The 72,089-nt window shown below is 35.4% G+C and overlaps 4 protein-coding genes and 1 pseudogene across 4 annotated transcripts; all 5 read left to right on the forward strand.

Annotated features, from left to right (window-relative positions):
* Positions 1–17,797: 17,797 nt before the first annotated feature.
* Positions 17,798–19,293, forward strand: LOC145004412 (large ribosomal subunit protein eL20z-like). Its single transcript, XM_078963326.1, has 4 exons — positions 17,798–18,199; positions 18,585–18,666; positions 18,746–18,860; positions 19,097–19,293. Exons 1-4 carry the CDS (start codon positions 17,956–17,958, stop codon positions 19,148–19,150), a joined length of 495 nt encoding a protein of 164 aa, XP_078819452.1. The 5' UTR covers positions 17,798–17,955; the 3' UTR covers positions 19,151–19,293.
* A 7,447-nt stretch (positions 19,294–26,740) lies between these two features.
* LOC145004411 (large ribosomal subunit protein eL20x) lies at positions 26,741–28,145 on the forward strand. Its single transcript, XM_078963325.1, has 4 exons — positions 26,741–26,841; positions 27,019–27,134; positions 27,237–27,300; positions 27,617–28,145. Exons 1-4 carry the CDS (start codon positions 26,830–26,832, stop codon positions 27,956–27,958), a joined length of 534 nt encoding a protein of 177 aa, XP_078819451.1. The 5' UTR covers positions 26,741–26,829; the 3' UTR covers positions 27,959–28,145.
* A 4,235-nt stretch (positions 28,146–32,380) lies between these two features.
* On the forward strand, positions 32,381–32,683 carry LOC145006818 (monothiol glutaredoxin-S2 pseudogene; annotated as a pseudogene).
* A 21,385-nt stretch (positions 32,684–54,068) lies between these two features.
* On the forward strand, positions 54,069–56,539 carry LOC145004389 (pentatricopeptide (PPR) repeat-containing protein). The gene has a single exon (XM_078963299.1). It carries the CDS (start codon positions 54,247–54,249, stop codon positions 56,371–56,373), a length of 2,127 nt encoding a protein of 708 aa, XP_078819425.1. The 5' UTR covers positions 54,069–54,246; the 3' UTR covers positions 56,374–56,539.
* A 2,566-nt stretch (positions 56,540–59,105) lies between these two features.
* LOC145005712 (eukaryotic translation initiation factor 1A) lies at positions 59,106–59,993 on the forward strand. The gene is made up of 2 exons (XM_078964823.1): positions 59,106–59,640; positions 59,718–59,993. Exon 1 carries the CDS (start codon positions 59,202–59,204, stop codon positions 59,637–59,639), a length of 438 nt encoding a protein of 145 aa, XP_078820949.1. The 5' UTR covers positions 59,106–59,201; the 3' UTR covers position 59,640; positions 59,718–59,993.
* Positions 59,994–72,089: the final 12,096 nt, after the last annotated feature.

Raw genomic sequence — 72,089 nt, forward strand, 5'->3', positions numbered from 1 at the left:
TACATGTCAAAGCTAGTGGGAGAATAAGTGTTATTGCTAATAATCATCATGTTAGTGGGAGCATGATAATTATGATAAATCTTACAAGTTAGCAATGTTAATTATAGAAAAAAAAGTTTAATTAGGAAAAGTTGTTTTGCTATAATTAAGGGAGAGGAAATTATACTTCATTTTAATTCTAAAAGCTTAGATTGAGGTTTTAATCATCTTTAGTCAAGGATATATATATATATATACATATATATATATATATATATATATATATATATATATATATATATATATATGAATTTTATGTTGGAATGGCTCAACATAAGGAAATTCTATATATGGATCTATTATTTGCGTTCTAAAATTCGATTATGATTACGACATCCCTTTTCATAGTATGAATTATGAGAACTTGGCAAATAGAAATAATGTAGCAAAAGACTGGTCTAGAATCATATCTTTATGGGAGACATCATGAATCGTGCCTCATATGCTTCGGATATAGGATCGATTCCCTTTTCATAGTCTGAATTATGAGAACTTGGCAAATAGAAATATTGTAGCAAAAGATTGTTCTAGAATCATGTCTTTATGTGAGACATCATGAATCATGTCCCATATGCTTCGGAGATAGGGTCGATTATATGTGCTATAATATTCATCCTTTCTAAAATTTTCCAAATGCTCGGGGCATTAAGAAGGGAAAAGGTTTAGATTTGGATATGACTAAAAGGATTAAGCAATTGTTGAGGACAATCTAAGGTTTACCAAAGATTGGTTGCTCAGGGAGAGTTGGAAATATAATATTAATATTTGGAAGGACCATATTTACATAATATGAAAAGAGGCAACTCTTGTTCAGAAGTGATAGTCAAAATGGGAATACGGGAAGGTGGAAGTTGTTCAATAATCTGTGTAAGATTATGAAACTTAATGCAAGAAGGATGTTTCCAAGGATTTGATCTCCTTTGGAATGCTCTGTAATGTTATTTGTCATGTCTTTGTGACTTTGTGCATAATCATTACAAGATGATCAATGCATATAAGTTTAGAATCTAATAGATTTCAGTAAATGGCATGAATTTGGAATTCTTGCATTTGCAGTAAGGAATTGGGAGTGTGAAATGAGAATCATTGGAATTATGTTCAATCGATCTCTTTCACAAAGTAAAGATCATAGACAAACTTAGTATGCATACTTGGTGTATGGCATGACTAGTGTTTAGAAAAACATAGTGTACATGCTTGGAGCATGGGACAACTATTGTTTTAATTCAAGTATAAAGTTGATAGCTTGAAACAGTATGCAATGAATGATGGGTAATCAATATGGTGATAAATAAAAGGTGATTTATTTATATTCATAAGTTCTGAGACCATATTGGATTCGATTATTCTTGTGTTTCACTTTGCATATTTTGACTTCCATAATAATTGGGTCATTCTTCCTGAATAACTATGTTATTCAAACCATCCACAGTCGGTCATATGTTGGAAGTAGATATGAATCAAGACTGTCATGGGTTGGCTTGTAAAGGTCTAAGTTGTTGGACAAAGTGGTGTTACAACACTCATGACTGCTCATAAGTTCTGAGTATTGGAATCAACCCGCGCTCATTGGAATCACTTTATGGATTTTATCACGAGTGATCATGAAACGATAATATCTTATATTCTTCAAACCTAGATATATGAGTTGTTACTATGAGTTGGTTATACATTGATTGCACGAAAACGCATTGGTAACCCGATGTTATAAAATGTGCATTTGTGTATGATTCAACAAGTAGTAGAACAAGCCATATGATTCGAAGTTTATCCATTCCTTTTACCTTTGGGATAAAAGTGATATTTGTGGGCCCCTCGATGATTTAATGATGATACATGTGAGTGCTTGGCTAATCCAGGACTGATTTGATTTGTTCAATCAGTCAGTCGTCATAAATCAGAAATCAGGAAACAACAAATGGACAGAGAGAATGATTTATAATCCATGTCTCAGTCCATATGATATCTAGAATGGAGGAATATATGATCCCTTATCTAATGGACAAGTCATTGACAAGATCAGAGTTCAGTTAACACATCAGAGTTCGACAGAAGCTTTTGAGAGCTACGATTGCTAGTCGGGTTTTGAAGTCATACTCAATAATAGTTTTAGACTTATCCAAGTGGGAGACTGTTGGATTAATGTCTAAGTCCATAACTATAATTGGTAAGACTTGACCCGACCCGACATGGTCCATTTGAGTTGGATGGCATCGGGACAATTGGATAGACAAGATGAGGAAAAAGGATACTTGTGATTTATATTAATATATTATAGGTTCTAATATATTAATATATAATCATATTATTTAATTAGTATTGATCAAGAATTAATTTATAATTAATTAAGTGATCAAAAGGAACTAATTAAATATGGACTCTTAGATATATATATATTTGTGATGGGCCAAGTTCATTTAGGTTGGGCTAAGCTTCCATGGATAGTCCATGGAGTGTTTAACCCATGGATCATATGAAATGAAGGGTCATGGGTTTAACCCTAATCTCCACACTATATAAAGATGTCCTTGATTGGTGAAATTTTCACTGGTGTGTGTACACAAAAGGGGCAAGGTCGATTTCATTAGAGAGAACCAAAGTATCCTTATTCTCAAGGTTATTCCAAGTGTTCATGGTGTTGTGTAAACCATTTGAGGTGTCACACTTGGGGCAATAGGCACTCAAGCTTCATGAAGACAAGTCACATCAATAAGGTATGTATTATATCCATTTTATTACCCAAGTATGGAAAAATTGTATGCTAGTTAGGGTAATACCTTGGAATATTCTAATTTGCATGTATAATAGAGAAAACATAGATCCAAGGTATTTAGGGTTGCATGTACACTTAGGAGTGTTAGAATGCTCAAAAACCCAACAAAAGTTTAGTGAGTTCCCTAGGATGAATGGAGAACCTAGACTTGTGTTCCTCCTCCATGAAAACTGATGCACACCACCCCATTACGGAGCTCATACTCTCCGATGAAGAGTCAACAACCTACGGCTAGGATAATCGAAGGAAGCCACTAGACCCACAATACACTCACTCTTTCAGTGCTCTTCCTTCGTAGCCTCAATCTGAGCCTCATGAATTTGCTCATTAGCAGGGTAATCATAGTCATCCTCAAACATATATCCCTGATCGGAGCCGCAACCGCCTTGTGGCTGAGAGCATCGGTCACCGTATTAGCATTGCCTGAGTAATAAAGGATGTCACAATCATAATCCATCACCACATCCTACCATCGACGTTGGCTCATATTCAGATTTGACTGATCCATCAAATACCTCAGGCTCTTTGTGGTCTGTGTGAATAGTACAACGGACCCCATATAAGTAATGTTGCCAAATCTTGATGGCAAAAACCACAACCCCCAACTCTAAATCATGCGTCGGATAATTCATTTCACGAGGCTTCAGTTGTCTCGAAGTGTAAGTGATCACGTGACCCCTCTGCATAAACACTGCCCCTAAACCCGTGATCGACGCATCACAATAAGCCACAAAATCCTCAATACCATCGCATAATCGCCGTCTCAAGGTCTCAGAAGTTGCCTGTTGCTCAGGCCCCCAGCAAGATGTGACAATCTTCTTTGTCATCCGAGTCAAATGAACAACTATCTTGGAGAAATCCTGTATAAATCTCCGATAATAACCTGCAAGACCAAGGAAACTCTGAATCTCAGATGGAGATCTCAGAACCTCCCACCACATCACGGCCTCGACCTTCGCCGGATCGACCAGAATGTCATTCTCATTAATAAGGTGCCTTAGAAACTGCACCTCGCGCAATCAGAACTCACACTTAGAGAACTTTGCAAAAAGTCTCTCCCTCCTCAAGGTCTCCAACAACTACCTCAAGTACTCCTCGTGCTGCTCATTGGTCTTAGAATAGATCAAGATATCATCAATAAATACAATCATAGACCAATCCAGCATTGGCCTGCACACGTATTTCATGAAATCCATGAACGTGGTTGGAGCATTGGTGAGCCCAAAAGGCATCACCATGAACTCGTAATGACCATAACGAGTCTGGAAATTTGTCTTCTACACATCCTCGTCTATAACCCTCATCCGATGATAACTCGAACATAAATCAATATTATAAAACTAAGATGCACCCTGAAGTTGGTCAAACAGATCATCAATCCTCGGGAGTGGATAACGGTTCTTCACTGTTACCTTATTATGCTCCCGGTAGTCAATGCACATACGATGTGACCTATCCTTCTTCTTCACAAATAAGATCAATGCTCCCTATGGTGAACTGCTCAGTCGAATTAATCCCTTGTCTAACAAATCATGTAGCTATGTAGATAACTTCTGCATCTTGAGATGAGCCAATCGATACAATGCTTTGGCTATTAGAGTCGCACCTAGAACTAGATCAATCCTGAACTCAACCAGTCTCTCCAAAGGTAGCCCAGGCAAATCCTCCTGAAACACATTCGGATACTCCCGCACAATAGGCATATCATACACAGTCGCCTTACCCTTATCACGGGTATCCATAACATAGGCGACAAATCTGGAACAACCCTATTGAATATAGAGTTTGGCCCTCGCTGCTGAACACAAAATCGGCCCATGCTGAGCTCTCTCTCCCTGAACCAATAACTCTTCCCAACTTGGGGTTTGAATCCAAACTAACTACTGCTCACAATCGATCACTGTCCCATTAGGGTTCAACCAATCCATGCCCACAATAACCTTATTCCCACACAAATGAATGGGAACCAAATCGACCATATATTACTCGCTGAACCATTGGAGAATACAACACCGATGAACCCTTGCTACTCGGACAGATCGATCATCTGCAATCTTGACATATAAAGGACAATCTAGATTCTCCAGAGCTCTAGCAAACCTCTTACTAAGCACAAGCGACACAAAGGATTGGGTAGCCACCGAATCAAACAATACCAATGCAGAAATACCGTTCACGAGGAACGATCCAAAAATAAAACACATAAATATAAGCAGACGATTCAATATAAATAAAGAGATAAGGAGAAGATACATACCTATCACCACGTCAGGAGCTACATGAGCATCCTCAACTGTCAGCTAAAAATCCTTGCTCTTCACCCCAGGTACATCCTCTTTGCCCTTGTGGTCGTCAGTAATCCGTGGAGTTGCAGGAGTAGGTGTTGACACCAGCTCTGCTGCAGTCAAACTTGGATAATGGGCCTTATTGTGGCCCTTCAGATTGCAATGAAAGCAAATCAGATCAGATAACAGGGTGGTGATGGTAACAGCAGTAGAATCTTGGTTAATATGACCCGCCCGACCGCACTTAAAGCAGCCAGAACCACCCACCCTGCATGCCCCATCGTGCATCCTGCCACACTTGCCACAGCGGTCCCGACCCTGCTGGCCCTTCGGTCGTGTATGAACAACCTTGGGCCTCTTGCTCGAACCCTCTTCACTCTGCACATAATCTGTCTTCCTCTTCTTCTCCATATCCAGATCAATCTCTCTCTCCCTAGCCGTCGCTATCATATCCTATATCGTTCTGCAACTAGATCAGCTTATAAACTTCCAAATATCACCCCTTATCATCTCATGGTACCTCGCCTTCTTCATCTCTTTATCCACCACATACTGCGAAACCAATAATGCCCTCTCACGAAACATCATGGTGATCTCAGCCACCATCTCAGTAGTCTAGCGGAGATCCTGAAACTTTCACGCCAATTGTTGTACCTCGATCACTAGTGCAAACTCGACCCCGAATCTAGTCGTAAAATAATCCCATGGCATCGAATCAATGACATCATCACCAACTGCACGCCCAACCTCATCCCATCAGTCTCGGGCTCTATCTTTCAAAAGATAGGAAGCAAGTCTAACCTTTTCCCCCATGGGACATCTGCTGATGCAGAAGGCGTTAGCAAAATCCGATATACACCTCCTACTTGCTATTGGATCCTTCGCCCCGTGATAGTTTGGAGCTCCACATGCCCGAAACTCCCTAAAGGTCAAAGAACAGGCCCCAATCAAGGCCACCATCTCATAATGGAAAGAGACCAAATTCTCCTCTAACAGCTCCACAATACCCTCCTTGATCATACTGAAAATCACACGAGTATGCTCGAGAATGCAACGCGTTATCTCAGACGGAATGAAATTCCTCGTCTGATTATCCAACTGCCTAGCTCCATAACTTGAGCCCGAGCCCTCACAAGCACTGGAACTACAAACTGGTATGCCTCAAAGAGTCACCCTATTGAAAATAAACCATATAAACCATCAGAATATGCATCAAAATATATCAACGAATCACAAACTCTACAAGCTTCCTGGTTTCATCGCAACTCTCCTTGATTCTAGTACGGACCCTCATCTTCTAGTAGTACGAGCCCATACTACCTTCCACATCTATCCGTACTTTCCTCAACGATTTCCTTAAATCCGCTAAGTCACTTTATAACCATACAATTAACCTTCATCAAGATAAGGCTCCCAACACTAAATATCTTCTTAGGGAAAATTCCGCACCACTCTTCGCCATCAGCTGCATTAGGAACTACCCTAACTTCTTCTAACTACCTCACGAATACAATTACATATCACCAAAACCAGATAATTCTTCGAATGAGAGGTCTCATACTACCACATTTGGACTCAAACAAGAGCTACGCAATAGAGTTAAAACCTAACCTTCTAAAATTATCTAGTCTCGGTAATATATAACTTAACATATTCACTTACTAGTTAGCTGAAACTAGTTAGAACTCCTAAAAAGCACAAAGCAAGCAAAATTCGAGCATCGAGTAATCAGAACCAAGCATAACCTAATCATGTCATCCTATCACTAACTGATCATTACTAGCATGCAAGTCTACAAGCTCATACAATACGCAAACAAAGGCATCTCTCCTAGCATTCTATCATGCAAATACTGAGCAGATCCTTAGCCCTAACTAGCATGAAATTCACGGATTCACAAATCAAATCATGTCAGATAACATGTATGGATATTTTGGGAAATTTTACTTGATCTCGGTCGATTGCATACACCACACCCTTTCTTGTACTAAAAAACCTTTTTTTTTATAACATTTATTTTTGAATTTTTTTACCAAATACTCATTTTGAGTTCAGACACACCTGAGAGTATGTTCGAAACCCTCAAACTAAGGCTCTGATACAAACTTGTAACGTCCCAAAAATAATACCCAAAAATTTCATTTTTCAACTAATAAAACAATATCCGAAAACTGTTGGATAAGGTGTCTAAGTCCATAACTATTTCTGGTATGTACTTGACCCAACCCGGCATGGTCCATTTGGGTTGCATGGCACCATGCAATTGGATAGACTAAATGAGAGAAATAACACTTGGAGATTATTAATATATTATAAGTTCTAATATATTAATTAATTATTATTTGATTAGTTTGATTAATAATTAATTTAGAATTAATTAAGTGATCAAAAGAGAACTAATTAAATATATGGGTTGATTATGTAAATCATCCATATCTTGTATAGTGGGCTAAGAGGCTCCATGGATTATCAAGTTGGGTTCCACCCATAGGATGCTCCATGGATGCTCCATGGGAGTTACAAATCCATGGGTCATGGAAATGAAGAGTCATGACACATTAGGGTTTACATGGTGTAACCCTAGATGTGTCAACACTATATAAGAATCATATTCTACACCAAAATCGGCTACACTAAGGAAACAAGAGGGCTAGGCCGATTTCAAGAAGTGTGCATTCTCTCAAAAGTCTTTCCAAGAGCATTTGGTGTTGTGTGAAGCATTTGAGGCATCACACTTGGGGTGCTAGGCTCATAAGGTTTCAAGGAACATAAGCAACAACAAGGTAAGTTATTCTATCTATCATTTAAGTTAAAATTGTTCCCCATGTATGCTAGATAGGAATATAGCCTTGGAATTCAACTTTGCATGATAATTAGACAAACATAGATCCAAGGTTATTAGGGTTGCATGTACACCTAGGAAGTGTTAGAATGCTCAAAACCCATCATTGGTATCAGAGCCTAGGCTTGTTTGCTTTTTATTTGTGCTTAAAAGTTGAAAAAAGTCGAAAAACTTGCTGTCTGACGAATGGACTCATCGAGTCCATGGGGGGACTCGTCGAGTTCACTTGTATCTTCAACCTACTCGGCGAGTAGGTTCATGCACTCGGCGAGTAGGTACGACAGAGTGCAGAATTTCAACTTTAGTTGCTGGAAATGGATTAGAAACATTACCTTAAACTGTTTTGGTACTTGAAAACTTGTTTTAGATGGTGTAATGTCTTTTCTAATTCATTTACAAACAACTAGTTATCAAAATTACAAAGATTAAGTGTGATTTTGATGTATGAAAGTGTTCATATTCATATTCTTGTTCTTATGATGTTTAGATGATCATAGGAATTATTTGTAACCTATGTGGTAGTTTAATTCTTGATCATAATGTGTTTTAATGGAGTCCATAACTTGTCCTCAAGTTATGGAAAACCAAAAGTCTCTTGGATGAAAAAACCATTAAAAGAACACAACAGTTAGAAAAATAAAGAGTCTTCATTTTATTACTCTATTAAACTCATAAGTTACAAGAAATGAAAAGTTTTGAAAGTTTACAAAACTTGCCCTCAAGTTTTGGAACAAGTAAAGTTAAGTTAAAACTTTAGTTCCAACCCTTAGAATTTTAAAAGTTAAAATTCAACCCTTATACTTATATTATTATAATTTAATAATTATATATATATATATATATATATATATATATATATATATATATATATATATGTATGTATGTATAAGAACAAAGTCGTCTTACCGCTAGTACGCCTCATTCACGAAGTCGGCCTATAAGGTGGGTATAAGGTTGTTGCCTATAAAATGGCAATTTAATGGGTGTCCATTCTCACCCACCGCTCGCTTGATTGTTGGAGGGTCGTTAGCCGAACGGGTAGGACAAAAACTTATAAATTCTCATTAAAAGTATGATGAATATTGTAAAGTAACTAAATGTTTTATTAAATTCCCAATCTTAGTTACTTTAGGAAAATGTGAATAAGGTGCTAATCCATGAAATTACACTTTACACTTTGTCTAAGTCGTTGGTAGAGCGTGTGTTGTTAACCGGCACACTAACTTGGACCTAACAAGGTAGGTAAACGGTGACTTAAGGTTTATTATAGTATCGGTGGAGCGTGTGTGGTTTACCGGCACATCGATTGAGTGATAAACTTTAAGGGTACCAAGTGATTTGCATGGTTACTTCACACCTCGTTTTGTGATACTCGGTATCCCAGTCACAAAACTTGGAGGGCACACTCGAGATTGAAACATGTCTTTGAAAAGTTCATTGAATCTCAAAGAATCTAGGAATTTCTAAGAACCAATCATAAAACCTAATATCTAATATTTCGGTTTTCGTGGTGGAAATTAGTGAATCGTCATTCACCTACCTTTCAAATATGTTATAGCTTGGATTACGGCATACCTATTCTAAGTTATAATATATTGTGATTGGATCCTAGCCTTAATATTACATTTGGGTGTTTTATTAAGGACTCTCTTAATATCTAAACTAATCTTGTCCTCTTCCTTCAGATGTCTTCAAACAATGCTGCTTCTGGCTCTAATCCTAATGGCTCCTTTACCCTTATGAACTTGTGTGGGAAAGTCACTTTTGATGGATCCAACTTCAATGAGTGGATCAGAAACATCAGGATGATTACCCGCTACGAGGACAAATAATATGTCCTTGACAAGGAGCTTAAGGAGATTGATGAGACCACTGCAACTCCTCAGGAGATCGCTGACTTTCAGGCACATGAAAGGGATGCTACGAAAGTAGCATGCATCATGATGGCCACAATGACAGCGGAACTCCAAAAGTCCTATGAGGATTTCTACCCTTATGAAATGCACCAAGATTTGATGGAAAGATACCATCAAAGTGCACGACAAGAGAGGTACGAAATCATCTGCTCCATGATAACAACCATGATGAAGGACGGGGATTCCGTCACGAGCCACATGCAGAAAATGCAAAGGTATGTGGATCGATTGCTGAAGCTTAATGTGAACTTCCCTGAGGAGCTTGCAATAGATATAATTTTGCGCTCCTTACCATCGTGCTATGATCAATTCCGCATGACATATCACATGAATAAGGAAGAGGTCACACTCAGCAAACTTCAGGGACTTCTCAAGACCGCAGAATCAGGTCTTAAGGGGAAGTCGGTTGTTAACACTCCTACTTCAAACTCCACTCCGGTTTTGGCAATCGGGAAAAGTCTAGGGAAGAAGAGAAAGAGGTCTTTGAAGGGTACCAAGGTTAGGACCCTTGATGGCTCTTCTTCAAGTGGAACCAAGAAAGGTTTCGTCACTCCTTCTTCTGACCCAAAAGAGGCTGAATGCTTCTATTGCCATGAAAAATCACATTGGAAGCGGAACTGCCCAAAATACCAGCAAGATGTGAAGGATGGGAAAGTTAAACCCAACCATGCAGGTATTTACACTATCATTTCTAATAACTCACCCCACTCGAAATCTTGGGTCCTTGATACTGGTTGTGGTATTCACATTTGCTGTGACTTGCAGGGACTAAGAAGAAGTGAGAATGTGGAGCAAGGAAGAATAAACTTAATCATGGGGAATAGGAAAGTTACACCTGTCACCAAGATTGGAGTTTATACTTTATCGCTAAGTAGTGGGTTAAATTTAGATTTGAATAAATGTTGTTATTCGCCAGAAATGGCAAGAAATATTATTTCCTTTCATGCATTGTATAAACAAGGTTTCACCTTTTCATTTGATAATGAAGTTGGTTTGATTAATGCTTTCTTTAATAATGTTCTTTATTTTAAGGCATTACCTTGTGATGGTGTGTATGAAGTTGTATCTGTTGTAGATAACTTAGGAAATAATGTTTTGTGTATTGATTCTCCTAATAATAATAACTTGGATAAAGCATCACTATGGCATTGTCGTCTTGGACATATAAGCAAGAAACGCATAGGCCAACTCCAAAAGGATGGAGTCTTGGAGTCATTTGACCTAAAGTCAAATGATAGTTGCGAGTCATGCTTACTTGGAAAAATGACGAAGTCACCCTTCACAGGCTCGTGTGAGAGGGGTGAATGTTTGTTGGACCTTGTGCACACGGATGTGTGTGGACCATTCAAACATGCCACAAGGGATGCTAATCGTTATTATTTGACTCTTACTGATGGTTACAGTAGATATGGATATGTCTACTTAATCAAGCATAAGTCAGAGACTTTCGAAAGGTTTAAGGAATTTAAACAGGAAGTCGAGAATCAATTGGGCAGGAACATTAAGATGCTTCGATCCGATCGAGGTGGTGAGTATCTTAGTTCCGAGTTCCTCGACTATCTAAGGGAATGTGGGATTGTCTCACAATTGACACCTCCCAGGACACCGCAGTTGAATGGTGTGGCTGAGAGGCGTAATCGAACCTTGTTAGACATGGTTCGTTCCATGATGAGTCGAGCTTCGCTACCAATCTCATTTTGGGGGTATGCCTTAGAGACTGCCTCCCATATCCTTAATCTAGTCCCTACAAAGAAAGTTGCCAAAACTCCTCACGAGATGTGGACTGGTAAAGTACCCAAACTAGACCACATCAAGATTTGGGGTTGCGAGGCTTTCGTGAGACGCGAGACTCATGATAAGCTCGAACCTCGAAGCGAGAGGTGTATTTTCATCGGCTACCCACAACAATCCTTTGGTTACCTCTTCTACAGACCTAGTGATAATGTGGTCTTTGTAGCAAGAAGAGGAGTCTTTCGAGAAAGAGAGTTTATAAGCCAAGGAGATAGTGGGAGGCAAATTGACCTTGAAGAACTTCAAGAGTCAAGTGGTGAAGGAACTTCAAAATCTAGCCCTCAACTTGAGGAGGAAACTCATGTTGAGCCAATTGACGAATCTGTACCTCTGAGGCGTTCCACGAGAGTTAGGAGTGCACCTGAGCATTACTATGGATTCCATATTCCTGCAGAAGGTGAGACACTTATTAGTGATGGGACACTAGTGAGTCAAGATGACCCTAACGGCTACGAGGAAGCCATGGCAGGCCCCGAGTCTGCTAAATGGAAAGAGGCTATGGATAGCGAGATACAATCCATGTATGACAATCAAGTTTGGAACTTGGTTGAGAATGTACCAGGTCGTAAGACAGTAGGGTGCAAGTGGATCTTCAAGAAGAAGACCGACATGGATGGTAATGTACACACTTATAAGGCTAGACTGGTCGCAAAGGGCTTCTCTTAAATTCCTGGAGTGGATTATGATGAGACCTTTTCTCCAGTAGCCAAGATTAAGTCTATTAGGGTTATGTTAGCCATAGCCGCATTTCATGACTATGAAATTTGGCATATGGATGTCAAAACCGCTTTCCTTAATGGAAAGTTGGCTGAAGATGTTTACATGAGTCAGCCAGAAGGTTTTGTCAGCAGCAAGTACCCTAATAGAGTGTGTAAACTTGAAAAATCCATCTATGGATTAAAGCAAGCACCTCGCAGATGGAATCTTTTCTTTGATGAAAAGGTCAAGGAATTTGGCTTTTCTAGGAGTGAAGATGAATCTTGTGTGTATGTCAAGGCTAGTGGGAGTATAGTTAGCTTTTTGGTATTGTATGTGGATGACATACTACTCATAGGAAACGACATTCCAACCCTGCAGGAAGTAAAGTCCTGGCTTGGGAAGTGTTTTGCTATGAAGGACCTTGGTGAAGCTGCCTATATTTTAGGGATAAGGATCTTGAGAGATCGGAGTAAAAGACTAATTGGACTTAGTCAGAGTACCTACTTGGATAAGGTGCTGAAAAGATTCAGCATGCAGGACTCCAAGAAAGGAGAGTTACCCATCCAGAGTAACGCCAAATTAAGTAAGACACAAAGCCCTAGCACTGAGGCTGAGATAGCAGAAATGAGTCGAATACCTTATGCTTCGGCTGTAGGATCGATCATGTATGCTATGACGTGTACTCGACCTGATGTAGCCTTTGCCCTGAGCATGGTTAGCAGGTTTCAGGGGAACCCTGGCAAGGCACACTGGACTGCGGTAAAGAATATCCTTAAGTACCTACGAAGAACTAGGGATTGGGTCCTTACCCTCGGTGGGAGTGATGACTTGAGAGTTGTAGGGTATAGTGATGCTAGCTTCCAGATTGATAGGGATAATTTCCGCTCTCAGTCGGGCTGGGTCTTTACCCTAAACGGAGGAGCAATTTCTTGGAAGAGTTCCAAGCAAGATACAGTGGCAGATTCTACTTGTGAATCAGAGTATATTGCAGCTAGCGAGGTGGCAAAGGAGGCGATATGGCTGAAGAACTTCATTGGAGACCTTGGAGTTGTACCAGCTATTAAAGAGCCAATGGAAATTTTCTGTGATAGTGAAAGCGATGTTGCCTTAGCCAAGGAACCAAGGGATCACGGGAGATCCAGACACATCGACAGAAAATACCATTTTATTAGACATCGAATAGAAGAAGGACTCCTCGTGGCAAAGAGGGTATCATCGGATGAGAACCCAGCAGATCCCCTCACGAAGGGATTGACTCGGGTTAAGCATCTCCAACATGCTCAGAGCATAGGGATGAAGGATGATATTAGATTTAGTAGTTAGATAACCTCAAAATTTGTAAAGTGTATTTGACATTAGATGATGAATAAAAGGTGTTTTATTTATGAGTAAAGTGTTGCTATCTCTTGTCAATCGTTTACTATATTTCTTTTGCATGTTTTGACTTCCAGAATAATTTTGTTTGGTATAACATATTATTCAAACCTCCACAGTCGGTCATATGTCGGAAGTAGGTATGAATCAAGATTGTCATGATTGGTTGCAGAGGTCTAAGGTGTTAGACAAGGCTACAACAATCATGAGTGCTCATAAGCTCTGAGCATTGGACTCAACCCACGCTCACTGGAATCACTTCATGGAATTCTATCTCGAGTGATCTTGAGACGGTAATATCATATAAGTCTTCAAACCTAGAGATATGATTTGTTACTTACAAGTTGGTTATGCATTGATTGTACGAAAACGCATTGGTAACTCGATGTTATAAATTGTGCTCTTGTGTGTAATTCAATGAGTGGTAGAACAAACATATGAGTCGAAGTTTATTTGTTCCTTCTTGGATTAGAAGTTGATATCTGGGCCCCTCGATGATTTTGTTTTGACCTATGTACCGGGCCCGGTCAGAACTAAGTTGATGTGTTCAATTAAGTTCATTGTCAAACAAATCGGAAATCGGGAAACAAACTGTTGGACAATAAGTAAGACATTGTTCCATGTATTTGTCCAACTGATATCTAGAACAGAGGATTATATGATCACTTATCTTAAATGGCGTACCATCATCTTCTCAGTTCCGAGAAACCTTGAAAAGAGCTACGATTGCCGATCGGTTCCTGAATTCATACTTGCAGTAATAGTTATTAGACTTATCCAAGTGGGAGACTGTTGGATAAGGTGTCTAAGTCCATAACTATTTCTGGTATGTACTTGACCCGACCCGGCATGGTCCATTTGGGTTGCATGGCACCATGCAGTTGGATAGACTAAATGAGAGAAATAACACTTGGAGATTATTAATATATTATAAGTTCTAATATATTAATAATATTATTTGATTAGTTTGATCAAGAATTAATTTAGAATTAATTAAGTGATCAAAAGAGAACTAATTAAATATATGGGTTGATTATATAAATCATCCATATCTTGTATAGTGGGCTAAGAGGCTCCATGGATTATCAAGTTGGGTTCCACCCATAGGATGCTCCATGGATGCTCCATGGGAGTTACAAACCCATGGGTCATGGAAATGAAGAGTCATGACACATTAGGGTTTACATGGTGTAACCCTAGATGTGTCAACACTATATAAGAATCATATTCTCCACCAAAATTGGCTACACTAAGGAAACAAGAGGGCTAGGCCGATTTCAAGAAGTGTGCATTCTCTCAAAAGTCTTTCCAAGAGCATTTGGTGTTGTGTGAAGCATTTGAGGCATCACACTTGGGGTGCTAGGCTCATAAGGTTTCAAGGAACATAAGCAACAACAAGGTAAGTTATTCTATCTATCATTTAAGTTAAAATTGTTCCCCATGTATGCTAGATAGAAATATAGCCTTGGAATTCAACTTTGCATGATAATTAGACAAACATAGATCCAAGGTTATTAGGGTTACATGTACACTTAGGAAGTGTTAGAATGCTCAAAACCCATCAAAAACATCATCATAAATCCCAAGTGGAACAAATGTATCAACACATCATGAAATATCAGATTTTTTATGAAATGTGGAACAATATCGTGTGTGCACTGCAATCATCCCGAGCTATTCCCGTTTGCATCAAAAGTACCTGAAACATAAATTGAAAACCGTAAGCACGAAGCTTAGTGAGTTTCCCCCAAATGTCGCATACCACACATATCAAACATATAATGGGCCCTGCCCAGTGAGTGTAACAGGCCCTATCCTAACTCGTAAAATAGGCCCTGCCCACTGAGTATAACGGGCCTCGCCCTAACTCGCACAACAGGCCCCACCCACTGAGTATTACGGGCCTCACCCTAATTCTTACGTCAGTCCCCGCCCAACATCCAAACATACAAGTATAACAAACAGTAGCATACAGATTACCCATTAGGCCCCGCCAACTAAGTATACAAACACATACATATACAAGAGTCATGCAAACTTCTGGCACCCTAACATAATAAACCATGGGTCGGCATTGGTGCCTCCGACCCGCTAACCATGGTGAGGAAGACTTACCTCGGACTGTTGAATCTCACAGATAAATCTCTATCTACTCTCTGAAAATCCCCGTGCTATTGTCATAAAATAACATCCAATTAATAATTGGATCCCGACTCATACTAAGAGTCTAAACTAGAGTAAAAGACCATTTTACCCTTTACCTAACTCAAACCAAGGCTAAAGACCAAACCAATTACTCAAAAAGGCCCAATTCCAGAAATAGCCAGCCAAAGAATTATGGCCCAATCTTCTAAATTGGGCCCAAAACCCTTAATGGGCTTTTATCCAAAAGAGTCCAAACTAGAAATCTGATGGCCCAACAAATCCCTAAACTCCTAAGGTCCACACATGACCCAAAACCAAGAAGCCCAAAATCGGAGCCCACATGTTGAGTACGTTAGGCGTACTCAGCTCGTACGCTTAGCGTACACGCTCTGGGGCTCGTACGCGCATCGTACCAACTTGTACGCCCAATGTACTCCCCAGTTGTACGCCTAACATTCAGCCCCGGTTGGCAAATTTACGTGCATGCATGGCTTAATAGAGCTCTATAACTCAAAAGAGCTTAACCAAGGGTTTTAACACATGCATGAGTCCATATACACCATAAAGTTTGCATTTTTATGCTTATGGGACACCTAAAATGTCCAGATCTACAAGGTTAAGCTTCTGAAACGACCTTAGTTCACAAGGACCAACCAAAAGGGACTAAAATGACCATAAACAAGCCCAAAAGAATATTTATACAAGGAGTTGACAAGGTATGGACTTTATACCTCAAAAGTCACGAAATGAAGAAGTTAAGTCTGGATCTTTAAGCTCCTCTCGAAAGAAGGAGTCTTTAACCTTCTTCTTCTACTTCAAGATGCACAAAACACACCAAAATTCTTTACAAAAGCTCAAAAGCACCACACAAAGGCTAAGGGACAAAATTAAGGTTTTAAAGATATGGAGGCTGGTCTAAAATGTCCAAGAGGCGGGTTAAAAAAGCTTAAATATGGTACAAACCCTAAAAATTAGGGTTTGTCCCAAGCCAAAATACGTCTCGCGTAACACCACATACACCTAGCGTACGTGGTCAATGCCCGCATTCCTGATCCAGCTAGTAGGCTAAGCGTACTCATAGAGTACGCCCTACGTACTAGCCAGAGGACCAAAAATGCAAATTTTCTATTAAGCAAGGGTTAAAAGGAACTTACAATGTCTAAATGTTACACATTGCCACCAAAATGATCCGCCCTAGAAATCGATTAATACAACTTTCTATTAAGATGATTAACAACAAACATTTGTACTATGATAGAAGGCATACCGCTAACAAAACTAAGAAAATATTTGACATTACTATCGTCAATAATCTGCATAACTATATTTCATCCAACATGTTGAAAAGATAGACGTATTTGATTAGTGTATAACCTAAACTTGGATGAAACCAACATAATTAACCCGTAAAGTTGATATCATTAGTTATATCTACATAAAAACATGTATAGTTTGGAGCAATATATTGTATATATCACTCGATTTGCATCCATTGCCCTCCACTAGAAACATGTATTTTAAAAATTTTCTTTATATGAACTCATTTTTTTAGTATCCAAAAGTTTTATGAGTTTATTCAACGACTATGACAATACAAATACGCTAATATTAACAATCTGAAACATTACTCCAGATTATTCATCCATTCTGGATACACTTTTCCAGTTCGGAATATACGAGTGTCCCAGACAAGATAACTATAAATCACCATCAACTCCGTAATTATAATAAGCACTCAAGAATTTAGTATTTCAAAATAAATGGTCATTTTCAAAATGTAAAAATAACTGATTATTTTTTTAAATACTTTATTTATAACGATTATTTTAATGAATTTCCTTTTAAAAAAATGTCAAACTTGCTTACATTGTATTAGTATCTTTCTGATTAAGCTAAAAAATCAAAATTAAACCGGCTCATAGTTGAACGCGCATTCTATCCAGCAAAGCAAAACCGCAGAAGCACCGCCCATCTCTCAAAACCAACACAAGGGAAGGAAACCAATCAGGAAGAAACTCCAGCGGCAGAACCCCAAAGAAACTACCGCCGGCGACGACTTTCCTCCCATCTCCGATCATAAAAACGAAAAACATGACCGAAGAAGGGAAGACCAAAGGCATCGCTTTCCCCGGTGACCAACCCTCGGCTCCGCCTCAGCCCCACCCGGCTTATTATTACGGTACGTTTCAAGGGGTTGCGAATCACCAACCACCATATCCTCCACCGCCGCCGACTTACCAACCTTCCGTAGGCTTTCCTCAATCCAGTCCTCCGGCCAACATTCACAACCACATCCATCATCCGTACTATCCACATGGCTATCAAACTGTTCCAGGTACGTTTGTATACCTAATTAGCCTGATTATGCGTTTTACGATCTCCCACTTGTTTCCTTCTTCACAATTGAACTTTCTCATGATCCTTTCCACAAATTCTCGAATTAACATATGTCTGTATACCTAATTAGCCTGAAATCCGAGGCTTGGAAGTGGATCTTGTGTTAATTTACTTGTATTCTTTGTTTGTAGTAATTCCCTTTATTCTAATCTTGTTACTATTCAATATTCATCATCCAGCTATAATTGTAAAAAAAAAAACGTATTCTTTAAAGCCTCTGAACAGCTCTGTATGATTAACTCATATTAATTGTGAATCAAGTCTTTGAATACTTTTTTGGGTTTCTTGTTTACTTTAAGCTTATGAATGTCTCACTTCTTCAGGCATTGTGGTTGCTTCCGGGACACCTGTGATAATAGAGCAAGCTCCTCTTCCGTGCTGTGGTTTCGGGATTGGTTGGGTCCTGTAAGTCTACACTCATCTTTGTACTTTTAACTTTTTAACTTTTATAAATTTAAGTTTCATGAGTTGTGTCTGAATGCAGTTTTATTGTTGGTTTCGTGTTTGGGGCTATTCCATGGTACATTGGAGCTTTCATTCTACTCTGTGTAAGGACGGATCGCAGAGAGAAAGCAGGACTCGTTGCCTGCACAATAGCAGTAAGTCTGACTAATTGTTACACTGGACAGGATATTATAACTATTTGTTACACTGGATAGGACAGAACAGAACAATGATAAACTGGGATAAAATGTTACAACTTTTTGTCTCAACCAAAAAGTTGGGAGAGAGAGTAGCTCTTGATGTCTTGTGTAAAAGACACAAATGCCCCTAGAAAGTTTTTTATAGTTATGTTTTATAGTTAAGTGATGTTGGAATTGGTTGTTTTGTGCAGGCAGTTTTGGCTGTGCTTGCACTGGGTCTTGGTGTGAGGAGGGTGGCATACTGAGTTATCTTCTAGATTTGCATTATATTGTGTTGTATAGTCATCAAGAAATTGTGAAAAAAAAAAACATGGGTTGCTTATTGTAAAGCTACACTATGGTCTTTATTGTTATTAATTTATGTAAACATGTTTTTTTTTTTTTGCTATGTTGTTGTGGGAACCTTTTTTGGGCGTCCAAATATGGTGTTTATCCTTTTTATTGTAGCTACTATTGAAATTTCTTGAAAAAGAGGGTAAAAACAAATGCTTTTGTGTATGTTTAGGTATACATAATTAAACGTAACATCAATTTAGTTGAATAAGACTTGAAGATAACATTGATGACTTTATTAGCATTTGAAAATAGAGGTTGATGTTATTTTCAAGCCATCTTTGTCTAAGTACAAATTTAACCAAAACAAGGGTTTGTTTGTCTAAGTACAAATTAAAGCAAAACAAGTTTTTTATTTTTATTTATTTATTTTTTAAAGAATTTGGTTTTGTTCCATCTTTAATGCTTGAAATTTTCTAACTTTTAAACTCTTTTGCATATGTCAGTCAAATCATTGTCTTATAGAACTTATAGTAAGGGAATTCATCATTACAATTTTTTCAATATATAATAATTTATGTTTTATAAAATTGTACATTAAAACATTTTGAAAACACAAATTGTTATGTATGGATAAAAAATGTTGTATACAAACTAGGGGTGTGCGCGGTGCGGTTTGGTGCGGTTTCGAGTCAAAACCGCAAACCGCACCGCATATGCGGTTTGAATATTTTAGAAACCGCAAACCGCACCATAGATGTTCAAAACCGCGTGATGCGGTGCGGTTTGATGCGGGCGGTTTATGCGGTTTAGTTGCGGTTTGTGCGGTTTGATGAGTTGTTCAACATTATATCTATCAAAAAACCAAAAACTTGACCGGGTTAAAAAAATTGATTGCTTTCATTTTATAAAAACAAATACAATTTTCGAGTTAAATCGTTTTTAATAAATTGTGACTCATGCTACTATAGTTTTGTAAGTACCATTGTTATTGTTTTATATTGCCGTTATAGTTGCTATATTCTTTTAAACATGAGATCTTAATCTAATAGTGATTTAATATTATGTTATAGATATTTGATTATTGTAAGAAAAATATATACATAATTTCTAAATTGTGATTTGAAGTTATAAAAAAGTAAAGAAAAAAAAAGTATATATATATATATATATATATATATATATATATATATATATATATATTACATGCGGTGCGGTGCGGTTTGAACCGCAGTTTTATAAATACAAACCGCAAACCACACCGCATAGTGCGGTTGATAAAATGATGAACCGCAAACCGCACCACGAAATTCTAAACCGCATTATGCGGTGCGGTTTGGTGCGGTGCGGGCGGTTTGTGCGGTTGGTGCGGTTTTTTGCACAACCCTAATACAAACCACAACTTTCTTATAATAAGCTTCATTATACGATAGTTGACTAGATGAATATTTTAATTAGGACTTATGTCATATTTGAGCATTTATGTATTACTGGTTTACTTTTTATAATAAGTTTTTTAGAGAAGGTTGTGTATTTAACTTGTTATTTTCTGTTTATTAATACCAATATATTTATTATAACAACAAAACCGTCAATTGTAGTGTTTTTTACTACATGGTAGCTTATAATGAAAAATGTTTATATAACATTTTGAGTATTTTGAGTCTTTTACCATTAAAATGTTAGATTTGTTTGATAGTTGTTAATTGAGTCAATATCATTGAATCAACTAGTAAGTAAGAGGCATATCAAAGGATATAAGATGAGTCAGACTTAACCTCTTACCCGAGACAGTAAGAAACATATCAAACAACTACCCTTTTTACTATTTAAGTTTTTTTTTTCTTTTCGGGTGACTACTTTACTTGTTACTTTGTGCGTATTATACAATCACTAGCTTTAGGGTTTTGTTTGTCTATGTCGCGTTCCTACAAGATGCAAACCACATTTAACTAACACACACACACACACACACACACACACACACATATATATATATATATATATATATATATATATATATATATATATATATCGTTCCCTTTACATATCCACGATCCCCATTAAAATTACATTGACAATTAAAATTAAATGATTAATTAACTTTGTCTTCATCAACCATACATTAATCTTCTCCAATTCATAATTGGAAAGTGTTATTTCAGTTTTCATTGCTTTAATTTTCAAAGCTTCGAGGTTATCATATATATATATATATATATATATATATATATATATATATATATATATATATATATATATAGCTAGGTTCAAATGTTTATAGCAACTATTGTGTGCATGAATGCATCAATATGAATTGAGGAATAATTAAATAATTAAAAAATTGAATAAGGGTAATTATGTAACTTTAGAATGATAATTAAAATAAAATCCCTTGATTAATAGGAATTACCATAAAAATCTCTTTGACTAACTACTTAATCCTAACCCTAAATCTAACTCATCATTGTTTCTAATCCACGGCTTTTGCTTCTTCTTCTACAATCAATCGATCGTTGGGTTGAAGGCAGTTAGGTTTATTTCTTAACTCATCTTCACGCCGATCATACCGCTGGCTTGTCTTCTCGTTGGAAGAAAGGTTCACTTTTCTGTTCTTCCATCACTGCTAAGCTTTTCTCCCCCAAATTCCCCGGTTTCGATCTCTCATTGCTTCGAGTTCTCGAAATTGGACAATGGTACTCGTTATCTTTGGTTTCATTGTGGTCTGGCTTGGAAACTAGGGTTGAAGTTATAGCCATTGATGCCAATCATTACCCCGGTTAGTCTGATTTGGATTTGATTCAATTCATTGCTTGTCACTTTTTTTATTTCAATTTCTCAATACATTATGTTCATTATTGAATGAGTGTTTGATTTATACTTTGACTTCCAATTAAAAGTTATCAGTGGTGAACTATGCAACTAAATAACATGGTAATGTCATCTGGAGTTTGGACCATTTTGTTTGGGCAGGATGATTTACTAGTTGAGGTATAATTGATTTTGATTTTGGTTTTTTCGTCTCAAAGCTCTTGTTTAATATGCTTGAACTTTTGATAGTTTTCATTTTGACGTTTCTTTGACAGATAAATTGAAAAGTTTTGCTTGGTGATAGATTGAAGTTTTTTTTTGAATAACCTGTAACTGGAACTGCTTCAAGCACTATTTGAATCCAAAAATTTAGCAACTTTATCATTTACCTCCATCTCTCCCTGCATATGTCAAATATGTAATTGATGCAAGTTCTTGAGTTTCTTGTATAGATTGATATGTAACATTTATATTCAAAAGTTTTGTTGTTTCTTTGATTCGAGTTATTCTTTTTGTATGTGGCAGGTGCAGTTATGTATCTATTCCGTGGTGATTTTGGGAACATGCTTTACACTGGTGATTTTCGTTGGGAAGTATCAAGTAAAATTTCAGAAATGGGAAAGAACATATTCAATTCCATCTAGGGAAGTTGCTACTCAGCAGGTGATGTTCTATTGTTATTAGAGTAAATTACAAAAGTGGTCCCTGAGTTTAGCTGATTTCTTGCAATTTTGATTCCAAAAAGTTTTTTCTTGCAATTTTGATCCTTACTTGAGTCTTCTATTAACTTTTTTCCCCTTATTCCAAGTAAAATGATTATATTTTATTCTGCAAGAATAGTTTATTTTGTAAGAATATTTTTGTTGTATTCTGAAAGAATTGCAATTAATTATTTGTATGCTTAAGGTGCAGTTGTTAGGATGATGCATGAATGATGAGGAAACTTATGAAAAAAAGATATATGATACTTAATTCTCAAAGAATGAAGAAAAACAACAATATTCTTTCAGAATTTCAAGATTCAACATCCAAAAACAGCAATATTCTTTCAGATTCAAGAATTCAAGAAGAAAACATGGCACACGATAGTATTCTAGCGGAATGTTGTTATTTTTTTTTTTTAAGAATGTTATTCATTTTTGTTTATATTCTTTTAGAATTTTTATAACTATATTAAAATGTATAAGATTTTTAGTCTGTAAGAATATGTATGAATTTGTATTTAAGTTCGGATGTATAATAATATATTAGAATGTTTGTTATTTGAACATCTTATTCATGAATTTTGTTTTTCTTCAGTAATATTCTATTAGAATATAATTCTGAAAGAGTATCATTCTAACAAAAAAAATATTCTGATAGAATAAAATCGGTAAAAATTGAAATTGAATTAATTAAAAATTCATATTTTTTTAAATTAGGAGAATTACTCATCCCTAAAAATCCGAAAATTTCCTTTTATAAATGTAGTTAATTGTCCAAAATACCCTTTTGATAAAAATTGTATGATTATATGATACATGCTACTCTATTGTAATATCATAGACCCTCAGATCATGATTGTTGATTCTATTCATACGATGGTCCAGATCTGTGCATTCTGGTACACAATAGTTACTGGAAACAATATAACCTAACCCTATATATATATATATATATATATACACACACACACACACACATCAATTTCATATGCAAAATGTACATAATGGCCTTATACTACTCCTTATACTTATGGTCAATTTAATAATAAAGTTTGAATCTCTTCCAATTTCCTTTCAACCTACAAATTCATAAGCGATATAGTCCTAATTTTAATTGCCATACAACATTATATTTGTTTTGTGTTGGTGATTTTAGTGTCACCATACATTTTGGGTAAATAGAACTAACATGTGAGCTAAAGAACTTGTTATTTGTATTATATAGTATAAGTTCGGTCAATACAGAGTGCATACATATATAAGATCGAATTACAAGTTGGTACGACAGAATGGCAGGGTCAAGGGGGCCGCGCCCCCTTACAGGGTCTTGGGGTTGGGCCCCTCGCGGTGATCCCAAAAGGTCTGCGGAAATTTTAATTATTTTCATTATGGAAAAACCAGCTTATAGGGGGGCTAGAAAATAGAAACCCTAATTTGTCATGCATATATACGCCTCCCCTTTTGAGTTGTAGATAACCCTTCTGATCTCTCTCTCTCTCTCTCTCTATCTCTCTCTCACTCATTCACTATCTCTCTCTCTCTACAACAAATTTATAATTCGTCTAGAAATTTGAATTGTGTTTCCGTGTCTAGATACACAAGTGTCCTTTTGGATTCTCCTAAACTGGATTTTCTTTAACCCATGCATAGGGTGGAAATATCAGTTTGGGAAGTAAGGAATCCAGTTCTTCACCATCACCCTAATATCCCCCAACATATTAGGGACTTATCTCATATTCACCTTTAACTTTGAGGGAAACTATGGTAAGAAGATGATAATTTTTTTGAAAGAGGAGAAGATAATATATTCGATATATATAAATACATAGCTTCATAAGGCAAAATGGGCAACAAACTGTGTCACTAGTCCTTTCTCGATCACAAAACTAATTCTTTTGAAAACAACATACGTGGATTTATGGGATATAACATTACTATGCATGAGCTGTTGGACTTTGTTGAGGAGCTCCGCTAACTTTGGTGTGAGAAAACCAACGATATCAAGTGTCAAATGTATAAACACATGTTGATTCCCAATGCATGCATTCTCGTGTTTTGTCATTTTGCATACGATGACTTTTAAAGCAGCTTGTTTTGATGTGAAATCCCCAATCCTCAAACCCAAAAGAGGGGAAACCCCAATAAGATCCGCACAAGCGTGTTTCCCTCCTACCCATCGGAAGACCAAGATGTCAGTTGGTCTGAGTATGAATCTTCCATCAAGCGGGTCAACCAAAAAGTCTACAATCACCTCTTTCTTTATGGAAATACCAGCATGTTGATAGACATTAAAGATAACATCCAGACCAAAACATGTCGATATTTAAAGCCTTAGAGCTCTTTACAATAAACCACATGATCCCCAAAGGTGTTCAAACATGACTTGCGACAAACTGGACATATCTCATCGATTGGGAATATATTAATCATGAAGCGGTATCGAAGGATAATGCAATATTCCACATGATACATATGCTAGCCAAGACATCGATATAGATAGTTAGTAGAAAATCCTGAATCTGAGGTGCTCGAAGACACAAAAAATTGCTTTCTATCTAACATACATGTCCAAATCGGCTTCCGTAGCCTTGATGATTTTGCTAAAAAGGGAACATGCCAATGTTTTTTATGATTTAAAGGGGGCAATGTCCTTATTAGTGAAACCGCTACAGTCGAATACCATAATCGTATCATGAAGATGTTGAAATCTTCCATAATCAATCAATGATTCTTCATTCCCCTAAGAGTGTGCTTTAGTCCTTGTTCTAGGTTAAAACATGAGATCATTAGGTGATAGAAATGATACTATTTATTTTATTACAAGTCCTTTTTATTTTCATTCAACTTGTAGGTTTTCATGTGGAGATAAAACCCTACCAAATTGATAATTATTGGTTACATTAGGATAATAAGTACAACATAACAATTTAAGTGGTACACTTGTCACTAGAAAACCTAAATGGTAACAAGGGTAAATGTCTGGTCAAACTTGACACATACCTTTTTCATTTTACATTTTGAGTAATTCACAAAAAAAAAAAAAATCGTTACAAATCCTTAAGAAAAAGAAGATATACAAATTTGTTATAGGCCATGAGATATGCTACATAATCAATAAAAATGCCTACTTATCCAAATGAAAAACAAATACAAACTATATTCAATATTCTCATATAGTTTGGTCATGGGGGAACAAATGTTCAAAGTGGAACAAAAAATAGCAACTAGACAAAAAGGAAGACTAGTGGTGAGGATATCTGAATATTAAGGGTGCGTTTGGTTGTGAAAATTTGTTTTCATTTTCTAAGAAAATGTTTTTAAAAAATAGAGTTGAGTTTTCATTTCCAAATTTCAATGAAAATTTTAGAAAACGCGTTTGGTTGAAACCGGGGGAGTTTTCATTTTCAATCTTAGAAATTTGGAAAACTTTGAAAAACTGTAAAAATCACATTTCTAATTTACATACAATTTGAAAAAGTGATAATTTTTATTTTTCTTGAAAAATCTTGGAAAACTGAAAGAACCAAACGCGTTTTCAAAATTTCCATTTTTCTTAGAAAATTTTCCTAGAAAACCGGAAACTTTTCTACAACCAAATGCACCCTAAATATGCGAAGTGATATGAAAAAACACATATTATGTTGATGTTGAAAAAGATTGGTGGAGGGAGAGACCATATCAACACTATCGTAGCAAAAAAAGGTAGCTTTATAGATCAAAGACCGAAGTTCATTAATAAGGTTTTCGAACACCACCATCACCTGTCACCGTGTTAGATATCCGTAAGTTTGAATTCTAAATTCGCAACTCGCCACTCAACCCAAATATAACCTGATTTATCAAACATTATATCATGTGTTAAATTAAACGGGTCAAACTATCTGCCCCATTAATTACGTTTTGACTTGTTGATCCATTTTTTGCAATACAATTCATATAATTTATGTGTAATCTGTAAATGGGCTAAATCTCTTTCTATGGGCCATCTGTTTCGGCCCGGTTCAAGAACTAGGGTTTTCTCCTGGCCTGTCTACTCGCTTATATACAACTCTATGCCCTAAAACCCTTTTGTTAGCACCTCAACCACAGCAGCAGCCACCGTAGAAGACTCATCAAGAGGTAGCCGCGCCGGAAAAATGAGTTACAAGGTGCGTTTATCACCATCACATCTCTGATTTTATGTCGAATCGTTTGATTTAATCGTCATTCCCGTTTTCACTTCTCTGTCGATCGAATAACATCCTGGTTCTTTATAGATTTCGTTTCTCTTGCAATTCAAGGTCTTATGAAATGATTCGAATTAATCGTGCTTGTATATGGTGTAGTTCCATCAGTTTCAGGTCGTCGGCAGAGCCCTACCCACAGAGTCAGATGAGCATCCTAAGATTTATCGTATGAAGCTCTGGGCAACAAATGAAGTCCGTGCTAAGAGCAAGTTCTGGTGTGTTCTAGTTGGTTTTTCTTAGTTTTCCAATCTAATCGAAAAAAAATCCGAATCTGTTTTTGATCGACGTTTTTTATTCAATTTTGTTGTTCAAATCAGGTACTTCTTGAGGAAGCTGAAGAAGGTGAAGAAGAGCAATGGTCAGATGCTTGCTATCAACGAGGTAAACTCAACAGTTCTATGCTCTCTGTGCACTATATTCCATACCTTGAATTTGATAATTCAGCGATGTTAAGTTTGTATCGGAATCTTCTTAACATGAAGAAACTTTATTACATAAAATGTTTATCTTCAATTGGCTTAATGTTTTGTGTTTGAGTTCTCTGATGCAAAAGGTATGTCAACTGTTTTTGTAGAACATTTTTTTTCAAACAAGTGTTAGCTGGTTATCACAATAGAACATGTTTTATATCATTTCCAATATCTTCTTTCACTTCTGTAATCATGTAAGATTTATCTGATTGTTGTTTGATGTGTAGATTTTTGAGAAGAACCCAACAACCATCAAGAACTATGGTATTTGGTTGAGATACCAGTCAAGAACTGGATATCACAACATGTACAAAGAATACCGTGACACCACCCTCAATGGCGGTGTTGAGCAGATGTACACCGAGATGGCCTCCCGCCACCGTGTCCGCCACCACTGCATCCAGGTCATCAAGACCGCCACCATCCCCGCCAAGCTCTGCAAGAGGGAGTCCACAAAGCAGTTCCATAACTCCAAAATCAAGTTCCCATTGGTGTTCAAGAAGGTTAGGCCACCCACTAGAAAGCTCAAGACCACTTACAAGGCTTCAAGGCCTAATTTGTTTGTGTAAGTGGAATGAGAAATTTTATGATATGTTTGTCTTTGAGTTATTGGAAGTTTTGATTTTTGTTTTGAGAGACGGGTTTTGTTGTTTACTTGATCTTGAATATTTTGATTATGTGTTAGGAATCTTGGATATTTGAGATTTTGATGTTGAATTTTATGATTAGGGAAGTGATATTGTTGGATAAAGATAATTAATGTTTGTTTTACCGAGTCATAAACCAAAAAAACTGATGTTTTTAGGAGAAGTCATGTGTCCATATTTTAATCAAATCCTTTGAAGTTAAATTCATATTAATTGATCCTTTTGGTATAGGATTATGTCAAAAAATCCTAACTAATTCTTGGGTGTTGCACAAACTTTACTTTTGTTTGCTTAAAAAGTGGTATGCTATTTTTTAATTTAACAATGAAATTCAAGTAAAATCCAATTCCTTTTTTCTATAGTTCCAAAGTGAATAGGATTTGTCACTTGAAAAAAATGGGTTTGAAACACAAATATGGATTCATCTTTATGAAGAAAACGAGAGTGCAAACAACAAATCCAAACTAATTCTTGGGTTTTGCACAAAACGAGAGTCCAAACAACAAATCCAAACTAATTCTTGGGTTTTTCACAAAACGAGAGTCCAAACAGCAAATCCATTTCTCTTGTCAATCAACTGATTTGGTTTAATACCAGATGTCCTTTCATACATTTGTGTTCCTAATCTTTTGGGTTTATCGTTTGTTCTTGATGGTTTGAAGAGCATGGTGAATTAGGGTTCCAAGCTTCAATAATCAACTAACAAAGCAAGGTGATTTAGGGATAAGTTTTGGGAAACAGTATGCCATGGTTTCTCCCAGAATGTCTGTAATGTATTGCTTCCAAGTTTTGATTCTCTTTGTAAAGTTAGAGGGAGTGATGTCATAAAAACCATAATCATTAGTTTCCTATGTCGGAGCTACATAGGTGTATACCACACAAAGTCTGGTTTTTAGCTGCACTAGGTGTGGAGAGTGAGAGACCACACTTTCTTACCGTAGGTTGGGGGCGGTGTTCCTCACTGCCACCATGACAATGACACTCCCTTACCGCACCCACTCCCTATAATCTACTAAGGTTCCGACATCTTGAGTATATTGATATGGATCATCTATTACATTTCATCTTATCAATGTGGATATGTTACATTTCATTTTGTTCATCTTGTTAATTTGGGTTTGATCTCATATTCAAACAGCTAACTAAAAAATAGTATTTCAAACAGAAACCGAAAAGTATGCTTCTTGTTTGATGAATATGCCAGCCTTATGCCTTTTCAAAAAAATTTCCCTTGGTTTTGGCAGTGCAGCTGTCTTAAAAAATATTAATCATGACACTTATATTATACTATATATTAATTACAAAGGCCTTATGAACAGTAAAGTATTTTATTTTTGGAGTTTTGGCACAAATTTTTTTATTTTGGCAGAATTAGTCTCTATAATTTTTTAGTTACAGAAAAATTACTATAAAGCTTTTTTTTTCAATGCCTAAGATTTTTGTATTATGGCAGGTTTAACTCCTATGTAGAAAATTAATTACCAAATCGTCCCCATAATTTATAGAAAATGTTATTGTGTATTTTTTTTTTTTTTTTTTTTTATTTATAGAAACAGCTCTTATGTTTAAAAATAATTACAAAAATTATCTCTATAATTTATAGAAAATATCATTTTGTATGCTATGAAGTTTCTCAACTCTCGCTCTTTCAAAAAAAAAAAAAAAGTTTCTCAACTCTCGTTTCTATTTACGTAGTATGCTATCTTCCTCTCCCTCTGTCACACATTCGATTGTTAATGATGTATTCATGATTCCGTCATACCTAATTAGCGTTGGTGATTAAGTAGTTATCTTCCATACCCAAATGGAGAGCTAGGTCTTCTTCCAAATTACCATTATTAGGCATTTTCTTATTTCAAGGTTTCGTTAATTTTACTATTTTATTGTTTATCTTCTCTTTCCATACATACATAATACCAAATATAAGTCAACAACCCTAGATATTACGAATATTCAATTGATTTTGATTGATTTATGTGTATATAACGTGGATTGCCTTTTTAATTTTGTGATACACAGATGAGAACATTCTTCAATTCAAGGATGAATATTTATCAGAAACTGTCATCGAAGGGAATTAGCTAGGGGTTGTGGCTTATTCCATCATAGTCTCGCAAGATGGTGAACTGTTCGATCTTGATGCAGTCAATAACAACATCGTTCGAATCACCACTCAATTATATAAATATAAGCTTCTTCATATGCTAGTTTTTCCAAATGATTGGTCTCCTAAGAACACAAGCTTGTACTTAGCTAGAGTCAACATGAGAGCCATTTTATTTGAAACTAATTATGAAAGATTTTCCTGACGGGTATGATAGAGATCATGTACGAAAATCTTGGAGATCAACACCATGAGATGTTAGGACTCTCAGAGAGTCTCAGGTATATAAACGAGAGAAAAGGGTTTGATGAAAGGTTAAATTTTGAGCAAAATTGTAATATAATACGATAAAGATAGTTTTTGTAACTTTGATTATCATTGACACAAAATTGTAACCATGGAAACCTGTAAATTTTGAGCAAAATGACATTTTAGACATGTAATTTTTGAGTTTAATGATCTAAGATGTCAAAAAAAAAAAAAAAAAACAAATGTCATTTAAAATCAAACATAAAACTTGGATATGTTTTTGTGCCAAAAAAATATTAATAAAAGAAAAAAAAAGACAATATAGACTGAAAACAAAAAGACAATAAATAAACAAAAAGTTAAGGGTACAATTAGTAACAAATAAGGTAAATACTCAACACCCTAATAATATTATAATATTTAAGATAAATAATGACGTAATATTATTTTATATAATGCGCATATATAATAGAGTCCTTATGTTTTTTAGTCATCATATATATATTTTTAAGTATAATCTTAGTGTAATAGTTTTAGTGTAACACAAAGTACTATCATACTATTATCGTATTATATTTTATATTATTATCGTATTAGATTCTTTTAAAATAACATAAGAATCTGAAAGTTACAAAAACTATCTTTAGAAAAAAAAAATTATTAAACAAATCATATCAAAATTATTAAAATCGCGATCTTAATCATATGATTGTATGATCACCTAGGTAAAATAATCCATATTAAAGATATGTATTTCACGTTTTGAAGACTACAAATGTAAGTACTTACAACCTTTCTACCATTGATTTATTTTGTTGTAATAAACAGGTTGAACATAGATCCAACAAATACCATAAAATTAATCTAACATAATAATAAAAACGATTATTTTTAGAAAAGAAACTATTTTCATAATAAAAAGAAAATATCATAAGATTAATGTATGATAATACAATTAGTTAGATAGAAATACTATAAAAACAGTTAATTTTAGAAGAAAAAAAAACTATTATCATTATATATATATATATATATATATATATATTGTTAGACAAAGAAAATACCAATGTTTTAAAAACTCGTCATGGCTCAAAGACTTGTAATTGATACTAAACTTTAATAAAATATCTCCTTGAGTTATCTCTGTGTATAATAATGAATATATATATATATATATATATATATATATATATATATATATATATATATATAATACAAAATTGTCGCCTTAAATCATACATTACAAACGACATGGCTCGCCACGGCTCTTAAAAGCTTGCAACTTAACATTGACGCAAAGCAACGTCTAAAGTTAGAACCTTGGAAAATACATCAAATTAATGTACGATAATACAATCTGTTATATAGAAAAAAATATACTAAGATAATTAGATAATATTAAAAAATTAAAAATAATATATTTAAAAAAATCATTATATTTTGATTTATTTGTGAAAAAATCTTTATATTCTATTTGACTGGTTTACCAAGTAAAAATGTCAGAATACAAATAACTAACGGATTTTGAGACTTATATAATTGACTAAAAAAAGATAAAGATTAATCATTTATAGATTTCCATAAACACCTATATAATATACAAAACATTCAGTGCCATTAGCATTTATTTACATAAAAAATGAAGGTAAATTGAGGAAAAAAATAAGGTAAATTGAAAGAACAAAACAATCTGATATACACAGTATATATTATATTTTTTACTCAAAATTCTTATTCTCTATTATTTATAGTCGCACTATACGTATATTGATTTTACTTATAATATCAATATCTACACTAACTTCAGAAAATATGCCATAATCAAGATAGACTCACGCACGTGAGAATTGAATGTGTATGCATGTATGAGAATATTTTATTTTAAAGCACTTGGAATCACTATAAAACTCCATTCTGGTCGAAAACAAGTATATATATACATATACCATACAAGAAGGTGCATGCAAAAGAACTCGAACAAAATATCAATAATGGGCAAGGTAAAGAGACTCGTGGCTGATAACCCATTGGTGATCTTCAGCAAAAAAGATTGTTATGTTTGCGACTACATCAAATTCGTCCTAAGAAATTTTGGAGCTAACCCAACTATATATGAGCTTGATGAAATTGAAAATGGGCAACAGGTGGAAGAGGAGCTGCTCAGATTAGGTCCAAGTGTACCTGTTGTTTTCATTGGGAAAAAGCTGATTGGTGGTTCTAATGAAGTGCTTAGCCTCGGTATTAAAGGCGAGCTCAAACCACTCCTCATTGAGGCTAAGGCTATATGGATCTAATTTAGAGTCATATTTAGGAAGCTTAATATACGAATGTGTGGTAGAAGAAGGCATGCTTGGCCCCTCGTGTATCACAATGCTTAGTGTCTTTATATGTGGGATGTTTGAATAATACGGATTTGCCTCGAAAAATATTACTACTATTTATGATATCATGATTAATATTGTTGTGGCTTAGTACATACGACGGTGAATCATTATATATAACCAACTTGAAAACAAAGTTTTAGCTTACCATTTATATATAAGTAGAGGACGATCACACACTAGCCCGAGTGGAACTATTTTTTTCTTTGAACAAGATATATTTATTTAAAGAAAACCTATCGAGGAGCTAGGAACAACCACAATAAATACATAAGAGAAACAATCCAACTATCCCGGTTCAAAGAAACAAACATGCACTTTAACTTTGTATTGTAGCCGCTTTGACTTTATCTTTATGACAATGGCATTTATGTTTCAATTTTTGTTGTAAAAAATAACTTGATTTATCACTCTAAAAAAACTCATAGATAAGCCTTGGCAATGACTTTATCTTTATGACAATGGCTACATCTTTCTTGTTGCTACCCCTCCCACCATTAATCCAATAAATTCATTTTGTCCCAAATCCCATCTGAGCCAACACGCTAAAGAGGAAGTCCCAGTTAAGCGAATCAAAAGCTTTCTCAATATCAAGCTTTAATACACAGAGGCTCTTGCATAACCTCTTGTGTTGCCCATTCTCTAAGAGTCCTCTCCTGATCGTCTCTTGTGCCACTCATGATTGATTATAGTGGAAGATACCTTCACCTCAACAGAACAGAAACCGGTACAAAAGGCACCTTCAATGTCAGCTAGCCATCGACTACTCACTAACTGATCTTCTCCCCACGAAAAAGTGGCGGTTTTCACGTCGAGAAGTTTCGATAACTCCATCCCTTAAATGGTACCTAACCTAAACCCCTTGCATTATGCATCACATTAGCAATCTTCCCGTCAACCAATTCTTCCATCTTAGCTTTGAGCTGCGTGAACAACTCTGGAAAAATCTTCTGAATGGCTTCACGAACCTCACTCGCAATCAATTCCTTAAGATTAGGGTATCAGAACTCTTGGACCCATTTGAAGGTTGATTCCTTTATGAACCATATTTTATGGGTATTAGTACATTATTACTTTAATCATGTATAAATTGCTTTTATTACTTTAATCATTTAAACATTTACGTTTTACATAACTCATCAGTCCTTCAGGCTTTTTCGTGATTCTTCCTGACTCAAATGTCTATCTTGTGCTTTAGATAGTATGATCCCTTACCATTTTTCACACCGATATATATCTGTTCCGAGAGATGATACGAAACTTCCCTATCTACATGATGGGAAAAGTACTTATCTACATATTTATCGTTTTATTATTCTTAGCTCATGTGACATCCCCAAAATCTCGGCCAGAAAAGACCGATTTCATTTATGCTTTTTAAAATAATTTTCAGAGTAAATCCTTCTAATTTTAAAAGAGATGCGGAATTTGTTCCCAAAAACAAAACATGATAAAATAGATATTTATCAAAACATTTCATAAAGAAATATGATTTCATTTCATAATCAAAAGTTGGGATGTCATGTTCCGATACAGGTCATAAAGCATAAACGATAACATTACAAGTCGTTCAACAAATATATACATATACAGACTTGTAAACAAAAACAACTTGATGTTCGCCCATCTTAAGCTCTTGCGCCACTTCCTGTAAAATAAATCAACTGAGTGGGTCAGACTTGGGAGCCTGGTGAGCATATAGGGTTTTCAACCCACAATAATTATATTTAATTTCAACAATCAACAATAAACCCGATTACCCATTCCCGTTATCCTCACCTTACGTTCCTAAAAATAACGTCTATTATAAGGAACCTATTTCAGGATTTTTCATCGGGATGGACATCACTGCAGAGGGGCTTCCTCAACAATAAGTGTCCTAAAGGCAACCATGTGGGGGATAGAGTACACCGGTGAACACGTCGTTCACAACACCTACAGGTAATGAGCCTGTTAGTGTTCCACAGGACAGTCTAGAATAGTCCGTGGTCGTCATCCATACTCTGCTGAATGACTAGAATAACACCAATAACACCGAGGCCTCTCATCTGTTTATTACACACCAATTATCTACCCATGTTCTACCCAACATATTAGTAGATAAAAATATACATTTTTTTTATACATAGTTTAAAAACCTGTATAACATGTTTTAATCAATACATATTCCACATAACAGATGAAGCATACACACATAACACGTATTTCATAGAGAATACATCAGATCTGTAAGATAGAAGAGAGTGAATATACACTCACACGTATAACAACCAAATATATACACATAACACGTATTTTATAGAAAATACTTCATAATATTGCGTTGGAATGAAAATAACTACACACTCACTTGATCAGAAGATGATTGGGCAGCACTACGGCTTGCAGAAGAGGTGTTTCTCCGTAGATCTGGAAGATCTTCACAAAACCGGGCTCCTCACGGGCAGCGTTTCGGCTCGGGAATAACGCTCTTCGGGATCCTCGGGGCTTCGGATCTTACTTCGGGGCTCGGGAATATTACTGGGGCTTTGGGGTATAAACGGCACGCAAAACGAGGCAAAACTTAGAGAGAGGGAAGAGTTTGAACAAGAGAAAATGGCTGAATTCGAGTTCTATTTATAGGCTGCTGGGTCTGGGATTACGCGGGGCGTACTCAAATTACGCGGGGTGTACTCCGTACGCGGGGCGTACTCGGGTTACGCGGGGCGTACTTTGACGTCACTGCGTGCGTCGACTGGTGGCACTCGAGTATTGGTCAGACAAGTTGCATCCGACTGAGTACGCGGGGCGTAATTGACTTGTCAAACTTCTAAATTGCGTAACTTTCGCATACGAGCTCCGTTTTCGACGTTCTTTATATCCACGCGAAGGTCAGACCATACTCTACAACTGTCATTTAGACTCCGTCGGCAAATTTTGACTTTTATTTTTATTATTTATTTTTAGAAGGCCGGGACAGAAAAACTTCGTTATAAATTCATAACTTCTTCGTCTGACGTCCGTTCTCGCCTAACTTTTCATTGCTTCGCTACTAACAACAAGATATTCGATTCTCATTTAGATTGTTTCGGCTAAAAACCGCTCGATCTCAAATCGAGTATTCGGGCTGTATACTGCTAAGTCGAAACTTCATAAAATCATAACTTCCTCATACGGAGTCAGATTTGGGCGTTCCTTTTATGCACGCTCTCGGTTTAATGAAATCTACGACTTTCGTTTAGATCGCTAAGGCTAAATATCGCTCTATCTTAAATTCATATTTTACGTCATTCGGCGTCGTGTCGGTTCTGTCGCGAAACTTCGACAGGTCATAACTTCTTCGTTATAACTCGGATTTTGGCATTCCTTATATCTCCGGAATCCTTGTTTCAACCACTACAACTTTATGCAAAGATGTCGGGCTTATCTCACACTTAAATTTTGACGCTTATTTTATTCTTAATTCATTAAATTATAAAAATTAAGAAAATACACACATAAATCACATAATTCAAATAATTCACAAATAATACATTCTTATTATTTCAAGTTGAGTTACAAGGTTAACCTAGACTATTACATTGCTAAAAATGGCAAGCCTAGAAACACGGGCGTTACAGCTCATCATGAGGATATATTCCTATTCTAGCATTTCATGTTATCTCAAGTTTTCTCCTAGAGGCAAGCGTACACCATGGATGCATGATGATGCATACCCTCGAACCAAAAATAGGCCTTTGAGAAGTTGATTCTACCCTAAGGCCACAACCAAACGAGGAACAAGAAGTAAGGCCAAATCAGTTCTCTAAACCTATATGATCCTAGATGTATACAATTATAACATTGAAGATACAAGTCGTCTATAAGGATCTAACTAATCATTACTAAAGCACATACTTCACATAAGGCACATGTAAGGCACGGAAGCACATAAACATCATAAGCACATAAGCATCATAAACACATAAACATCCTTATAGAAAATTCTAGCATGCAAAGCATAAACATTACATAAATCTTAACACTTTTATATAAATAATTATTTTGAGTGAGTGGCTCACTACCAACTTGTAACCACCTTTTTTTTTAAATAAACAAAACTAGTAAAGCTAGTCGTTACCCTTTAAAGATATAATTAAAGCTTTCAAGAACATTCCACCATATTTATAAAATAATAATTCTAAAAATATTACGGAAGCAGAAAACATCCCAGGTTTAAAACATAAAATAAATATTTCATAAATGTTTAAGAAAATATCGTATGCAGTCATACCGGTCTCTAACCCTTATCAGTACATGACGATCCTGAAAAATGTTAAATAACCATGGTAAACATAACACTTAGTGAGAATACACATTACTCTACCATTATATAGATCACTTACTTACACATATCATAACATTTCACATAAAGAATAAGACATAAACGTTTCTAGCACATATTGTTGGTACCAACTCTACATCATCAAGTTCATTCCCCCGAAGGGTCTATCTCTGACACTACCATATTAGGGATTAATCACTTTCCACGAAGGGTCTATCATGATCACCCAAACCTCAACCACTTCCCCCCAAGGGTTTATCATGGTCAAGAACATATCCTTGTCCACTTTATTGGATTAGGGTATCCATGAACAATAACGTAATACAAGTAATGCCTATATAATAAGAGTTAGTGTAACTTACATCCTTGAACTTGAAACTTAACTAGCAGGAGCTAGATGGATCCTTTCCTTTCTGAGAACCTACAAAAAAAATTATAACATTATTTAGCTTGTGCTTTGTTGTATTACCTTTATAAAACTTATGTACATATTTCCTTATTTTGTATTGTAGTGTTCTGTTCGGGACCTATTTTCTTACCTTTCAACACATTCTTAAATTCTTATAAAATTATATTCGTAAAGTTCCCTCTAATATCTTTTCGAAATATAAATATCTAGCTCTAATTATTTTTGGTTGATATTATATTGAATTTACAAGTTAGTAACTTTAAGTTGTCACTTTCTAGACCACTCAACACTCTTTGAAGAAATTATACAAATCTACTAGGAATTTCAACAAGCCCTTGATATGGGAGAAACTAAACATCCATATCTAACTATAAGTGTAACATCCCAAAAACCATGACACATTTTTTGATTTTTAAAAGAAATTTTCATAAAACTATAAGACAAACACACATTGTTTTCAAAACAATTCAATAGAAATATGAGTATCAAAATAATATCTCAAAATATAAATTAACAGGAAGGTATGTACAATCACGCCTTTGCCTTAACTTGATCATCTGAAGTACCTAAAAACGTTGAAATCAACAACTGTAAGCCAAAACTTAGTGAGTTCCCCCAAAATACCCCACATAACAATACATATACAATGCATGCACATCAGGCCCACATCATAAGACTAGATTGCCCTCGGGCTCATAGCACAAAGACTGGATTTCCCCCGAGTTCACAGCCACAAAGACTGGATTGCCCCTTCGGGCCCATATCCATAAAGATTGGATTGCCCCTTCGGGCCCACAGCCACCAAGATTAGACCCCCCCCCCCTTGAGCCCACAACATAAAACTAGATTGCTCTCGGGTATGTTGACCCACAACACAAAGCAGTATCGTCTCGACCCAACCACACCATGTCAAAAAGAATATTAGGCAATCATAATGGATTTACCAATCAAGTAGATCACTACAACATAACAACATCCTACATACAAGAACATATACTGCAATACAAAGTATAGTAAGAAAACTCACCTAGTGGACGTAGACAACAACTAACAACTCTTACAACCAATGAATGGATGCTATACACCTCATAATAAACAATACAAGTTAAACCCTTAATCAACCTTCTAAAACTAATCAATTTACCAAAATTCAACCATGGTCAAAAGTCAACGATCAATGTCAAAATCATCATTAGTTGACTTCCAAGTCGTGGCCAACAAACTCAATCATGATCAACTCAAAGCAGACATTGCGACGTGACCCCTACTTAGCTATACCATGGACACGTATGGAAAAAATAATCGAGGAATCCTCCATCACCATGTCGTGACACTCTCCATGACACGTCGTGATTACCGGTTGGGAACATCTTAATGGATTAAGTCCATAATCCATTAAGCTTACAAATCTAACTTTCCAGAAAGCTTCTAAGGACTTTAAAGGCTCATAAAAATGTCAACTTTATGGAGATGCATGACTCATGCATGTCCTTTACCCAATCTAGGTAAAAAAAGGGCAAGAATATAACCTAAAACCCATGCAAAGCTCCCAAATCTCAACTACATTCTAGATATGAAAGATATGAGGCTCAAGGGACCTTGATGAGCCATAAAGTTGCAAACTTTATCTCATTCCAACATACCAACTCCTCTTATCGACTAAAACATACAAAGAAAGGCAGATCTACAAGAAAGGAATCTTAAAGATATGAGCATTAAGTCTTACAAATTGTCCTAAGAATGATTCCAAGGGTGGAGTAGAGTGGCTTGCTTGATCCTTTCTCTAAAACATTCTTCTTCTCCTTCAAAGTGTACCAAGAGCACCAAAATGAGCCAAAACTATCACAGGGAGGCTAGGGTTTCGTGATAGAGGGTTAGAGGCTGAAGAGGATGCCATAATCCTTGGGGTATGATGCTTAAATATGTGAGAAACCCTAAAATTATGAGATTCGGTCAAAACAGTCACCATGTCGTGACACTCTTCTTTTCACGTCGTGGCATCCATTCAAGGAATGAATTCATCACCTTTTATGCCACATCGTGACAATAGGCCTGGGAATTTTGACAACTGGAGCCGTAATGAATTTTTTGAAAGATTTTATGAAGTTTGTGACAACACAAACCACTCTGATGACTTTGAGCATTATACCTTCAAGGATTAGGAATTTGGTAAAGTGATTCAAAGTTCGGATAAACTAGACTCAAAACCCAAACTTTAGGCACTGGCCTCGACTAAAAATGATTCTCCATGAGTTTTCTATGATTTTTACAAGACAGAGGAAAAACAGTGAAATTTTCAAAATGAAAAAACTAGGGTTAGGGTTAAATCTACTCAACCCATTAAGTCTCAAATTTTAATTTAGAGCTTCCAAGTCTGTAACACATCAGACCTAGATCCTATAGGACTTTTCAAAGCAATGGGGGAAGAAATCATACCTATGTTATAAAGATTGAAAGCTCTACACAAGTCTTGCACCTAAACGATTTCGACAACCTTAAAATTTCGTCCATGATGGACGATCGATAACACGAGCTCTGCAATTTGAAATGGAAATTCCAACGGTTAAAACTTCAATATATGTCTTGGGAATTTGTACTCCAAATTTATCGACGATCCGACGGTTCAATCTCCAGGGATCGTTCAAACACTATTGTAAGGTCTTCAAATACGGGAATGTCATAGTAAAATGGTTATTAGGGTTAAATTGTGTTTAAGGGTCATTAAGTGGCTGATCAATTTCGGCACTACGACCTCCAATTCAACCCAAAACCTTTTCCACTAAATCCCTAGGTTTGAAACAATAACCCATTGACCCCAATTTGCTATATTCTGGCTTTTAAATCCCTAACTCTCATTTCAGTTCATTTTAACTATCATTGATTTGACCTTCAAATAATTATAATTTCATTCCACATTATAATTAATCTTGAACTATAACATTAACTATTAAAATTCAAGGTTATGAATTTATAACTTCACACTTTAATTCTATGACTCATAATTATTAACCATTTAAATTATATGGAAATTGGGGTGTTACAACAACCGCCATCATTCTTCCATAAGTCTTCAACCAGATTCTAAAATCATCTTCAAGAATCCAAGAATGAAGCAAATGGAAAGGTAAGGGCCATTATCATGTGACATCCCCAAAATCACGGCCAGAAAAGACCGGTTTTGTTTATACTTTATTTCAAAATCAGAGTTATTTTTTAATAAAAAGGGTTGCGGAATTTGTCCCAAAACAATAATATGATAAAGATTTATCAAAAGCATTTCCATAGAAATGTATTTCATTAAAAGACTCGGGATGTCATGTTCGTACAGATCAAAAGTATAAACAGTACAATATAAGCCTTACTACATTATTTCATATCTACAGGCCTATATCCGTAATCCCTCGTCCAAAACATCACACCTATGCTCATGCGCCACTACCTGTAATGCATAAAACTGAGTGGGTCAGGCTTGGGAGCCTGGTGAGCACATAGGGTTTTCAACCCACAATAAATAAGTTTATTAATTTCATCAATCAACAATAACCCGATTACCCGTTCCCGTTATCCTCACTTTACGTCCCTAAACACCTATCATAAGGGACCTAGCCTAAGGATCATCATCGGGACGGACACTACTGCTAAGGGGATTCCTTAGCAATAAATATCCTAATAGGCAACCATGTGGGGGATGGAGTACACCGGTGAACACATCGTTCACAACACCTACAGGTTGCGAGCCTGCTAGTGTTCCACTGGACTGTCTAGAAGAGTCCGTGGTCGTCATCTATACTCCGCTAGATGACTGGATCAACAACAACAACATCGAGGCCTCTCATCATTTTATCACACATCACCTATTACATCTACCCATGTTTTACCCCAACATTTTCGTAGATATAAAATACATATACAGTTTAAATCATTGAAAACATGTATAACAACGTTCATCTAGCATAGATAGCAAGTATTCAGATAATATGCACACATAGCACGTAATTTATATAAAATACTTCATATCTATGTGTAAGTTGAAGGTAACTATGCACTCACCGGAAAAGGTGGTGATTCCGAACTCAGACAGCGCTTCGCTTCTTAAAAAGAATTTTTCTTCGACGAAACCTAGTATTATTACCACTAGAGTTTAGTTTATTATTCGTCGAGACTAATTAATAGTCTAGCTATTATTATGGGTTATATAAGTTATATAATAATAATAATAGCCCAAGTATTTATTATAAGTTCCTAATAACGTTACTATAATTAAATAAAAGTTATATTAAAAATAGCGTAGGCGTAGCTCACTTACAGCGGGTTTTATAGAAAACCGGGCTTTGCTTGGAGCAGCGTTCCCGAGCCGAAAAGCTCTTCTTCTCGGAGCCTTCGAGCACTCCGGGGCTTCCGCCTCGTGCTAGGGAGGTTCCCTAGGCTTTTCGGGGGATTTCGGGGCTAGAGAGAGGTTCTAGAGAGAGAGAGAGAGAGAGTAAAGAGAAGAAAGAATGGGAAAGGTGTGAAGAAAATGAGGGTGGGAGAGGTGGTATTTATAGGGTGAAATGTGGCTGAACTTGGTGCCACATGTCACCATCTGGTGGCAAGCCTTGGGGAGAAAGCAATGGCCAAGATTGTGCCACATCACCCATTTTCGCACAGCACACTTCCGACTTCTAAAATCCGTAACTTTCACATACGACCTCCGTTTTTGACGTTCTTTATATCCACGCGTAGGTAATAATAAGATCTACAACTTTCATTTTGACACCGTCAGCTAATTCTCGACCGATCTTAAATTTAACAGTACAAGGAGATTATACTGTTAAACGTCTGCGTAAAATTAATAACTTCTACATACGGACTCTGTTTTTGTCTGTATTTTTACCGTTGATTTCCTATTAATGAGATCTTCAACTCTCATTTATGTTGCGTAAGCCAAAAACCGCTCGAACTAAAATTCGAGTTTCAGGCCGTGCACTGCTAAGCCGAATCTTAGAAAAATCATAACTTCTTCATACGAAGTCAGATTTGGGCGTTCTTTTTATCGATGTTCTTAGTTTAACATATTCTACGACTTTTGTTTAGATTGCTAAGGCTAAAAAGTCTTCTATCGTAAATTCACTATTTACGTCTCCCGGTATCGTGCCGGTTTTGTCGTAAAACTTCGGCGGGCCATAACTTCTTCGTTATAGCTCGGATTTCGGTATTCTTTATATGTACGGAAACCTTGAGACATATTCTACAACTTTATGTAGAGATATCGGGATTATCTCACACTTTAATTTTGACGCTCATTTTTATTCTTTATTAATTATACATTTATAATTAAATAATAAACACATAAACACACATAATTCACATAATACTCAAATATTTCATATTTATTACTTCAAAAAGAGTTACAATAGTTGACCTAGACTATTACATTGACAAAAATGCTTAGCCCTGAAAACCCGGGCGTTACAATTCTCACCCCCTTAGGATGATTCCGTCCCGGAATCATGCATCAGCAAACAGATGTGGATAGCGACTCATCATGTCATCCTCTGTTTCCCAAGTGAGATTCGGCCCATTCGAATGTTTCCATCGGACTAGCACCAAGTCGACCATCTTGCGTCGTAACTTCTTAGTCTTACGGTCAATAATTGCCTCAGGCTCTTCGATCAGCCTTTTATTCTCATCCATCCTTAATTCCGAGATTGGAATTATGTCGGGAACATCTCCCATGAATTTCCTCAAATAACACACATGGAAGGTGTTATGAATACCATTGAGTTCTTCGGGCAATTCCAGCTTGTAAGCTTGGTTCCCAATCCTCTGAAGAACTTTGAATGGTCCAATAAACCTTGGACTCAACTTTCCTCGTTTCCCAAATCGTATAAGTCCCTTCCACGGTGAGACTTTAAGTAAAACGGAATCCCCGACTTCGAAGGTTATCGGTCGTCTTTTCTTGTCGGCATAGCTCTTCTGACGATCCTGAGCTGCTAACATTCTTTCCCTAATCACCTTCAATTTCTCAGCAGTCTCATGGACTATCTCGGGGCCCATAAACTGCTTCTCTCCGGCTTCAAGCCAACAAGACGGCGTACGACACTTCTGCCCATACAAGGCTTGATAAGGAGCCATCTTGATGCTCGAGTGAAAACTATTGTTGTAGGAAAATTCTACTAGAGGTAAGTGTTCGTCCCAATTCCCTTGGAATTCGAGGGTACATGCTCTCAGCATATCTTCCAACGTCTGAATCGTTCTTTCGCTCTGACCATCGGTTTGCGGATGGTAAGCAGTACTCAAACACAACTTTGTACCCAACTCCTCTTGTAGACTCCTCCAAAACCTCGACGTGAAACGACTATCACGATCTGACACAATCGTAAGAGGGACACCGTGAAGTCTTACAATTTCCTTCACGTAAGCATTTGCGAGCTTATCCATAGACCACTTCTCGTTGGCGGCTATGAAGTGTGCACTCTTGGTGAAACGATCCACGACTACCCAAATCATGTCGTGTCCGTTCTTCGTTTTGGGCAGTTTAGTCACAAAATCCATGGTGATGTCTTCCCATTTACCCATGGGTACAGGTAAGGGTTCTAAACTCCCATACGGTTTCTGATGTTGTGCCTTAACTCTTGCACATGTTACGCACTCAGCCACATACTTTGCAACATCGAGCTTCATCGTCGGCCACCAGTAGTAGGGTTTTAGGTCCCTATACATTTTAGTGCTACCGGGATGAATCGAGTACATGGTCTTGTGTGCTTCTTCCATTAGAAGATCTCTTATTCCTCCCGTCTTAGGTACCCAAATTCGATCTTGGAATACCTTCAGTCCTCGACTGTTCGTACCGAACACTAACGTTTTTCCCAAACGTTCTTCCTTTCGGTCATTCTTTTTTAAGGCTTCTTCTTGGGCTTTCCTGATACTTTCCACAATCGTCGAGACGACTTCAATTCTTAACGCTCTTGGCCTTTTCCTTTCAAGATTGACTTTCCGACTGAGAGCATCAGCAACAATATTTGCTTTACCTGGGTGGTAAAGTATCTCACAGTCGTAGTCCTTGAGAAGTTCTAGCCAGCGTCGTTGCCTCATGTTCAACTCCTTCTGATTAAAGAGATACTGGAGACTCTTGTGATCAGTGAAGAGCTTGCACTTCGTGCCGTAGAGGTAATGCCTCCATATCTTTAAGGCGAATACTACCGCTGCCAACTCCAGATCATGAGTGGGGTAGTTCTTTTCGTGCTCTTTCAATTGTCGAGATGCGTATGCTATCACCTTTTCTCTTTGGGTCAGAACACAACCTAACCCGACTCCAGATGCATCACTATAAACTGCGAAATCTTCGACTCCATCGGGTAGAGAAAGTATCGGCGCTTCACATAACTTCTTCTTTAGCTTCTCGAACGCCTCATCGTGTTTCTCACTCCATGTATACGTAGCTCCTTTATGGGTCAAAGCTGTTAATGGAGCAGCTATCGAAGAAAAGCCTTGGATAAATCGTCGGTAATATCCGGCTAATCCTAGAAAGCTTCGAATCTCCGTGGGATTCTTCGGACGTTCCCACTTCATTACAGCTTCGATCTTGGCAGGGTCAACCATTATTCCTTCTTGGTTAACAACATGACCCAAGAATTGGACTTCCCGTATCCAAAAGTCGCATTTGGAGAACTTTGCAAAAAGCTTCTCCTTCTTTAACACCTCCAACACTTCTCGTAGATGCTTGCCATGCTCCTCCTGGCTTTTCGAGTAAATGAGAATGTCGTCGATGAACACTATCACAGATTTATCGAGGAATGGTTTACAAACCCTATTCATCAAATCCATGAATGCTGCGGGAGCATTGGTTAGTCCGAACGACATAACCAAGAACTCGTAGTGTCCATATCTTGTTCTGAATGCAGTCTTCTCAATATCCTGCTCTCTCACCTTCAGCTGATGATATCCTGACCTAAGATCGATCTTTGAGAAGTAGCTCGAACCTTGCAGCTGATCGAATAGATCATCAATCCTCGGTAATGGATACTTGTTCTTCACCGTTGCCTTATTCAACTCTCGGTAGTCTATGCACATCCTCATGCTTCCGTCCTTCTTCTTCACGAATAACACCGGAGCTCCCCAGGGTGATGAACTAGGTCGAATGAAACCGCTATCCAACAGCTCCTGAAGTTGCATCATGAGCTCCTTCATCTCCGTCGGTGCTAATCGGTAAGGTGCCTTTGCTATCGGTGTTGTTCCTGGTAATAAGTCTATACGAAATTCTACTTGCCTATCAGGTGGTAATCCGGGAAGATCTTCGGGAAAGACTTCCGGATAATCGCACACAACCGGTATATTCTGCACCTCTTTCTTTTCCTTCTTAGCATCGATTACGAATGCCAAGTATGATGCACATCCTTTGGACAAACATTTTCTGGCTTTCATCAAGGAGATGATTCCAGAATTCACTCTGCGTTTGTCCCCGTACACCATAAATGATTCCTTTCCGGGTGGGTTTATCCTAACTATCTTCTTTCGGCATAATATCTCGGCATCGTTGGCGCTAAGCCAATCCATACCCAAAACGATGTCGAAACCGTTTAACTCTATGGGTAATAGTTCCTCATGGAATTCGTTTCCGTTTAGGTTAATGACGATGTTCCTAATACGATTACTAACAGGTACGAATTTGCCACTGGCAACTTCTATAATCAGGGCATTATCTAGTTTTTCTACAGGCAATGCTAATCTTCCACCAAATTTATGCGATACAAAGGAGTAATTGGCTCCGGAATCAAATAGTATATTTGCAGGTAAACCATTTACAAGAAAGGTACCTGAAGCGACGTCTGCTGCCTCCTTTGCAGCCTCGAGCGTCATCTGGAAGGCTCTCGCCTTCGGCTTTGGTGGTATGTTGGGTCTTCCTGCCTCCTTCTTCTTCGGGCAGTCCTTCAAAATGTGCCCTTCTTCATTACACCCATAACAGGCCTTCTGGTTAAGAGTGCATTCGTTGGCATAGTGCCCAGGCTTTCCGCATTTGTAACAAGTGACCCCTCCATCACACTTCCCAGAGTGCTTCTTCTTGCACTTGTCACACCACTTTGCTTCTGATCCTCCTCCTCTCGAACTAGACTTCGAGAATCTACCTTTCTTACCGGACCTCGAGGATCCATCAAATTTCCGTTTCTCTCCCACTTCCGCTCTCTCCAGACCCTTTTCTCGTATCTGGGTCTCCACATTCTTAGCAGCCCAGATGGCAGCTTTTAGAGTGGTAGTTTGCTTGACCATTGGACCGAAGTCCGCTGGTAATCCGAGGGCAAATTTGTTAACCTTGGAGAGTTCAGTTGGGACGAGGTGAGGAACAAGCTTCATTTTCTCAGTAAAGCTTGCAGCGTATTCAGTAACGCTCATCCTCCCCTTCTTCAGACTCTGGAATTCGTTGTTGATCTCCAGAAGATCCTGCTCAGAGCAGTATTGCATCTTTAACTGTACCAGAAAATCCTCCCACGACATCTTGCTTGCTTCACCTTTGGGCATTGAATCAGCTAGTAGCTTCCACCAGCTTAGTACTCCAGATTTCAATAGAGGAACTGCAAGAGCAGTCTTCTGCCTATTGCTACACTCGCAACTCTCAAACATTGTCTCCATCTCAGAGATCCAGTTCATGACTTCCACCGGCGTCGGGCTTCCGGATAGACTCGGTGGCTTGGATGCCATGAAATCCTTGTATTTGCATCCACGTCCATCATTTCCTCCATCCTGGTGGTTTTGCCTAACTATCGGTGGGTTGGCTTGACCAATAGTCCCACTGTAGTTTCCTTCTTCAGTCTGCCCTTCGTTCAACTCGGGCTGTTCGAGCTGAATAGTCGCTTCCTCTCGATTTTGCTGGAGCAAACGCCTGGTTTCCTCCATTTGACGATCCAACATTGCCTGGATCATCGCTTGCACTCCGGCCATCGTTATTGGTCCGGCAGCGGCTTCCACAACTGGTATTTGCTCGATCACGGGGGGTTGGTGTCCGTTCCCATTTGCGTTTACGTTTCCGCTACGGGTCCTTACCATCTTGATCTATATACCGAATAAGGTGGATTTAGATCTTTATTTAGGAGAGACGTTTTAAATCGTCCTTATCACTCCGACATGTTTACATGCTAGTTCTAATATCGTAGTCGTACGTTTAGAATCCTAAACACATAAGGTTCCAGATCCGGTCGGCAACAGACCATAGATCCCGAACAAAATAACGGCATATCATGCATAAAACATTTAGCACATAAAAGCATTTTAGGCACAATTCCTAAAATAAGCTAGTGCTCACACCTCACAATCATCGCTTAGCATTCTAAGTTTAAGTCTAGAAATCCTACAAATTCCTAGTTCGCTTAAACTAATGCTCTGATACCAACTGTGACATCCCCAAAATCACGGCCAGAAAAGACCGGTTTTGTTTATACTTTATTTCAAAATCAGAGTTATTTTTTAATAAAAAGGGTTGCGGAATTTGTCCCAAAACAATAATATGATAAAGATTTATCAAAAGCATTTCCATAGAAATGTATTTCATTAAAAGACTCGGGATGTCATGTTCGTACAGATCAAAAGTATAAACAGTACAATATAAGCCTTACTACATTATTTCATATCTACAGGCCTATATCCGTAATCCCTCGTCCAAAACATCACACCTATGCTCATGCGCCACTACCTGTAATGCATAAAACTGAGTGGGTCAGGCTTGGGAGCCTGGTGAGCACATAGGGTTTTCAACCCACAATAAATAAGTTTATTAATTTCATCAATCAACAATAACCCGATTACCCGTTCCCGTTATCCTCACTTTACGTCCCTAAACACCTATCATAAGGGACCTAGCCTAAGGATCATCATCGGGACGGACACTACTGCTAAGGGGATTCCTTAGCAATAAATATCCTAATAGGCAACCATGTGGGGGATGGAGTACACCGGTGAACACATCGTTCACAACACCTACAGGTTGCGAGCCTGCTAGTGTTCCACTGGACTGTCTAGAAGAGTCCGTGGTCGTCATCTATACTCCGCTAGATGACTGGATCAACAACAACAACATCGAGGCCTCTCATCATTTTATCACACATCACCTATTACATCTACCCATGTTTTACCCCAACATTTTCGTAGATATAAAATACATATACAGTTTAAATCATTGAAAACATGTATAACAACGTTCATCTAGCATAGATAGCAAGTATTCAGATAATATGCACACATAGCACGTAATTTATATAAAATACTTCATATCTATGTGTAAGTTGAAGGTAACTATGCACTCACCGGAAAAGGTGGTGATTCCGAACTCAGACAGCGCTTCGCTTCTTAAAAAGAATTTTTCTTCGACGAAACCTAGTATTATTACCACTAGAGTTTAGTTTATTATTCGTCGAGACTAATTAATAGTCTAGCTATTATTATGGGTTATATAAGTTATATAATAATAATAATAGCCCAAGTATTTATTATAAGTTCCTAATAACGTTACTATAATTAAATAAAAGTTATATTAAAAATAGCGTAGGCGTAGCTCACTTACAGCGGGTTTTATAGAAAACCGGGCTTTGCTTGGAGCAGCGTTCCCGAGCCGAAAAGCTCTTCTTCTCGGAGCCTTCGAGCACTCCGGGGCTTCCGCCTCGTGCTAGGGAGGTTCCCTAGGCTTTTCGGGGGATTTCGGGGCTAGAGAGAGGTTCTAGAGAGAGAGAGAGAGAGAGTAAAGAGAAGAAAGAATGGGAAAGGTGTGAAGAAAATGAGGGTGGGAGAGGTGGTATTTATAGGGTGAAATGTGGCTGAACTTGGTGCCACATGTCACCATCTGGTGGCAAGCCTTGGGGAGAAAGCAATGGCCAAGATTGTGCCACATCACCCATTTTCGCACAGCACACTTCCGACTTCTAAAATCCGTAACTTTCACATACGACCTCCGTTTTTGACGTTCTTTATATCCACGCGTAGGTAATAATAAGATCTACAACTTTCATTTTGACACCGTCAGCTAATTCTCGACCGATCTTAAATTTAACAGTACAAGGAGATTATACTGTTAAACGTCTGCGTAAAATTAATAACTTCTACATACGGACTCTGTTTTTGTCTGTATTTTTACCGTTGATTTCCTATTAATGAGATCTTCAACTCTCATTTATGTTGCGTAAGCCAAAAACCGCTCGAACTAAAATTCGAGTTTCAGGCCGTGCACTGCTAAGCCGAATCTTAGAAAAATCATAACTTCTTCATACGAAGTCAGATTTGGGCGTTCTTTTTATCGATGTTCTTAGTTTAACATATTCTACGACTTTTGTTTAGATTGCTAAGGCTAAAAAGTCTTCTATCGTAAATTCACTATTTACGTCTCCCGGTATCGTGCCGGTTTTGTCGTAAAACTTCGGCGGGCCATAACTTCTTCGTTATAGCTCGGATTTCGGTATTCTTTATATGTACGGAAACCTTGAGACATATTCTACAACTTTATGTAGAGATATCGGGATTATCTCACACTTTAATTTTGACGCTCATTTTTATTCTTTATTAATTATACATTTATAATTAAATAATAAACACATAAACACACATAATTCACATAATACTCAAATATTTCATATTTATTACTTCAAAAAGAGTTACAATAGTTGACCTAGACTATTACATTGACAAAAATGCTTAGCCCTGAAAACCCGGGCGTTACAATCAACACTAACCCACTTCAAATAATAAGTCGATGATGCGATATGTAAAGAGAGAAATTGAAAAAATATCTATAATGCCACTAGAATCCAAAACTTGGTCTAGATTGCTCATTTTGGCAGTCAACTTATCCGTCCAAGTAAAGGAGTATACCCTAAGAGGAATGTAACAAAATCCACATCTCTAATTAAATCATTAACAATGTTGGTTTGATTATTGTAAAACACCGACCAATATCATTCTGCATAAACTGACACTTCATTAAAATAAACTAAAAGCTCCAGTTCACCATGCCAACATGTAACTAAACCTACAATATAAGACCAAGACATCTCCTTTAACCCTAAATTTAGCAAGAATAAGCCAAAAAGATCTGAAAAATAAGTAGTAGTAGGAACTCATACTTCTTCCACCACTACAAAATAATCATAAGAGACCAATCTATGATCACAACAAAGCTCTTTAACCCAAGTTTTTTTGCCCATCTTCCTAACTCATGAATATTTATGGAAAGGAGGTTCATTTAACATTATCATTATCTCTAAATTCGTTTATCATTCTCTACATATCTTTTTCACAAGCTTTCATATGATACCCCATTGCACGTCAAACTCCAATCATAAGAGTAAGCTTATCAAGTAACAAAAACCCATCAAGAGGCCCTCTCGAGCTAGAAAACGATCCATGTGTACCATATTTGGAATCAACAACCAAATTTGGATTTATTATAGAAATAACATCTTTTTTTTGGAACTCATCAATGTTGGATCATGATGAATATTCAAACATAACAAAACACAAGCAACAAAAGCATACAAATAAAAACATAATGATTGAACCATGGATTTTTTATTCGTCGGTTAATAGCAACAAATTGCCTACAAGAAGGAAAAATAACACCTTAGAGAAGTCAAGAAGATCAAGAACTCAAATTATATTTCATCTAATGTAATCACATCCCTTGGCTTCAAGCAAACCAAATCCTCCTTATTTTCGCCCTGGTTAAGAAAAATCGACAAAATCCTTTAGGGTCTTCTTTCTTTCCATCAAACTAGAGAGAGGAGAGGCGAGATATGATTTTTATAGTTTTTTTTTTCATAAGGGGACTTAATTGTTCTTTCAACCCTTATATAAGGCACAAACAGTAGGATCCTTTCTTAGCCTCCAAGTTTGATCAATGTATGATAAAACTACCATAATATAAAACTTGTAAGCTTTACTTCAAAATTTTTCCCTTTTACTTAATTTCTAGTTTTTCACTGATTATCAATAAATAACAAAAATGAGCCCTTATTTAGTTATTCTTTCTTTTACAAGGTTAACCTAAGTGTGTTACCTAAAAGGCCAATTTATTTAAAAGTTTCATTATGTTTGTTATGTTAGTGAGTATATCTCCAACAATCAACATTACTCACATCATCTTGAGCTACTGTTGGAGTTGAGTTGTAGGACCAAACAACAACATGCCTCGAAACAGTTCCACCTGAGGAGTATACTTGATGTTGGACTCCAAGCCTTGGTTCTGGAGCTACTTAACTATTAAATACATTGTTATCCTTAGTGATATATGAAAAATTATCACGTAACTTATTGAATTATTTAGGGCATACTTATTATACCTATTTTTGAGGATGCTATGCAAGCCTTGAACTTGGTGTGGCGTAACATGTGGCATGAATGAGTCCTTGAGAAGTCTATTTATTCTCCCATTTGGATTTTCAATGATATAATGTTAACTATCCAGCTATCAAATATTAAGTTTAACATTGTTGACTTTAAAAATGCATTATGCACTATATATAACAAGTTGTTTGCATTTTGTAATTTCAAGTTACAATAACTATAAAGAAACACTAAGTTAATTTAAGTGGAGTTTTTATATAAATAACAAATAAGAGTATGTTAAAATTCTTGTATCAAACTTAAATAAGTTTTCTATACCATGGATGTATTTTACAACGAACTTTTAGGAGCTTAAACTTCCAATTTTGAAGGAAAAAAAATCTAAATTAAATAAAAAACTTTTTTAGAGTACAAACTTAAAACTTTTGTTATAGAACGAAAAACTCATGATCCAAAATCTATTTAAAGTAATGTTAAAAGAAAAATCTTATGCGTATCATAACAAAATTACCAAATTGCCCTTAAAAAACCACATATCTTTTATTCAAATGCTATTTTATGTAATTTTACATCTTTCAAATGTTTACAAGTTACAACCACTTTTTCCAAACACTTATATTTTTATAAGGCACAATGACTGATAATAGAATTTACCTCGTGTTTGTAACTTTGGTCAACCAAATATGATTTTTCTGGCTAAACATGAATTTTACAACGATCACGCACACATGATGTGTGTGTGTCTTCTTCATCTTCATCTATTTAAGAACATAAACACACACACACACATCTCATATGCACACACACATATTATATCTATGTTCTTGATATTCATATGTTCTTCATCTTCATCTATTCAAGAATATACACATGATGCTCAAACCCATAAACCTAAAACAAATCCGATGAATAACTCAAGAACTCAATCCCAAAAATCATTTGATGCTTAAGAATATATCAAACTGATCTTCATCTTGCATCTTGCTATCCACATTAAGAACACAATAAACTTGTTCTGGAACTCAATAACACAATGAGTACACATACATCCATCAAATTTGGAAACCAATTTCACATTTACAGAACTCAAGTCCCACCTCTCGTTTCTAAAACTTAAGAAATTGTCTCTGGAACTTAACAAAACACATGAACACACATATGTTTCTTGTTTTGAGTTCTTCAAACCCAAGAACATGACACATATATGAAAATTAATTGTATGGGTGTTTGTTTTAGACCTAACTTAAAATCGATTGTAATGATACATGTGTGTATGTGTTTTAGACCCACAAACACATATATGAATGTAGGTTTTTTCATGTTCTAGATACCTAAAAACGGAATCTTAAACACATGAACTTGTGAAAAATCTTGTGTTTAATTTTTAGAGTTCATCGACTTTGGTTGTTGGGCTTTTCATGTTCAAGAAATTCGGAAAGACTTCAAGAAACACATATATTTAAACATACACACACATACACATAAAAAGGATGAACATAAACACACTCTCATACAAGAACAACATATCAAAAACACTTCGTTGAAAAAAATCATATTCTACTGGAGAATATGATTGGAGGCTCATCAGAGCTACCATGGACACCATAAAACGTCTAAATCTACAATAACTGATCAAAATGGTATTTTTTTAATATATACACACACAAAATGACTAAATATGTACATATGGTAAATTTCATTAACCCGATATAAAAATTACAATTTCTAGCCATAATAAAAACTAGTTATTTTTGTTAAAACACCCCATGTATTTTGAAGATTTTCAATTTTCGTTAACATTAGTTTGGTTTAAAAATATTTAATTACTAATTTATAACCCGTGTGAACCACGGTTATAAAATTAAATAAATTATTAATTAAGAGATTTTTCATTTATATAAAATTATAATCGTTGGTTTAAATAAATATATGAAATTATATCACCTTATAATACATAATAATTTTATTTTATTTTTTATTTTAATATCATTAATTTAATGTAATTAGAGTGTAAAATTTAAAATTTAAAATTTAAAATTTGAAATGAAAAATCAATTATTAATTATTAATTTAATGTAATTAGAATAGAAAATTTAAAACTTAAAATTTATCATAAATAATTACAATATTAACAAATATCATATAATATTAATGAAGATTTCTAATATTATAATATTTATCAATAAAAGAATAAATTTATTGATTTATTAGAATTAAAATTAGAACAAAATATATAAATAACAAAAATAAACTTGAAATCAACAAAAATACCAAGGACTATTGAAGTTGAAGTTAATCCCCCAACAGTCATTCGTTTGCTTGGGATAACGTTATGCAAATTATCCAAATACACTCAGAGTCCTCGCTCCCCAAAACCCTTCTTCAATCTCCCTCTCTCCTTGCAGCGTCTGGGTTTATGGCGTAACAGGTAATCCTTCGAAACTCTAAGCTTTTTATTGCACAACAATGGCTTCCACTTTCTTCACTGCAAATTCATTAGACCTAAAACATCATCACAATCAAATCCCCTTCACCTTCACCTTCACCTTCAACTCGCCAAAACGAACAAAGAAATCGCCATTTTTCTACTGCAATTCCTCCAAATCACCACCTAAACCATCGATTCCAGACCTATCAGAAGACACCAAGAAGCAAAACCCTTCTTTAGCCGATCAACTCAAAACCTTATCCACAACAACCCTCTCAGACCCCCCACAAAAAACCACCCAATTGTTGACAAAACCTAAATCGATTTGGGTCAACCCGACGAAGCCTAGACCTTCTGTTCTTAACCTTCAAAGACAGAAAAAAACCTCTTATTCTTATAACCCCCAGATTAGAGACCTTAAACTGTTTTCTAAGAAGCTTAATGACTGTGAAAACTCCGAAGAAGCTTTCCTGAAAGTTCTTGAAGACATCCCACATCCACCCACTAGAGAAAACGCACTTTTGGTACTCAATAGCTTGAAACCATGGGAAAAGGCAATGTTTTTCTTCAGTTGGCTCAAAACCCAAGATTCATTCCCTATGGAAACCATATTCTACAATGTTACCATGAAATCTTTGCGATTCGGAAGGCAATTTCAGCTCATTGAAGATCTTGCTAACGAAATGATCAGTAACGGAGTTGCATTAGACAACATAACGTATTCAACCATCATTACATGCGCAAAAAGATCAAACCTTTTCGATAAAGCAGTCGAATGGTTTGAAAGAATGTACAAAACAGGACTAATGCCCGATGAAGTTACTTACTCAGCTGTTCTTGACGTCTATGCCAAGTTAGGTAAAGTTGAAGAAGTCATGAGTTTATACGAAAGAGGAAGAGCAAGCGGGTGGACCCCAGATGCAATCGCTTTTGCAGTTTTAGCAAAAATGTTTGGTGAAGCAGGTGATTACGATGGTATACGATACGTTCTTCAAGAAATGAAATCTCTAGATGTAAAACCAAACTTAGTTGTCTTCAACACATTATTAGAAGCAATGGGGAAGGCGGGAAAACCGGGATTAGCCCGGAGTTTATTCGAAGAGATGGTGGCTGCCGGAGTTTCACCGGACGCCAAAACCCTAACTTCATTGGTCAAGATTTACGGGAAAGCAAGGTGGGCCCGGGATGCATTAAATCTATGGCAAAGAATGAAATCAAACGGGTGGCCAATGGATTTCATTCTTTACAACACCTTATTAAGTATGTGTGCCGATCTTGGATTACAAGAAGAAGCCGAAAATTTGTTCGATGACATGAAACAATCGGTAAATTGCAAACCGGATAGTTGGAGTTACACCGCGATGCTTAACATATACGGAAGTGGTGGAAACGTTGAAAAAGCGATGAATTTATTCGAAGAAATGTCGCGAGAAAATGTCGCGATTAATGTCATGGGGTGTACTTGTTTGATTCAATGTTTGGGTAGGGCTAAAAAGATAGACGAATTGGTGACGGTTTTCGACACATCGGTCGCGCGTGGGGTCCGCCCTGATGATCGGTTATCCGGATGTTTGCTTTCGGTTGTGTCGTACTGTGAATCGGGTGAAGATTTGGATAAAGTTATCGCGTGTTTACAAAAATCCAACCCGCGATTGGTTTCTTTTGTGGATTCATTAGAATCGGAAGTCGGGATCGAAACTTTAAAGAATGAATTCAAAACAATCTTAAATGAAACCGAAGTTGAGGCGCGAAGACCGTTTTGCAATTGTTTGATTGACATTTGTAGAAAAAGAAACTTAATTGGGCGGGCCCACGAGTTACTTTACATGGGGACAATGTACGGGTTGTACCCGGGGTTACACACGAAGACACCCGAGGAATGGCGGTTGAATGTTCGGTCACTATCGGTGGGTGCGGCTCACACCGCGTTTGAAGAATGGGTGCGAACTTTGAGTGAAATGGTTAACCGTTATGAGCCGTTGCCCGAGTTGTTGTCGGCTAGTACGGGTGCGGGGACTCATAAGTATTCACAAGGGCTTGGGAACGCGTTTGAGTCACATGTGGCGAAGCTTTCGGCTCCTTTTAGGGCGAGTGATGAAAAACCGGGTGTTTTTTTCGCGAGTCGGGAGGATATTGTGTCATGGGTGCAATCGAAGGTGGTTTAGGGTTTATGGGTTATTGTTGGTTTAGGATTTGAATATGTTTTTATAGCTTTAGATACGGAGTTTATAATGATTCTTATTTGAAACGAGCTATATGTTGAAGGTTTTACTAGAATATGTTGTGCTACACGTGGGGTTAAATGCAAAAAGTATTGACATGTTTTTTTGATTGATTTGTTTCATTTCTTTCTTTTACAACATTGCAGTTTGAATATCTAACCAATTATGTCAATATCATTTGATGAAAAGCTAAGAGGATCATGTTTTGGATCTTCACAATAGGCTTGAAAGGCAAATTCTAGGTAGTTAAGGAACCAATAACATAAGATCATTAAGTTTGATAAAGTCTGTAGAAATAGTCTTTGGAGTTGTGTATGCATTTTGAAGTTGTAATAACTAGATAATTAACTCTTTGGCAAATTCTAGGTACCTAAGGAACCAATAAATAAAGTAACTAAAAGATGTATATTTTTATGTAACTCATAAATTTGAAACATGACACTTAAATTCTATCACATATAATACTATTTTCGTGCAAGGAGACGACTTCAAAAAGCTTCAATATATGCTACCCATCAAAAGAGGATATAGTCTTAGGCTTGGAGGAGTGGTGCCAACAACACCGAACTCCACATTCTCCCAAACACACACCCACATCACCCGTAGGCTTGCCAAGAGGAGAGAGATTCAACAAGGTTTTACCGAGTTACACAGAAAATCTTGACGTGCCGAATTGATAGGGCGATGTTCCATTCATTGTCGAGCTCAATGTCACCCTCCACCTCCCTTATATTTAGGCGTCATTTATCGCAAATTTTAAAGGTATGATTTTTTACTAGCGTAAAGTTAGAAAAAAAAAACATTAAGAACATAAAAGTAGAATTGAGTTTTAAGCCTATCAATCCAATTCATTTTATATTTTCTTTGTGTGTTTGTAATTGCTTATTTAAAACAATTTTTGTTTTAATTTTATTTTATATAAGTGTTTATTATTTTATCCGATATAAAAAATAAAGTTTTTGAAAAAACATATCATAATTAGTTTTTCTAATACCAAAACGTAATAATTTGATAAGTTTTTAGTGTTTGGTAAATTTTGATTACACATGTAAAATGAACAAAAATGACATCTTATATTTTTACAATTTCTTTAAATTAAGGGTAAAAGTGGAATTTAGCTTCTGTCATTAATAAATAGTTCTAATAAATTAAGGGGTGTTCGAGATTTCATCTAAAAACTCATTTTTATAATATTAACTTGTTGAAAAGTCAGTAAGTTAAAAAAATGTTTGGATATGTACGAAAGACTTTTAAAACGAATTTTGGTTTAGCCTTTGAAAATGAGTTTCGAAGAAGTTACAATTTGTGACTTCTTGAAATGACTTATGACTTAGGCTGAAAAGAGTGGGACTCGCGACCCCACTTGTTAGGCCCGCTATCCATGGTGGAACACTGCCCCTTAGTGCTCGCTAGGGGGTCGCTACCTCGGATTCGTTGCAACCTTGGCGACAAGAGAGAGAAACCTTTTGTTCAATGTGATTGGTGGAAGACGAATTCGTGAGAGGAAAGAGAAATTTGAGAAAGAAAATAATGATTTTGATTGACTCTTTTCTTTTTTGTGGTTTTTTTTAGAAAAAACCAAAGGATTATGATCGACTCTTTTTCATTTGATTTTTTTTTTCTAAAATCCAAGTGTATATGAAGCTTAGATGACAAGTAAAAATGTGATGTGACAAAGTGCTGAACATGTTACGGTCTTATTTGAAGAAAAAACAAACAAAAATCAATAAGTTAGCTAAATACTTTTTAACTTATTGATTTATTGATTTTTACCACTAAAAAACTAATCCAAACACTTTAAAATCTCTTTTTCCCACATTGATAAGTCAATAAGTCATTTTTAACTTTAAAATAAAACCTCAAACACCCTCTAAATCAAAACAACTTATTACCAATACTATAACGAAATGGTTATTACCAGCACCACACCACACCATACCAGAATATGGAATTTTTTTTTTCCGTAACCCAAAAACTTGAAAGTGCTTATTACAGGTCTGAAATTGGATTAAACTAACAAACAATTTAAATAAACAATCTTAAACACTCCTTACTCCCGTTACAAATCCATAAGAACGATCAGGGACGAATCTTCATTAGGACGGGGGTGTGGCCCCCCTGTTTTTTTAGAACTAGTCCCTTTACTTTTAAAATTTTTACATACTAAACCTTAAACTAAAAAAATTGACTGGTCGTTCTAATTTAATGTGAATAAGCTTGATCCATTTAGTAGCATCAATTATGACCATTAAAAAGCCGCTATCAATAAAGCTAAAAGTGACTTAAAAAAGTAATAAAGTTTTAAAATATATAAAAAAACTAAATTGTGGTTTTTTTTTAGTACAAAACACCATTGAAGTATACAATTTGTATACAGAATATTAAAGAAATACACATTTGTTTAAATAAAACCTTATAATAACCGGTTATCTCAGGTAAATAGAAAAATGATTTAAAAGGGTAATAAAATTTTCAAAAAGCTCAAAAAAAATACCATCATTGTTTTTTATTACAAATACCATTGAAGTTTAAAATATAAACATTAAAAACATCCTATTTAATTAAATTATCATTTTAATTAATTTTAATGAGTTAAAAGCTATAAGCTTATAAATAACTAAACAAATATACCTATTGAATCGAGTAAATTTGATAAAAACGTGAGGCCTATATAAGCTATCAATTTGGGGGAGTTAACGCACATACACAGACAGGGATAGCAAAATCAAAATTAAAATCCTAGGGTTTCCACTTCCCTGTAGATCAACGCCATGCCGAAGAACAAGGGAAAGGGAGGAAAGAATCGCAAGAGGGGTAAGAACGAAGCCGATGATGAGAAGCGAGAGTTGGTGTTTAAGGAAGATGGTCAAGAGTACGCCCAGGTACTCCGTATGCTCGGAAACGGCCGTTGCGAGGCCATGTGCATCGACGGCACCAAGCGTCTCTGTCACATCCGTGGTAAGATGCACAAAAAGGTCTGGATCGCCGCCGGTGACATCATCTTAGTCGGTCTACGTGATTACCAGGACGACAAAGCTGACGTCATCCTCAAGTACATGCCTGATGAGGCCAGGCTGTTGAAGGCTTACGGTGAGTTACCAGAGAATATTAGGCTTAATGAAGGTATCGCTGGTGGACTTGATGAGGAGGATGATAACGCCGGTGATGATTACATTGAATTTGAAGACGAAGACATCGACAAAATATAGGGTTTGTAAACTATTTCGCTCTTTTTCGATTTCATGAGATTTTGCCACTTGTCTAATTGTTTCAAATTCGGATTACAGCGTCTGGAACGAAATCTTTGGTTTGGATTGGGCTATCACAACAGATATTGTGCGAGTTTGAAGAAAAAGGTAAAGATTAGCGTTTATACAAAATGAGCTCATTTAATATGATTTGCTTTATGATTATGAAGTATAAAGATCTTTATGTGTAAGCTTATGGTTTATGTTCTTGGTTGTATTGCTTATTAAATTCAATAATCGATGATCTGCTTTCAGACCTATCTTTGTGTGGATGTTTTTTCTTTAAAATTAAATACAATCTGCAATATTCTGTTAGATCCCATTTCAATTAGTGGAATTTGTGTGTTGAATCTACTGTCTAATCATTTCTTTTATATAGTACAAAATCATCTAATGCTGACCAATACTGCTAATTTAATCTGTACATTTTCATCTAAAACAATTTGAATGCAAGTAAACATTCTGCAATTCCATTATGATTTAACCTGATATAGCAAGTAGTTTAAGGTACATGTTTGCAGTAGTTAAATCTGTATGGTAACCTGTGAAAGTGATTTTGGATATTAGGTGGAATCATATTCTTGAACTTTAAACCATTGTTCAAGAGGTAATTGAGAATCTGTTTTAGTTTGATCCTGAGAATCTGATTCCATTCCAGTCATTTTGAGAATTATTGATAGGCTTTCCTATTTCTAGTCATATTGAAAGTGAATCTTATTCCCTCAATATGATGCCTATCTAGTTGAGGCAAGTTAGTATAGGAATTTTATGCAAGATGTCTAATGAATCTTTTCCATCAAAGCACAAAATCATTTGACCAATTCCATTCCAATCACATGTTGCAAATTAGTACGGAATTGAATTCCGTTGAATTTTACAAAATCATTTGACCAATGGATGCAGACATTTCATCCTACAACCCATGAAATTGAATTCTTTTATTTGAAACACCTTTTGCTTCTCTATATGCTTTCTCACTTCTAGCTCTTGAATTCCATTCCATTTCCTGCCAACTGATATCGATTTTTTTGAATCAATGCCTCTAAATTTAATTTCTTTCAACATATTTCTATTTCCCTTATAAAACATTTTGTGAAATGAACACCCTTTATTGTTTCATAGCATCCAACAAGGGTTGGTTCAAAAAATACATATTGGATAGTAAAAAGCCATGTTTGGACCCACAGTTGACTTGCATCGGGGATCACACACACATACAAATCCTTTAACACATACACACGCGCACACAAACAAACAAATAAACAAACGATTTTTAGGGTTGTCTCTCCAAGGACAGTCGAATTTATGGGTTTGTTTCTAGAACTGGAAATCGATTTCTAAATCTAAAAACCGCCTATGGGTAATAGGTTCTGAAGATGGATTTCTAAAATGATTTCGTTTGTGTATTTTCATATCATTTCTAGGTTTAGGGATTGATTTAGAAGAATAATGTATAAATGAACATTTTGGTTGATTGGAGGTACTAGCGCTCATTTGGTTGTTGCTCTTAAAGGACTTAAAGGACTTTTGAACGTGGTTATCGGAATTGAAATCCCGTTCACATTGACGTCAAAATCCTATAAAGTTGATGGAGATGATGAGTTTGTAGATCTGTACACTATGAAATGTGAAATGGACATCCCTAATGATCATATCGATAACTATAATGATGGTGAACTTGATTACAATATCTGTAGGGTTCAACCGAACAATCTACTACAATGGATTCGTCTTCTTGGATGTGTGTTCTTTAGTTTTTGGGTTTTGGCACATCGGTACCCATTTGCAAAAGGGTTGATGGGAAGAAAATGGAGAACACCAACAATTATATGTGTGTGTGTGAGAGAGAGAGAGAGAGAGAGAGAGAGAGAGAGAGAGAGAGAGAGAGAGAGAGAGAGAGAGAGAGAGAGAGAGAGAGAGAGAGAGAGATTTTAATTAAAAAAAATAAGTAATTAATTAGAAGAATTAAAAAGGAATTATCTAAGAGTATATTTATTATTTTAGGTTGGATCTGGACAAAAAACACACAAATATATCAATTAAGGACCAAAACCGTATAAGGTATCCAAAATTGGACTATTAATTTTTTTGTAATTTTGTCTAGTTTAAAAAATGAAAATGCATATCTTAAAAAACTAATTGTCTTAACTCTTAAGATATCATGTCTAATACAAGCCTCAAGATGTCCTATTTAATCTTTATGTTTTTCATCTTTTTGTTCTTAATTTTCATTGTAATTGTAATTGTAATTTTTCAATCCGGAAGAACTGTTTAATTTGAACAAGGCTTCTAATAAAAATTATTCATAAACCAAGGTTGTCAAAATCATGATTTTGACCGTAGTACGATTCTACGATTCTATATATGAAAAGCGAGTCGGATCATATATGAGCGTATTTGGGGTAGGATTGCAGGTAAGATCCTAAGATCGTAGGTATGATCGTAGGATCCTGGTCCGATCCGATCCTACCTTATCTTTTTTTTTTTTTAATGGAAAAAATTAATTTATCATTGTATGTCTGTTTGCCTTTGCCAGTTTAGCATTTATCATTTGTGTTGAGTTGTGACTAATGTTTGGAACTTTCTATAGCTTTTAAACGGAAAAAAAAATGTTTGAGATATTTTTCATGTTTTATAATTATGAATTAAAATTATGTTTTATTTTGTAGGATCTTCCGATCTTGCAAACCCAAAAACGATCCTACATAGGATCTCGATCTTGATAACATTGTCATAAACCAATCAATTCCGTGATTAATATAGGAAGATAAACATATTGTTTTCAAATATATATATATATATATATATATATATATATATATATATATATATATATATATATATATATATATATATATATTTATTTATTTGAGACCATTTTAATTTTGTGAGACCGTGAGACTAAATCTAAAAATAATTTTAAAATGCAAAATAAATGGAAAAATCCAAAAATTCTTTTTTTAAATATTATTTTCGGAACTTAAATTAACTAAAAAAAATTAAAAAAAATAAAAAAATCTCGTTTTTTTTTAAAATACGTGAAATATTCTAAATAGAATATTACACTGACATATTCTAAAAAATAATTTTAAAATGCAAAATAAATGGAAAAATCTAAAAATTCTTTTTTTAAATATTATTTTCGGAACTTGAATTAACTAAAAAAAATTAAAAAAAATCCTTTTTTTTTTTTTTGAAAAATACGTGAAATATTTTAAATAGAATATTACACTGTACATATTCTAAAAATAATTTTAAAATGCAAAATAAATGGAAATATCAAAAAATTCTTTTTTTAAATATTATTTTCGGAACTTGAATTAACTAAAAAAAATTTAAAAAATTTAAAAAATTTAAAAAAAAATAAAAAAAATGTGTCTCACGGTCTCACAAAATTAGGTCGTCTCACATGAACCTAACATTATATATATATATATATATATATATATATATATATATATATATATATATATATATATATATATATATATATATATATATATATATATATATGATCTTATAAAATTTGTATGTAACCTTATAATCAACAACACAACAGATTGGGCAAGATTTTACCTTACAATACTTACGGCTAAACCAAGTTTTATCTTATAAAAAATACAAGAGTGAAGGATGGTCCCCCACACCCACACCTAAGCCTAATGTGCCAGAATCAACGCACACATTGCTTGCACCTTTTTTGCTTTCTGCGTTTCCTTTTCTATTAGTTTTTTGTTATAAAGATGTTTACATAAGTTGTGGACCACAAGATTACAAGTGCAAAACCATCATATACGAATCAAAATGTTATCATTTCGAACGATTTTCAATTGGTAATAATATTCTATTTGTTACCAGTTGGGCTTTTTAATCTATTGGTAAATGTCGTTTGTCTTCAAACGTAGGATTTGAATAATATAAGTTTTCAACTATTGCGGACAATGTACTTCATCACATTGTACAAAAAAGCGTAACACTTTGATCCATTGATTTGTGTAAACTAAACTAACTGTAATGATACCTGTTATTGTATGTTATTATTTTATATAAAAAAAAACTATATTAACTATTGTATGTGTTTAACCCTTCAAAATTTGTGTTTAATGTTATAGTGGTACATTATAACATAGTCTTGATATTTCGATTTCAAATATTAGCCATAGAGACAAAAGTGGCCGTCAAATATTTGATCATGATGCTTCACTAGCCATAAAGGAAACTAGCAATCAAATATTTTATCATGGATACATTACTTTATAGCACAAAGACTCTTAATGGATTTTAAAGTTTTCCTGTTAAAAAATATTGATGTACCGAGATATATATGGAATCTCATATTAACTCGTTAGAAAAAACCTTTTGGGGAGATAAGAGACTCCAACATATATAAAAACACTCTCCAACATATATAGAGACATAAATGACGTGTCGCACATCTCGGATACACTAACACTCCAACATATATAGAGATATATATGGAGTCCAAGATTATCTCTCCAAATGAACCATTGCAGAGAGAGAGAGGAACTCCAACAAATATAGACACTTATGAGATTGTGTCGCACCAATATTGGATACACTAACGTTCACCTTTAGAGACAGAAGATGGATGAGGATAGACGATCTTAAGCCATTAGGGTGTTCTGTCTCCGATACTATATAAGATATATGTGGAGTTTCATATTAACTCTCTAAAAACCCTTAAGAATAAATGGGAGACTCCAATATATATAGAAGCATAAGAAAGATGTGTCGTATAGATGTGAGATACACTAATATACACCTACAACTTGAATTCAACTCCAAGTCGTATTAGCACATAATTTGTTATATACATACATTTCATCAACTCCTACATACATCTGCAAGAAAAATCAAAATAGTATTATAACAATCCATTTATCTTTAAAATGGTTTGAATTTTTTGGAACAACGGTTTATTAGAAAACGACTAGAAAAAAGCTAGCAAAGAAACATTACAAAGAGATACATGAAAGGGTTGGGTTTTGTAGCAAACCCATCTGGTTCAATGAACATTTCTTAGACCTATTGAAAAAAGAAATAATTAAAAATAAAAATAATAAAATAATAATAAATTTAAAGAAAAAAAAAACTTACGAACAACATCATCAGATATAATGGATTCCAAAGGTTTAGCCGCTCCAAAAACCAAATTATTATGGAAACTCTAGAGGAACCAAAAATGTGATAATAATGGCCGCATCAAAAGCTTTCCTGTACGACGAAGAAGATAGACTAGCACCATCAGCCCAAGAGCCCAAGAAATATGAATCGACAACATCTCTGGCACAGGAATCTGTCACCAAGCTGCAATATGATCCCAAAGAGGTGACGATGTCAAAGGAAGGATACACTCAATTAAAATATGGGTCATCATTCCACCTACGAGTCACAAAAAAACCAGACGAACGATAAGGAATATCGATGGCTCTAACCGGAAGCCTCTCTATAGTTGAAATCCGTTCCTGGCCAATTTTCCATAACAAAACATTAATTTTTTGGAAAGATAGCAATGATCAATTAAAAAGAGAAAGATTATCAACAAATTAGTTAAAGTGTACCAAGTTAATCCTTTTTATAGCCGAAGAATGATTATTAAGCCAAGCTAAACAATTTTAGATGGCCTTATACTAAATCCAAGAAAAATCCTAGTATCAAAATATTACGGAAAATTATGTTATTCCTAAGCTTGGCCTTAGAGATAAGGATGTCAATAGGAGCAAATGAGACTAAGATTGAATCCCTTGGCCCCACTCCCAAATTTTCCCCATTCCCCCGCCGCCGAAATTTCTAGCCTCCCCTCCCCCGAATTCCTGGATTACCCCTGCCCTCGTTTCCCCATTCTCGATTGATTTTGAGATATATTTTTCATTGGGTTAAATAAAGTTGTTTTTTTGGGGCTTAAAGAAGATATATTTAGGTTAAAAATAATTATTTATAACATGATGTTACAGGTTAAAAACAAAAATATTATTACATCTCAAAAAAATTATACTAACAAATTAAAAACATGATGTTTTTTGTTGACTTTTTAGAAGCTCAAAATCATTTCTATTATTTATTATATTTATATTATTAATATATACAAATATGCAATATATTATCGGGGCCCCCATGAGAGTTCATGACGAGACTACCTATGTCCACCCCACCCCCGAAATTAAAATGGGGGTTAACACTGCCCCGCCCTCGATTATTTTTATAAATATCCCCCATATGGGATCTGGGTCCCACAGATTCGGAATCTCACGGGACTTTTTGACATTCCTATTGGAGGATACAAAATAAGTGTCATTCTTATGTCTCCAAAGCACCCAGAAAAACACCAATGTGACTACATGAAAATTTTGCTTGATTTCCTTACAATCATGTACAATTGTATATAGTCCAAACTAGTCAATCTCTCCTTAATCAACGAGGATCACAAATACATGATGTTACACTAACGAAGTATTTATCCCATAACTCTTTAACAAGGTGCAAAGAATGAAAAGATAATTTAATGTCTCAATCTCCATATCGGAAATTGGATAAAGAGTATAATCCAAATCAATGGAAAGTAACAATATATACTAGTTTTCATCATACAACAAAGTGAGATGGAAAACATACAACGAAATCAGATGGCAAACGGATAACAATTTGTGCTGTTAAATTTTTTTTGTATGGTAAAAGTAATTCTTTTGAATAGTCCACCGCATCCGGCGCAAGGAAACCAAATGTATCCAAATCAATACCCCTTTTCTCCAAATTAGTTCTCATTGGTAAACAATCTAAGTCAATCCTCTAAGCGAGATTGTTAACCTTTAATAAAACTAATTTGTTCTTCCATCGTGTAGTGTTACTCATGTAGCTCAATGTTTGGTTATCTATGACTTGAGGCAAGAAGGCAACTAAAAAATCTCCATAGTTATTAAGATCCGAAACCCATTTTTCTTATTGTATCGTTGAGATTAACCCCATCAAGCAATTAGATTAATGATGCCATTAATAATATGGCTTAATCCCTGCAAGTATGTGTTGGAAAATGGGATAATAATAGCCTTGGAAATTCTGAGAATTGTGATTTCACTATCAAATCAAAGTATTAGGGGGTACTCCCTAATCTTTGATTGAATAAGACTCGGAAGAGAACAGAACAAAGAATGAGATATATGAATTTCATGAGTACCAGAAAAAACTTACCAAGTCAAATGTCTCAAAATCATATCATAAAATAGTAACAAAGTCAGAGTACAATCTCAAGAATCTCATAATGCGGAAATTATGTGTGTGTGATGCGTTGTTACTGTGCCGACTCCTTCCCCTTCGATGAAGAGGTACCTGAAAACAAAACTAAAAACTGTAAGCACGAAGCTTAGTGAGTTCCTCCATCATACCACATACCATACATAACACATGATGTTAAACATATCTGGGTACTAGCTACCCCTTCGGTCATGTCGACCGGTACCTTGTCTAGCATATCAAGGTGTTGCCCTACCCCTTCAGTCCTATCGACCAGTACATTGCCTAGTATATCAGGGTGTTGGTATACCCCTTTGTTCCTGTCGACCGATACATTGCCTAGCATATCAGGGTGCTGACCTACCCTTTAGGTCATGTTGACCGGTAACATTGCCTAGCATATTAGGGTGCTGGCCTACCCCTTCGGTCCCTTCAACCGGATTGGGGACTATTTCACCCCTTACTCTACCACATAGCATCCTAGTGTCTAGCTTATCTAGATGTTGGCATACCCCTGCGGGTATCCTACCCCTCCTATCACATATCACGTAACATCATAGTATACTTGCACATAATCATAACAGATAGCAACATACCAGATAATTGTCACAAAGACAATCATCTCTACAATAACTCTTACTAGGGGGCCGGCCTTGGTGCCTTAGACCCACTTCTAATGGAAGGTAAGGTGCTGGGATCAACTCCTCTCAAACTCCTACACATAACAACCTCTTTTCAATTACCCTTCCATACTCTAAAAACCCGATAAAATCTAATTTGTTTTCATTAGTACAACTTGTGTGGCCCATTTCAAACTTACAGTTTACCCAGTTTTCTGTTATACAGACTTATCCATTTTAGGGATGAGAAAAATTCATGAACTCGGCAGAACAAATTGAAGTAAGAAGTTTTAGGATAGATTTTGGGCAAGGTAATGGTTATGACTTGTAAAAGTGGGTATGAGATTTTTTTTCTAAACAAATTTGTGGGTTTAAGATGGTAATGGTATTAGGTTAGACTTACCGAATTACTCGATCTTTATCATTTGTTTATGAACCATTTACATTTTTATAATACTTATACTTCCAATATTAATATGTCATTTTCGAATTATATTAAAATATTATATGTGATATTATAAATGAAAAGTTTATGTAATTAAAAAAAGTTTGTTAAAATTACGATCCTTGCTGATACAATCTCACTTAGATAAATCAATTTCAATCATATTTAGATCATTTTATGGTAGGGTCAGAATAGAATAGGATCGTGTAATCAATATATATATATATATATATATATATATATATATATATATATATATATATATATATATATATATATATATATATATATATATATATATATATATATATATATATATATAGGTTCAGGTTCATTTGAAACCTTTCTAATTTTGTGAGACCGTGAGACCAAATCTAAAAATAATTTTAAAATGCAAAATAAATGGAAAAATATAAAAATTATTTTTTTAAATATTATTTTCGGAACTTGAATTAACTAAAAAAAATATAAAAAAATATAAAAAAAAATAAAAAAATTCCGTTTTTTTTTTGAAAATTACGTGAAATATTCTAAATAGAATATTACACTGGCATATTCTAAAAAATAATTTTAAAATGCAAAATAAATGGAAAAAACTAAAAATTCTTTTTTTAAATATTATTTTCGGAACTTGAATTAACTAAAAAAAAATTATATTTTTTTTGAAAAATACGTGAAATATTCTAAATAGAATATTACACTGTACATATTCTAAAAATAATTTTAAAATGCAAAATAAATGGAAAAATCAAAAAATTCTTTTTTTAAATATTATTTTCGGAACATGAATTAACTAAAAAAAATAAAAAAAAAATAAAAAAATGCGTCTCACGGTCTCACAAAATATAGGTGGTCTCAAATGAACCTAACCCTATATATATATATATATATATATATATATATATATATATATATATATATATATATATATATATATATATATATATATATATATATATATATATAAAAGGTTAGGTTCATGTGAGACGACCTAATTTTGTGAGGTCGTGAGACACATTTTTTTATTTTTTTTTAAATTTTTTAAATTTTTAAAATTTTTTTTAGTTAATTCAAGTTCCGAAAATAATATTTAAAAAAAGAATTTTTTGATATTTCCATTTATTTTGCATTTTAAAATTATTTTTAGAATATGTACAGTGTAATATTCTATTTAAAATATTTCACGTATTTTTCAAAAAAAAAGGATTTTTTTTAATTTTTTTTAGTTAATTCAAGTTCCGAAAATAATATTTTAAAAAAGAATTTTTAGATTTTTCCATTTATTTTGCATTTTAAAATTATTTTTTAGAATATGTCAGTGTAATATTCTATTTAGAATATTTCACGTTTTTTAAAAAAACAAGATTTTTTTATTTTTTTTTAATTTTTTTAGTTAATTCAAGTTCCGAAAATAATATTTAAAAATCGAATTTTTGGATTTTTCCATTTATTTTGCATTTTAAAATTATTTTTAGATTTGGTCTCACGGTCTCACAAAATTAAAATGGTCTCAAATGAACATTAGCTTATATATATATATATATATATATATATATATATATATATATATATATATATATATATATATATATATATATATATATATTTGAAAACAATATGTTTATCTTCCTATATTAATCACGGAATTGATTGGTTTATGACAATGTTATCAAGATCGAGATCCTATGTAGGATCGTTTTTGGGTTTGCAAGATCGGAAAATCCTACAAAATAAAACATAATTTTAATTCATAATTATAAAACATGAAAAATATCTCAAACATTTTTTTTTCCGTTTAAAAGCTATAGAAAGTTCCAAACATTAGTCACAACTCAACACAAATGATAAATGCTAAACTGGCAAAGGCAAAAAGACATAAAATTGTAAATTAATTTTTTCCATTAAAAAAAAAGATAAGGTAGGATCGGATCGGACCAGGATCCTACGATCTTAGGATCTTATCTGCAATCCTACCCCAAATACGATCATATACGATCCGACTCGCTTTTCATATATAGAATCGTAGGATCGTACTACGGTCAAAATCATGATTTTGGCAACCATGGTTTATGAATAATTTTTATTAGAAGCCTTGTTCAAATTAAGCAGTTCTTCCGGATTGAAAAATTACAATTACAATTACAATTACAATGAAAATTAAGAACAAAAAGATAAAAAACATAAAGATTAAATAGGACATCTTGAGGCTTGTGTTAGACATGATATCTTAAGAGTTAAGACAATTAGTTTTTGAATGATGAAAATCTTATTATCTTGTAACGCCCGCGTTTCCAGGTTAGACATTATCATTGATGTAATAGTCTAGGTTAACTCTTGTAACTCTTTTTGAAGTATTAATGATGAAATATTTGAGTATTATGTGAATTATGTGAATTATTTGTTTATTTTCTTAATCATTATAATTTAATGAATTAAGAATAAAATAAGCGTCAAATTTGAAGTGTGTTATAATCTCAATATCTTTGCATAAAGATGTAATGGTCGAAACAAGGATTCCGAAGATATAAAGAATGCCGAAATCCGAGTTATAATGAAGAAGTTATGACCTGTCGAAGTTTCGCGACAGAAGCGACAACACTTAATGACGTAAAAAGTGAAATTTATGTTAGAGCAATATTTAACCTTAGTGATCTAAACAAAAGTCGTAGAGTTCGTTAAACCGAGAGCATGCATAAAAAGAACGCCCAAATCTGACTTCGTATGAGGAAGTTATGATTTTTCGAAGTTTCGACTTAGCAGTATGCAACCCGAATACTCGATTTGAGATCGACCGGTTTTTAGCCAAAACAATCTAAATGAGAATCGAAGGTCTCGTTAATAGGAGTAAAACGATAAAAAGATAGGCGAAAACGGACGTCGGATGAAGAAGTTATGAATTTATAACGGAATTTTCCTATCCCGGTCTACTAAAAATAAATAATAAAAATAAATTCAAAATTAGCCGACGGAGTCTAAACGAAAGTTGTAGATCATATTCTCACCTACGCGTTGATATAAAGAACGTTGAAAACGAAGTTTGTATGAGGAAGATATGAATTTTTAAAGTTTATTAAATATTTTCGATATTTTATATATATATATATATATATATATATATATATATATATATATATATATATATATATATATATATATATATATATATATATATATATATATATATATTCCGATATTATCCGAGGGGGGGGGGGAGTCAGCGACCTTATCATCATTACGCCCAGCGTAATCTCAAGTTACACCCAATGTAATTCGACCTTCCAGCCCCTATAAAAGGGTGTCGAGGGCAGCCGAGTAGTTTGCTCATTTCTTCTCTTTTTCTCGCGTTTTTGCATCGTTTTTCGTGCAAGAATTATCCCGAAGTCCCGGTATCATTCCCGAGCCCCGAAGCAAGTCCCGAGGTCCCGAAGATCCCGAGAAGTAAGATTCCTGAGCCGAAGCTCTGCCCGCGAGGAGTCCGGTTTTTTTGAAGATCTTCCAGATCTGCCGAAGAATACTACTTCTACAAGCCGTAGTGCTGTCCGATCATCTTCTGATGAAGTGAGTATGTAGTTACTTTCTTATAACACATAATTATGAAGTATTTTATATGAAATACGTGTTATGTGTATAATTTTGTTGTTATGTGCGTGAATGTATATTCACTCTCTTCTGTCTCATAGATCTGATTTATTTTCTATGAAATACGTGTTATGTGGGTGTGCCTCATCTGTTATGTGGAATATATATTGAATGAAAATGCTATACATGTTTTAAACTATGTATAAAAATATTTATTTTTATCTAGTAATATGTTAGGTAGAACATGGGTAGATAGTTGGTGTGTAATAAACAGATGAGAGACCTCGATGTTGTTGTTGTTGATCTAGTTATTCAGCGGAGTATGGATAACGACCACAGACTCCTTCTAGACAGTCTTGTGGAACGCTAGCAGGTTCATAACCTGTAGGTTTTGTGAACGATGTGTTCACCGGTGTACTCTATCCCCCTCATGGTTGCCTTTAGGATATCTATTGTTGAGGAAACCCCTTAGCAGTAATGCCCGTCCCGATGAAAATCCTAGATTAGGTCCCTTGAGAT

Source organism: Lactuca saligna, chromosome 7 (assembly GCF_052625555.1).
Source record: "Lactuca saligna cultivar CGN05327 chromosome 7, ASM5262555v1, whole genome shotgun sequence".
In the NCBI taxonomy this organism is placed as follows: Eukaryota; Viridiplantae; Streptophyta; class Magnoliopsida; order Asterales; family Asteraceae; genus Lactuca; species Lactuca saligna.

Coding starts and splice junctions, on each gene's coding strand:
- LOC145004412 (XM_078963326.1), top strand. CDS start 17,956: ATGACCGAAGAAGGGAAGACCAAAGGCATCGCTTTCCCCGGTGACCAA. Junction 18,667..18,745: donor TTCGGGATTGGTTGGGTCCT/GTAAGTCTACAC, acceptor GTCTGAATGCAG/TTTTATTGTTGGTTTCGTGT. Junction 18,861..19,096: donor TCGTTGCCTGCACAATAGCA/GTAAGTCTGACT, acceptor TGTTTTGTGCAG/GCAGTTTTGGCTGTGCTTGC.
- LOC145004411 (XM_078963325.1), top strand. Junction 27,135..27,236: donor CGTGCTAAGAGCAAGTTCTG/GTGTGTTCTAGT, acceptor TGTTCAAATCAG/GTACTTCTTGAGGAAGCTGA. Junction 27,301..27,616: donor AGATGCTTGCTATCAACGAG/GTAAACTCAACA, acceptor TTTGATGTGTAG/ATTTTTGAGAAGAACCCAAC.
- LOC145004389 (XM_078963299.1), top strand. CDS start 54,247: ATGGCTTCCACTTTCTTCACTGCAAATTCATTAGACCTAAAACATCAT.
- LOC145005712 (XM_078964823.1), top strand. CDS start 59,202: ATGCCGAAGAACAAGGGAAAGGGAGGAAAGAATCGCAAGAGGGGTAAG.